Source organism: Protopterus annectens, chromosome 3.part0, assembly GCF_019279795.1.
Source record: "Protopterus annectens isolate FY-2018-M chromosome 3.part0, PAN1.0, whole genome shotgun sequence".
NCBI lineage: Eukaryota > Metazoa > Chordata > Ceratodontiformes > Protopteridae > Protopterus > Protopterus annectens.
In genome coordinates, this window is record NC_056731.1 from 1808150786 (window position 1) to 1808222874 (window position 72089).

Consider the following 72089-nt stretch of genomic DNA (forward strand, 5'->3'; position numbering starts at 1 on the left):
GAGTATAGAAGAGGGAACAGATCAACAAAAATACACAGAAAGACAAAATACGTAAAACCAATATACAGTATTATAACAGATCAGGATTTATTGTGCACTATTGCAAATAATAAACTAAAAATATCAGCACAGGCAGAAAAACTTAGAAGATACACTGATAAATATAAAGGAAAAGTACAACTTAAGCAATTTATTGATGAACCAAAAAAGTCTTATAGAGAATTGGGAAACAAGGTAAAAGGAACTGAAAGAAAACCATAAAAGAAGAAATAGCTACATTTTGGAGAAGTATTTATGAAGATCCTGTGGAACATAACAAAGATGCTAAGTGGATAGAAGAAGTAAAAGAAAGAATAAGACATTCAAATGTACAGGATATGAAATGGGATGAAGTAATGCCCAGAGAGATTGAAAAAAAGTAAAAAAAAAAGACTCTAACTGGATAATCCCTGACCCAGATGCAGTACCTAACTTCTGATTAAAAGTATTAACATTTTTGCATGAAGATTTAGCCATGAGTAAGAACTATTTATATGCACATCCCAAACAGACTCCAGCCTGGCTTGCAACAGGAAAAACAATGTTCCTACTTAAGAGTGAACATGCAAGCTACCCTAAAAACTATAGATCAATAACATGCCTTCAAACAACATATAAACTATACACTGGAATTGATGCTGACAGAGTTTATAGTCATTTAGAAGAAAACTAAAGTATGGCAGTAGAACAAAAGGGTAATAAAAGAAAGTCATATGGAACTAAGGATCATTTGTTGTTAAATAAAGCCATAGTGGAGAACTGTAAAAAGGGGAAGAATTTAAGTATAGCATGGTTAGACTACAAAAAAGCATTTGACAGTATCCCACATTCACAAATAAAAAAGTGCTTAAAAATGTATAAGATACATCCTACACTGATAAACTACATCACAAAGACCATGAAGCAGTGGCAGACCACTTTGCAGTTAAGCCATGATAAAGGACAATTTATTATTCCAGGGATTAAAATCCAGAGGAGGATATTCCAGGGTGACCCTCTTTGAGCGTTGCTCATTTGCCTTGCCCTTAACCCATTATGCTGTCTGTTTAACAGATTAGGTCATGGCTATAATTTGGCTCACAAAAAGCAACAAAGTGTAAAGACTTCTCATCTTCTCTTTGTTGATGATTTAAAACTGTATAGCTCATCAGATGAGGAACTGAAAGCACAACTGCAAGTATTCAAAACTTTTTCAGATGTTATAGAAATGTCATTTGATCTTGATAAATATGCAAAACCAGCCTTTAAAGCAGGAAAGCTTACAGCATGAAGAAAACATCAGTTTGGGACAAGAATGTGATATATAAGAACTTGAGCAAGAGGGCGTGTGAAATATTTGGGAACTAATGAAGGATCAACAATTAAACATGAACAAATGATAATAAAACTCATTAAGGAATATTCTAGAAGACTTAAATTAATCCTGAAAACAGCACTGATATCTAGGAACAAAGTTCAAGGATTAGACCAATTTGCTCTTCCTGTCCTAACTTACAGCTTTGGAGTGATTGACTGGCCTAAAAATGTGCTGGATAGATTAGATAGGAAAACAGGAAGGATGCTTTATGCTCATCAAATGATTTATAAAAATCATTGTATACCAAGATTACATATTCCCACTCCAAAGGAGGTATGGGCCTCCTTGAAATTGATTACATGTATAGATCTGCAATTGTGGGACTGCATACATATCTGCTGACCTCACAAGACCCAAACATAGTGAAAGTTTTGAAACATGAGGAGAATAAATCTAAGATGACTTCCCTGCTTAGTCTAGCAGAAGCATATTGGCATCAAGCGGGAATGGAAATTAAACCAGAAGTAGATAAAAATCAGGCAAAAGAATATAAGGTGAAGGATCAGATGAGAAGGCAAGAAATTTGGAAGATGCATAAATACACTGCAAGTATAGAAAACTCCTGGAACAACCTCATGTTGATCAGGATTGAACGCAGGAATGGTTAAGGAGAGGCAAAATCATATCAAAAGATGAAAAGTTAATATTAGCAGCCCAACACAGTGGACTACATACACATTGGTTTACAAAGTCCATTGAACATGTGGGAGAAACAGACAAATGTAGGTTTTGTAAAACAGAATTGGAAACAGTTGCACACCTTGTTGCTGGCTGTGCCATACTAATGATAGAAGGACTATATACTGAAAGGCATAATAATGTGGCAAGACTGTTGCACTAGGGGTTGTGCAAACATTATAATACTGAAGTAGCTGAAAAAGACTGGAAACATTAGCCACAAAGCATCATAGAAAATGAGGAAGTCTACATCACATGGGATTAACCATTACCAACAGTTCAAAAGATAGAAGGAAGAAAACCAAATGTAGTGGTCCATGAAAAGAGGACAAAAGTAGCATTGATCAATGAAATCGCTACACTCAGTGACTATAGTGTCTTGCATACAGTGAGACACAAAGTTAAAATATCAGGATTTCCAGGCATAAATGACAGCAATGTGGAAGAAAGATAGTTCTCCAGTTCAATTCTCGGCTGGGGTGCCTTTTGTATGGAGTCTGCATGTCCTCCCTGCATTCCAGTGGGTTTCCCCATGGATACTCAAATTTCCTCCCACATTCCAAAGATATGTGTTTGGAGCATTTCTCCATGGGCCTCAACTGAAAGTAGGCTCTGTCCTAGACAGACTTTCCCGATCAGCAAAGGTTAAATAAATAATAAATAAGTAAATACACAGACAGTTCCAATAGTAGTAGGAGGAACGGGTCTTTTAAAAAAGAATCTACAATTGTATTTAGTATGTTAGCAATACATGTCACTCCATACAAATTGCAGAAGGAGTCATTACTGGGCACATTGTGGTTACTGTGAACAGCACTTCTGGCTGACATCAAAGATTGAAACAATGCTAATTTCATGAACTTTAATTGTACTTTGACTTAGGAATGGGGTCCATTCCCATTATGGTATTAGAAACCCAAAAGATATGGAGAAATTAAAAAAAGCACTTGTGGAAACCTTTCAATATTGTAAGAGAATATGCAATTGATGGCACTGAATCTTTAATGAATGTTATAAACAATAGATTCCTTATCTGCCTTGATTCCCTGATCCTAAAGTACATGAAATTATATAAGTATACTCACATGGATTTCTATAAGTGATAGATTAACAGTTTTAATTCTGTATATGACCTGCTCATTTCAAAATAATTACTATATTTTCAGTATTATTTATTTTCTATCAGACTAAGGGAATGTCTGTTGAGCAATAGCTGGCTGACCCAGCCTCACTAATTCAGTTTTATCACAATGGAAAATTGAGTGGGCATATATTTTTGTTTTAGTGCATTAACTTTTAGAAAAGATATACATATATACAAGACATGTTATATGAATGGGCGATTCAGCTTCACTTGACTCCTTCATAGTTTTTTTTTTTTTTAGCCCAAACTTTCTATGGTTGATGAGCAATAACAATAGGAAGAAATCCAAAGTTTTATGCACTGCAGTCCACATGGATATTTGATAGTGCCCTATACCAAAAGCCCATCTTGTCAGCAATTATTCACACTTTGAATGTTGTCATCCATCCAGTTAACTTACATCACAACATTGCTAGTGGAGAGTACATTAGACAATCAAGAGTAATTGCAAATCACTCTGTACTTGCATGTGAGAGTAACATGATGAGTGAACTCTTTGTTGGCAGAGGTTCTGATTGTACTAAATTTTAAGAAAGAGCTGATGAAGTTAAAGATAATGGGGACTCACTAGGTGTCAGCCTATTTTATGGGATGGGATACCACATATAACTTTTGTTACAAAATAATATTGATTTCAACTTAATATTTGGTGTCCAAATGTCAGTAGATAGCAGAGTTTTCAAAGATATAGTAAAAAGGTAATTGAGAAGTAATTATGGGTAAAGAAGATCTACTGGGATTACCTTGCCCTTTTCCATCAACTGTCTATGAGAACAGGTGTAATTGGTAGACTTTATTGGAAAGAAATGAAAGTGCACCTTCTTTAACACCAAGTAAGTAACCACAAGGAACATATCCATGTGATAATTATAATATGGTAAATATATTGGCAGAAGTCCTTTTCCTTATCTTCTGTTTGAGGGTTAAACCCTTTCTATTAGTGGATGTCTTAATTCTCAAACAATTAGAGTTATTTATGTCATTATATGTACTACTTGTGTGGATTTTCATGTGGATAAAATTCTAAAGAGGCTATCACAAAAGATTTATGAACACCTGAATTTTATCAAAACAAATAACATTTCTCCTACTTTTTATAAGCATAGTATAGAGTGCCCACACTTCTTGTGGCATATCCAATATAGCCTACACGATCTGCTAAGACCATGTTTGCATCGTGGCATGACACGGAATCAGTCAACAGCTCTACACAGTGTGTAGAGCGACAAAAACATGGTAAACACTGCAGTATGCTAATTTCATCATAAGCAGCTGAATTGTATGATAATCAACCAATCCAAGCTTTTTAACAAGCTATAAAGCAACCATGTAGACTCAGTGCTGGTTTTCCCTGCAAATTACAAAACCTATTGGAATACAGACATGGAAAGGAGTCTAAACAGAAACGATGTTAGACGCTGCTGTTACTTTAATTCATGTGTATGTACAACAGGCTGAAGTCTATGCTGCTGCTGCTGCTAATAGACCATGGCCAAGAAGGAGAAGAGTTATTAGACCCTGTTTAACTTATCACAATCTACATGATGAGGGAATTATAGAGTGCTACAGGATAGATAGATGCACACTACAATAACTCTGCAACCTGTAATGTCCTCAAATCAGACACAGGGCAGAGTGAGGGGAACCAGTACCAGTGAAGACAAAGGTATGTTTAGAACTTAGAATTCTAGTTACAAAAACCTTTCAGAGACCAACAGGGGAGATGCTGGGGGTGTAACAGGCATCACCATTCAGGATCCTACATCGACTCCTGAATTTTTGCTTCAACATGTAAGTGATTACATATATTTTCCCTGTACAACTGAGGACAGAGGCACAAGTATGCAGGAGTAATATTCTGTAGCACACTTCCCTGGATTACTGTGTGCCATAGACTGTAAACATACAGAAATCAAAGCACCACCTGGGGAACAAGGAAGGGGCTACATAAATAGAAAGGGCTAACACTCCATTAACTGGTAAGTCATGTGTAATTCTGAGGGAATCATCTTGAATGTGTGTGCTGGCAAACCAGGTAGTTACCACAACTCACATATCTGGCACAGCTCCCAACTGTATAAGATGTATACTAGGGGTAATATCTCACAGGGCCATTTATTGGGGGGTAAGGGTTAACACAGGAACTGTTGCTATTGATGCCTACCAGAAATTAACACACACCAAATGAAGAACAATATAATGATGCACATGCTCAAACCAGAAATATTGTAGACTATGTGTTTGGGCTGTTGAAGCCATGGTTCCAGTGCCTAGATACATCTGGGGAAGCTGTGCAGTACAATCCACGTACATGTACTGAAATCGTCATGGTCTGTGCCATGCTTCACAACATCCTGAGAAAACAGCTTCAGCAAGCTCAACAAGAGGAAGAGGCACACATCCCATCACCACTGGCAAGGTCACCACAGTCACACGCAGGTGAGGAGTCAGGGGGGAACCAGCAGCTGCGGTGGGTGTAGGCAGACATAGGTGTGCTCAATATGCCCTTGTACTGAATAAGAGGCAAGGCATAGCACACTCATTCATCACATAAGATGCTAAAACCTTCAGCCTACACACATACATACATAGGGTCTATATCACAACTTTGAATGCATAGGTGTCTGAATGCTGTAATATCTAACCGGGAAGTTCGAAATGTGAAAATAGCGAAGCCGTTTTCATGGCTTTGCTATTTCCTCCACTGTGGTGCGATCTCAGAGTTGGTATATTTAAGTAGGGGAGGGTGTGGGGGCACAGCCCCCACATTGGGGGGTATGGGGTGTGGGGTGGTGAAGCCCTCCACATTAGTATGTGTTTAAAGTGTAAGTGTATTTTTGTATTCGTACCAGAAGAGTACTGTTCTGTGTGTTCGTACATGTTGCATTTTGGACTTCCTGGTTCGATATTACATCGTTGTGATTTCAGCGACGTGATATAGACCCCATACATATATACATACATACATACATACATACATACATACATACATACAGTAACACTGATGCCAGGCAACACTCACAACCTTTACCTACCCATGTAATGGCTGTGTACGCCTAACATCAGCTCTGAACTAAAACTGTAGCAACTTCTGAATTTGCAAGGTAAGTGTTGAACCTGGAATATTAAATAAAAATGTGTAATAATACAAATGAATGGTATATCATTGCATACTATCACTTGGTAATGTAGGTAAGTAAAAGGTGGGAGATTTTTACAGCAATGACTTTAACATGTGACAGCAATGACTTATGTGAATAAATGTGTCATCTATCAAGTAATAGGCCTCAGGCATCAAAGAGTCATACTCTCATACCTCTCAAAAATACATATGATACCAAATGTCTTCAGTTTGGCCTCATATTTTTGTAATGGCAAACCATTAAAGACAGAAGTTAGAAATTAATGACACATGTCAGTTTCAGACTTCATATTTTTCTGAAAAATCTTTAAAATATTGTGATTCAAAAACTGTTTGATTCTATCAATTGTCTAACTTTGTATGACCAAAATATTTTAAAAATGTCTTCCTATTGTTCACCCTTTGTCCCAGTTTTATTTATGGCTTGGTCCAGCTTTGTTGCTGTTAGAGTGTGGGAAGTATGTACACATTACAAAAACCTGTAAGAAAGAAGTGCAATTAGCAAAACATCGCAAACAGAGATATACTAAGCACTACATCAGCTATGTACCTTGAGCATCAGACATAAAACTTATGTATCCTTGAATCCAAAAGATAGAAATCAAAGATATGGCACAGTTATCATCATTTGCACAGGGTGTTGCGTGGGGGATGCAGGAAGCTTGGGCTGACACAAAGAGTGAGTGCTTGTGAGTAAGAAAGAGAAAGAGGCACACATTTGGGTAAAGTATTAAATGGCCACTGAGACAAAATTAGCTTTAAGCCTCATGATGAACAATGTAACTAGTGTGTGTGTGTGTGTGTGTGTGTGTGTGTGTGTGTGTGTGTGTGTGTGTGTGTGTGTGTGTGTGTGTGTGTGGTGGGGGGGGCACTCCAGGTGAAATTGGTGTGTGAGTGTCTGCAAGAACACAGCCAAGCTCTGTGCTGGCTCTATGTCTTGGTATGTTTATGTTGGACAGGTGTGAGCTGTGTGTGGTAGAGGTGGCAGCTCATCGTCGTACACAACCATGAGAACTGGCACTGCCAGGAGTTGCACTGGCATGTCCACATCCACAGTCAGATGCACTACTGTTACTTGAATGTGACTGATGTGACTGATGAATGCAGGACAAGCTTTCCTCACGAATGCACCCAAGACCATGACCCCATGGCCTGCCACATCTGGGTGTGGACACCTTAACCACTGATGGAGCAGTGGATGTAGTGCCACTACATGAGCATGATCAGGCACAGCCACATCAGTTAACATCAGATGATGTGGCTGACCTATGCCCACATGAATGCCGTCCCCTCCTAGCAGATGTTCAGTCACAGACACTGCCCATTCCAACTTGTCATTCATCTGATCCCCTGAACTGGCAACACAGTGGAAGCAGTTATGCATGTCAGCTTGTGCCACATCTACAACCCTAAGCATTTCCTTGTAGGCCCTATTGGAATGTGCCTGCACCTCCATGATATCCCTAAACACAGGAAAGAAATTAACAGCTACATTACTACAACTTAATATATGCTAACAAACTAACAGTGGCACCACTATCACAGACAGTACAGAATGACACATGCAGCCCTGACACCCACATCACACATACAGATAAAATAAATATTTCTGTGAGCTGCAAATCAATACTAAAATAAAAATGTTTGGCTTACCATGTGCAGATGATTCCACACGTCTTAGGGAGGATGGTCCTGGCAGAAGTTATGGAAAACATAAGGACATGATCATCACAATTAACAGTAACATGGGGGTGAAAAACTTTTGGTTCTTTACATGTGCATTAACAAAACATTTAACAGAAGCTTAGATGACATGTCCACCCCAAGACCCTGTGTAATGAACCAGAATGTGTCATTAACTATATCAATTTATTACTAGTTCCCCCCAAATAAAATTGTTAAACAGACTTAAGTATTGCTGCCAGTAGTTTACCATACTAGAAATATTTAACAATTGACATAGGTAAGCCCACCTGGAAGCTCCTCCTGGGACATATTTGTCCTCCCTGAAATAGCAGCAGCACCAACATCAATCATATGCCATTCTGTACTTTCCACTGAGCTCTCTAAATCCATGACAATGGACAGGAACTCTTCATTTGGTGTCAGTGGTGGCTCTGTAGCAGGCACACCCTGGTAGCCATCTGTCCAAGGACCATTGCAGCTGCTCTCCTCTGAGCTGATGAAATCATGTCAGTGGCTCTATGATGCATCTGATCATATATCCTGCTGCATCCCCCAACAGAGTTTACATCATCCACTATCTGCTGGCAAATTTGCATTTTTCCTGACATATCCCCATGTTCTCTCTCAAGCAAAAACACACCATGTTGCATAAATACTTGGACAATAACATCATTCTCAGTGTCACTGAAGGAGGGTTTGCAGGGATTGAGATATTTGGATGACAGAGTCCTAGATGATATAAAACAAAAAAAAGATGCCACACATAAATATCACATAAATAAAAGTACTGCTTAGATATAACATATAAGTAATTTTTCAGTATTACCCACTGGTGAAACAAAAACCTTTCAAGATATTCAGATATACAAAAAAATATTTATGCTATTGTGACATATCACAGTCACATACAAAGCAAGGTTGAATACAAAAGAAAGGGAGTTGCAATTGCAAAGCAAACCTCTGCACAAACAATTTTGTTTGTGCCAACACAGACAGGGAACTTGGCTCCCCCACCCCCAAAACAACAGACAAATGACATTTTGCTACCAAAGGAATAAAATTTATTATACATGCTATCAAAAAAATTGTCCCAAAATGTGTACACATTTACCACAGAACATTCATTTTTATGTAATTGCACCTCTACCTGTGGCCAGCACTCTCCTAGAGGTGCTTACGGGCCATCTTACAAGGCTATGTCATTGACAATATAGGACATCTACATTTTGCTGAAATAACAATAGAAGAGTATAAAGAAAAACAGTTGTAACATTAACTCTCTGCTGAAAGTTAATAAGGCTGTACATTTGAGAAAGTAAAATGCCCTGAAAAAATGCCTGTGCCATCAATAAACTTTTAAGAAGTGCATACAGATAAAACTAGCATTTTTCTAATGTATATGTATATATATATATATATATATATATATATATATATATATATGTATATATATATATATATATATATATATATATATATATATATATATATATATATATATATATATATACACACACACACACACACACACACACACACACACACACACACACATGCACATATATATGTAAATATTATTTTTCTAAGTGACATGAGCATATCCAGTATATAACTCAAAAATGCAATCATACCTTTTCAAGAACAGTAGTCTTCAGTGCAGATAAATCCAAAGTAATATCAGTAATAGTGAACGTCTTCACACAAACAAAGTAAAATAATAACATAAACAAAGTCTCCTCAACTTCAGGTTCCCTAGCTATAAGGTTGCCTTTTTATGTTGTAGATTCAGACCTATGACCACAGTGAAGAAGCAAATTGAGGTGTGAACTCATTAGAATTGCTGAATCCCAACTTCTTGGCTCTGTGTAGCAGACATAAACATAGTGCAGGCAATCTCTCATTGTTTGTTGCTAATGGATTGCAACTGTGAATGTTTGCCAGTAGGGAGAAGGAAAACACAAGAGCAATTCAATCTCCCTTACCTCCACAGGTGTCTCAGCCAGGTTAGACTTACAAAGTGTAAAAGTAATTGTATCAAGGATTTACACATAAGTAAGCAGCACACATTTCAGTTTCTGTTCAGTAACATACAACTTCCCCTCCTTTTGTAGAAAAGAGTGTACTATTGCCATCTAATATTCTCACACATTTTAAGGACAATGACACAAAATGCCTTACAGACTGCACATCTCAGATTACTGTTCAGATAAGAGAAAAATGAACACCATACAGAGATAACATAGACTTGCATTTCTGCAAACAATAGTCATAAATGGTTGTGTGATCTGTCATTGCACTACATCTGAAATGAATACATGTACAAACAAATCAGAAGTGCACAAGTGCTATATGTCTTGTTGATACTGTGGATGATTTTGGACTTTCTTGCATGCACAGTGATTTTCATTCTCTGCTGCAAAGCTGTTTCTGTGGCAAAGAAGGATAAGACTCCCTAACTGTGTTTTTAGGATTCATTGGTGCAAGAGTTCAAATCCTGATTTGTGTAAAAATCTTTCATGTGTGCTAACATATTTTGTAGTGTTGTTTATTTTATAGATTTCTTTTATTTTTTAATGCTAGTGTGTGTACAGTGCAAGGCATAATGCAAACAGGGGAAATGAATAAACACAATAAGTCAGGTAAAGTACTTCTTTGATAACCAGTATATTAGCTACACCTGTGAATCACTTGCATGTTTAGCATATCTGCTAAGCACATTGATCCACACAGCATATACTATCTGTAGATCAGGGTTCAATTCCCACCTTTGGCTTTTAAGGATGAAACCTAATAAACACTTCTCACATATGTAAAACAAGTTTATCATTGCTTGCCTTATTTATGCAATGCTTGCCATCACACACATTTGGAGTAATATCACACGCATGAAGCAACAGAACATCTGCAGACATGATGCAGACATTCTTTATTTCAAAAGGATAGATTGTTGCATTTTTTGCTTTCCATCACACAATACCGCTTAGCAACATTTTGTAGTGGTTAGCAAGCTTCTCCAACATTTACAGGTCTAAAACACATGGAGAGAGGAAGCAGATAGTCAACAATTTCAAAACGGATAGATTCTATCAATTCTGTTAGGCACTGCACACAGTAATTGGCATTGTGCTGTGGTCAAAACATAGAAGTTACTAATGAATAGAAAAATACCAAAGTGTTATTTAATTATTTATGTGGCAACAGATGTATGTGTAGGGCTGCAATACAGATGGTCCTGGGTTCTAAAACAGGAAATAAAGCAAAAAACAGTAAAGCAGCACTCTGTTTATTCAACAATCACAGGATAAAGCTTTCAGGTAACACCCTTCATCAGTATGTTGGTACCATCTTGTTCACAGTATAAATAGGCATTTTACTAAGAGCACATGACACAACCAACCAATAAAAAGTTAATTTAAGTCAATTAATTAACATTCATAAAACTTTAAAGACTTACCATTATATAAAACATTTTGATTAACATTTTATTATATTTACTACTGACATTTTTCAAGTTTATGTAAGACATTAATTTGTATTCCTTTTGTTTAGCTACTAATATGGGTTTTAAGCTAACCATATTATTCAGACCCAGATATTTTTCTGCATCTAACATAGTTATCCATATTCAGTTATCCTGTGATTGTTGAATAAATAAGAGTGCTGCTTTACTGTATTTTTTGTTTTATTTGAATCTGCAAGAATGATATTTCTACAGTGAAACTTTTCTGCAGTTGGTGTACAGTTATATTCTAAAACAGGAAATTCCAAGTATTTTTACTGTTGTTCCATTTCACTTTATATTACATTTCACATAAAAAGTTAAACATAATTAAAAATAACAATAAGTATGTATAGCAGTGGAGCTCATATTAATTATATGTATGACTGAAAGTATACACACTACAATGTTTCTATATTTATAATTGTGCTATCTGGCCTTGGATGGCCTTCAGATTTCAATTAAAATTATAAGCACATGAATGTATAAACTAGAACCTTGTCAGGTCAACCGCATATATGGCTAACTCCTCAATCTGTCATGTGTATTTAAATTCATGATTATGTCTGAGAATCAATTCTTCTGTAGCAAAGATGGAAAGTCACTGCTGTGGAAGAAAATGCTTTGTCTGTTATGCATAGGATTTAATCTGACATTGTAAAAATCAATTTTATCACTGTATAAATCCAAACCAAAAATGTGTCAGGTCATAAAATATATGCCCTCAGCACAACTGCACAGTGAGATCACCTAACTGTTCCAGCAATGAACAACCCTCAAACTAATGCCAAGTGTCAGATTATGCTTCCAGTTTTCAAAACTGCTTTCATCTATAGCACTGTTACCCTCAGCTTAACATTGTGCAAACACGATTGTCGTTGTTCGGGTTTGCACACTACCAGTAAATGTGATAACACACATTGACAGAAATCATTATTAGCTATTGCTGTTCTTTCTGGTTAGACATGTCTGGTAGTAGAAGGGAAGGTGCCCAATTTAGGGTGCAGAGGTGGGGTGTTGAGGAGTTCAGAATCTCTACTGGAATCCTTGTAAAGCACCACAGCTGAAGGTCTTTGCATGGGGACTATACTAGCTCCCAGTACAAGTCTGATGCTTGGAATTCTCTGGCCAAGGCTGTCTCTAGTACGACTAGTATTCCATACACTGGAAAACAGCGTAAGCATCATTTTAATGATCTGAAATCCCATAAGAGGGGTACATTTAACCAGTGGGTGGATGAGTTCAGAACTAATAACATCACACAGTTGTGTAAGTATGCTAATAAAGAAAAGTTATAATAGATAAAAAAGTACATGAAAGCAAGATTGGTATGCATAATTCTCTTGTGTTCCCTTCTCTTTATTTCACAGCTAATGCAGAGATTACTGCAAATAGAGAATCCCATGCTGAGTGTCTAGAAAGACTGAGGAAAGCAAGGGGCATGTATGCTTCAAAAGAGATGTATTATTGCAGCTTTTAAATTAAAAACTTTCTTTTCTATACAGACTTTGAAAAGTAAACATGCATATACTAACTGTAAAAGCAAGCATGCATGCTTTAGTCTGTAACACAAACCAACTGTAGGAGTCAAGTTAGTCAGATGTTTTGGGTTCAAATATCATAAGTATAAAATAGTTAAATCGTTTAAAATGATTACATAACTTAATTTCTGCACAAGTGGTATAAATGTCTGCTGTTAACTTAATCTGTATAATTGGACCAAGTATATGTTTAATATCTGCACATTGCAAGGATTACTTTGACCAATCCCTTATTATAGTTTGTAGTTGTTAAGAAGTATAGTTAAGGGTAAAATTTCAGATAAAATACTTTTGCTATTGGGATAATGCATTGGATGTGACATATGATAGTACTAATTTTATCTCTTTATTTCTCTCACCCCAGTCCTTATCTCTTTTTTTCTGTGTCATCAAAATGTTTTCATGTAGTCCATCTCTAAAAAAAAATCACAAAATGCTTTACAGCACAGGGAGGTAGGCCAAACTCAGTCGCTCAGCCTGCCCTTGCTCCAATGGCTCCAGCACTAATGCCCAACACATATGGGACCCAAACCTGGCAGTACTCTCTCTGCTGCCTGTGCACTACCTGCACCCTCAGCTAGCACTACCCTTGCAGATGGTGCTGTGGTACTCTCTGGGAGTACTGGCAGAGGTGAGGATTTTGTCACCTGCCAGGAGATGCCAGGGTTTGGTCTGTGTGTGGTTCATACAAAGCACCACTGGTGTACACCTATGCTACATGGAGAGGCTGCTCTCCCCTATGGTCCATAGGGGGAGACGGCAAGCAGTCCAACAGCCAGCAGAATAAGGGGACAGTGATGACAGTCCTGTGGGTGAGAACTTGATTCTCACTTTCTCCATGTTTGACAAGTATGGGCTTCTGTTTTCCCCTCTCTAACCCCAATCATGGTGTCTCCAAACATTTTGTGTCCCTTACCATCCCTGTGTCTTGTCTTATTTGACCTGTTTGTATGGGCTTCCTCACCTACCCTGCTTACCTGACCCAGAAATACCTGTGTTCCTTACCCATCATTCCACTTTTACTGGGGTAAAAAAAATAGGCACCTGTCCCACCAAAAAAAAAAAAAAAAAAAAAAAAAAAAAAACGGCCCTTACATAGCTCTTCACTTTGCACATGGGTATTTTTGATACACTTCATTCAGACCAAATGGCTATACTACCTGATTATGCTGATTCTACTCCTTCCTTACAGGCTGGATCATAACATGAGTACCCAGAGCAGTGAAGGAATATGAGACACTATCTAAAGAGATTTATGAAATTGATTTTTTTTTTGCTTTAGAAAGACCTATTTGAAATTTTGTATGAAAGATATTTGCAAGGTTCTAAATGTGTTGAGAATACTGTATCAGAGATAAGAATTAGAAAAGCTAAAATGAAAAGCAAGGATGACAGTGAATATCAAAAGGGTACAGCATATCCCATGCCTAACTCCTTCAGGGATGATAAGGGTATTCTTGCCGATTCCATAATTGGTGCTAGGGATAGTAATAGAGATTATGATGAAAAATATTTAGACAATCCAGAAACCTTTCCCAGGAGGTCCCAAAAGATAACTTAGAGGCAGAGAGGGCCTACTCAGGCACAGGAGTCTGTCCCAGTAAGTCCTCACAAAAAGAAGAGAGGAAAGGACAGGAGGTGGAAGAAATAGAAGTCAATCAGGGCTCAGAACAGATTTTAGGGGAAGACAGTTTGTACATACTTCACAAGGTTTTAAAATACTCAATTACGGCACCCTCATAATTAACAATAGATTTTTCAGTCTATTCAAGAAGAGCTTTTCCTTTGTACATTCAGCCGAATTGGATCTAGGTGAAACCATCTTAGATTTAAATCTATTTGACAGAAAGTTGAACTTGGGAGCATACTTTGCCAATCTTAAGAGAGCGGTGAGTCAATTAACTCATGATATCTGCTTGCAAGTACTTATAAAGGAAGAGTGTTTTTAACCTCCCCCCTTTACATCCTATTATTCACCTTTTTGAAAGAATGTGCATTAGAAACATACATAAGTGATATGCTAAGAAGCAGTATAAATGGAAGTCCAGCTTATCTCATAATGACATGGTTCTTCTTCAGGAGATTATTGACAACAATTATATATGCTTTATAAAACCAGATAAGTGTGGGGGCATGGTTATAATGGAAAGTATTGAATATTCTAATAAAATGTTAAATTTATTGAACAATAAAACAGTGATATGACTGTATCTCTAAGAATGAGACTTGTGTGGCCTATAGTAAGATTGATGCCTTCCTACATGATTTGTTAATGGAAGGCAACTTAGATGGTCAGGGGTACCAGTTTTTAAAAGTGGACTTTCCAGTAGTACCTAACATCTTTTGCATACCTAAAGTACATAAAATGCTTTTGACCCCCCTTTTCATCCCACTGTAGGGCCGCCAGTTCTAAAACCCACCATTTGGCACTTTATGTTGACCATTGTATTAAGGGTTATGGTTGCCTCACTACTACATATTAAAGGATTCATGGGATTTTTGAAGTAATACCAAGCAAGAATTATTTCATGAAGAATTGTATCTTGTTAATGTTGATGTAAGAGATCTGTTATCTTGTATCCTGTATGAAGTAGGTTAGAATGGTTTAGTGACTTTGTAGGCACCCATGGCACTTTTGACAATAGTAAAGTTTCAATTATTTGTGATTTTATGGACATTATTTTTAAAAACAATTTTGTATTTTTTGATGGGGAGTACTATAGACAAAACAGTGGTGTAGCAATGGGAGCCACTTGTAACCCCCTTTATGCTGATATTTTTATGTGATGTTAGGAGCAGATGTATGTTTTGACCTGTGCTTATGCCAACAAGATTGTAGTCTAGTTCAGATATTTAGATGTTATATTTATAATTTGGAAAGACAGCAAAGTCGAACTGAAAGATTTTATTGACTACTTGAACAACAGTACCTTTTTTGTCCTTTACTTATAGTTTTTCTATTGATAAGATTAATTATTTGGACATTCTTTTGTAATAGTATTATGTACTGAAGAAATTTAAGTCTAAACATTATCAGAAGTCTACATATTCTAACAGTTATTTACATTTTTAAAGCTGCCACCCACACAAGCAGAAGCATAGTTTAATAAAGGGCCAAATAGTAGAGCTGGCAAGATTAATTTCTGATGAAGCTGACCTAATTGCCAAATGGAGAATTTAAATTTAATGCTTCAAGAGAGAGAGGCTATCCAGATCTATTCCTTCAGTGGGTTTACCAGGAAGTCATGGTAGGAAGGGGTTCTAAATTTCTTCGTATTTTGGGTAATATGATGACCAGAAATACCCATGGGACCATTGACAGTATCACTAGAAAGGATAATGAGATGTATTTTTCTAAGAACATGGCATTAAAATATTCCCAGGAGAGCAGGGTCATTATGAACCTTGTTAAAGCTAACTGGAAAATACTAGGGGGTGACCCTCAGATTGGAGATTTGGAGGGCGATGGCCCTCATTTTACTTTCAAGAGATGTAGACATATTAAAGAGAATGTAGAGCAAATGTTGCTCAGCCACAGTAATGTCTGTGTGGGTCACGATGGTATTAGAAGTTGTGGTACCTGTCAAGAATGCAGTTTTATCTAAGTAGGGGAAGTAATCAGCCTACTTACTATTGAATTTATTTTTCATTTTAAACAAAGATTCAATTGCAACACCATTGACATCATCTGTTTATCCTTTTGTGATGCCTGCTTTGCTTTCTAAGTTGCAAAGACTGAATATTCCCTTCACAGGAGAATTTATGAACATCTCTATGATGTTAAATATGGGAATGAGACCAACACATTATATAAGCAGAAGACTATGTGTGTTGCTAACAAAAAATGTATTTCTTGTTTTAGAACAGGTACACTGAAATCCCAGAGGTGGTCTTTGGGATAGTTTGGTTGAGTATAAGGAATTGGCATGGCAGTTGCATCTAAATGCCAGCAATAAGCCAGGGCTAACTGATGCTATTTCTATTTTGAGTGCTCTTAAGAGGTATGAACTTATAGTATGGGTACTGTAAAAGGAGACTTGTGGGTGGGCTCGGTACTATTCAAGTACCCAGAGTCAGCTGTTTTGTACTTACTTATAATGAGCAGCGTTTGTGGTTTTTATTTCTTTTTATTTCTTTTTAGGGTCCCTGCTATGGTGGTTAGAGATTGGATACATATATTTTTATATGCTGTTTATATATTTTCTGTACCTTTGGTAGTTCTCACCTTTGTAATTGTAAATATTTGTTACAGAACATTTGATTTTTTGTGTATGTTTTTTAAACATTTTCCATGCACCTTTAATTGCTTAATTTGTTTTAATCTTGAGTAGATCATTAATTAAGAGATGTTTACCACCTTTTGGATTTTAAAAGGTTGGGTTTGGAACAGTGTAATAGTGCTGATAAAATCCCAAAGCACTTAACTTCTGGATTATTAACTTTTGTAATTAAATTAGTTTTTACTCATCCCTCCATGGTTGGAGTTGTGTCTAGGCCAGTTTTTTAGCCAAGTTTTTATTGGTTTTGTGGTTTTCAACTCTTGGCTGGTATTTTACTCTATTTTAGTCTGACCCAGAAATACCTACATCACTTACCTGACATTCCTCTCTTAATGAAGTAAAAAAAAAATGGGCATCTGTCCCACAAAAAGATATTGTCCCATTCATAGCTCTCTGCTTCATACAAGTTTCTTCTTGACACACTTGATTTGGTCCAACTGGTTATACAACATGATTGTGTTGGTGTCACGCATCTTTATTGAGGTGGCAGTCCAAATTCAGCTAATATTCTGTACTTATTTTCATTTTACACTGATGAAGAAGTGGGTAGCTATGGTTCCTTCCTACCTCCCTCCTGCATATTCCTGTATTGCTTTCTCTTTGTTCTTCACCCCTGCTTGCCTTCCATTACACCACTTTCTATCTACCCCATTTTAACACCTTTAATCGAGCAAAAAAACAAATCGCACACAACACACATAAATAACAAAAATAACTGATGGAGCCCTTCACTTTTGGCCTCCATGTTTGTGTTTAGTTTGGCATCACACACCAATGGCAAGCAATGGTGAATGGTTCTTCAATGGTATGGTTACCTCTGTGAATGCCACTTTAACATGCCATGTTAAGATAACACATAATAACACAGTGAATGTAGTATAAGCAATTATTTCATTGCATTATCAATACTTATGTAAAATTATTACATACACTTGGATTCAAACCCTATATCATCTGGGCTCCAAAATAAATGCGTCAATGCATTTACATCTACTGTCACAGAGTCAGCTAAGCAGTAGGTGTGTTTCATACACCCAATACTGTGAACTCTTATAATTGTAGCAATGAGGCTCACATTTTCTCACCAGTTACTAGACACAAACTTGGAAAGCAGTAGAAAAGTGTATCTCGCATCTGCAAGCACTTTACTATAGTCCATGTAAACCAGGTGCTCGGCAGTCCCCAATAAAAAGTGCACCATAGCATGTATTACTTTGGTTTACTTTCCATTTAATCTTGATCCCATGAAAGTACATGTAGAAACACAAACAAAAGAAAGGCACTTTTTATGAAAAGAACACGGGCCGGATTCATGATGGCTTGCACGGAGTCTAAGAGTAGAGTAAGACTCCATGCAGCCATCATGTCCGACGAGCGATCCAGGAACAGCCTGTAGGGGCGTGTAAGAGAGCTCCTAAAATGGCTCTTACACGGACAGGCTGGGATATGCAAATCACCTCAATTGCAGGTGAAAGGCATGCAAATGAGGTAGATTTGCAATTCAGGGAACCCGAACCTGTCCGAGTAAGAGCAGTGTTATTTGCAGAAATGTACTCAGTTGACAACTGAGTACCGTTCTGCAAATAGCAAAACGGAGCCGTGACAGCTCCAAATAAAGGTTGCATCCAGTGCAGGAAGCATGCCAATGGCCAAATATACAGCCATTGGAAATGTTCCCTGATGCAAAATTAAAATTAAAATAATTTTATTTTTTTTTGCTGATTTCCGATGTTTAAGCGTAGCGCAGCGCTGCGCAAATGGGCTGCGCTCTAAAACACAGAATACTACAAATTAAAACCCACAAATGTGGATTTTATTGAAAGTGGTAATGTACAATGCAAGGGAATGGCAGGCTGAAGACAAGATGGCCACCGAGTAGAGGTTGCTAAGGGGGGAAGCTCAGTCTGACATGTAACCAAGCATTAGTAGGCAATCCTATGTAAATGAGTGTTAGGATAGTGAATCGCTAGTTTACATAGCAAACAAGCACAGTCAGTGGAGTGTAGGAGTAGGATACGGGGAGTAACAGAGTAGAAGATAGGTAACATCACGAGGGTGGTATGTATGAAAGAAGTGAAGCTCATTGGAGCAGAGTGGCATGTGTCTGCTGTCATTTAGACATCATGGAAAGAGGTGTGTCAACAGGTAGGCTAGGGAAAGCCAAGAAATGGAAGGCGTATGCCGTGGATAACACCAAAGTTTCTTGCTGAGTGGGTATGCATGCATGTGCGTGCCTGTAAACCCGAGTAAGACAGAGTGCGCACGTGTAAGCGTGAGTGTGCGCGTTTAAGCCGGAGTAAATATGTATAAGGCTGTTTAAAGAGTTGTAAGCGTGTTTGCGCTGGTGTGCACGCGTTTTAACCTGAATAAGCAAGTTTTAATCCGTGTAAGCATGTGTGCACACGTGTTAGCTGCTGTGCGCGTGTTTGTGCTTGTGTGCGTGGCGCTCCCCCCTGAGGAAACAGAAAGGAAAAAGGAAGCACAACAAATAGTAGGAAGCTACCAGGGAGTATTAGCAGAGCTAGCAGGTGAAAACAATCAGAATCAGACAATTACACAGGCAGTACACTAGCCCAGCCCAGCCTAGCACTTAAAACTCTGCTAACAACAGTCCATTATGTTTCTCACAACAGACACTGCAGTAAGCTAATAGAAGTGAAAACTGAAAAAGCTTTGCTGAGACAAAGAAATGTTAGGGGCTGCCATTGCTGTTATAAGGTGACATATGCAACATGCTGAGGATGGTGACAATGGAAATGCTGCTGGACAACCCACAGTGAGGAGACGGAGAAGAGTGTACAGGCCCAGGGTAACCTACCAGGGGCTACATGAGCTGGAGATAGTGGAGTGCTATAGAGTGGACAGAGACCTCCTGCAGCAAATTGTTGAGCTGTGCAGGCCACTCCTCACACACAGAACCAACAGAGGGGAACCCATCCCAGTGGAAACCAAGGTATGTGTCGGCCTAAGAATATTAGCAACAGGTACCTTCCAGAGACCAACTGGTGATATGATGGGGATATCACAGGCATCAGCATCCAGGGTACTACACCAGTTCCTGGATGCCATGTCAGCACATGTCGGTGATCATGTATATTTCCCCAATTCCCGTGAGGTATTCGCCAGTAATATGCGTCTCTTCCAGCAAATAGCGGAATACCCTGAGGTAGTGGGTGCAATAGACTGCACGCACATACGCATCAAAGCACCAGCCGGTGAGCGGGGTTGGGTCTACTTCAACTGCAAGAGCTACCCCTCCATCAACTGCCAGGTCGTGTGTGATGCCCAGGGCATAATACTGAATGTGTGTGCAGTCTGCCCTGGAAGCTACCATGATTCCCATATCTGGCATCTGACGCAGCTGTACCAGACATTTGCCAATGGGGACATCCAACATGGTCACCTAGTGGGGGATGCTGGCTATGCACTGGAGCTGTGGCTGATGACACCCATCAAAAACGCACACACACCTGAACAGGAACGCCATAATGAGGCACACGCACAAACATGTAATGTAATAGAGCGTGTGTTTGGGCTGCTCAAGTCACGGTTCCGGTCCCTGGACACATCTGGTGGAGCCTTGCAGTACTCACCAACTACATGTACCCGAATTGTCATGGTATATGCTATGCTACATAATATGATCCTGCGAAAACAGCTGCAGCAGCACCAGTGTAGGCCTGGGCCAAACAGCCCCCCACCATTGCCAAGGCCATCACAGGCAGAGCGTGACTCGGAGGAGGAACAACCTGAACCTGCCCCAGTAGGCAGAAGGAGGCATGCCCAGTACACTTTGGTCTTGGCAAAGAGGCAACGCATAGCACATACACTGGCTCAGTAGGAACTCTGGAAATGATACCCCTCTCTGACTCACACATAAAGTAAAAGGGATGCCTAAGTTGACACTACCTGCTTCCAAACATGTGCAGGGAGTGTAGTATGTGCATCTGACATAGGCAGCCCTGCAGCACCACCTAAGGCATGAATGCCATGTGTTAAGCAATATAAAACGGTGCTAAACAGCAATTACCACCATGTAGTATATGCAAACAAAATCGTACACACCAACTAGCAGAACTGTGGTCAATGTTGAGTAATATTGGGCAACGTCCAGCAATGGTGGTGAATATTGAGCAATGTCGGGCAAGGCTGGTCTGAGTAGGGCATAGCTGAACAAAAGCCAACATGCTCATATATGCTTAACACGCCCTTAAGCAGTCCGGTCTGCTCAGTATGAAAATATAAAGCAGTGATGGGCCTCGAACCCAGAATACTGTGCACTATAGCCAAAGTACTGAACCACTAAACCATGACAGTATTGCAGTTGTCCACCTGTATGACGGAATGTTGATAAGTCTATGCAAAGTATTCCATGGTAACCCTGCAGGCACAGCATAATCCTTGTTGAGTTATGACACAAAGGTGAGTCATGCAGTGAGAACAGAACCTGACTTCCAATACACACAGTATAAATGTTAATAGTGGTCATGTTCGCACACATCAGCAAATGTAGTGGACCTCAGATAGCAACATACTGAAGGGTCACACTGGGCATGCTCACACACTTGAATAAATGAGACAAATGTCAGGCAACAAAACATGGAATGGTAGAACTGGGCATGCTCACACACTTAGGCCATGTATGAGTACAGCAGTGGGCCACACATATCTGGCAGTTGCATGTGTTAACCCAGGAACCTGTCACTATACAGCAATCCACCCTGTGCACACAGTTATATGACAACAGACACATCTATAATATAGTGGAACCCTGTCATAATCAAATATGTTCTGCAGATACCGAAGTTGTTCATGGAAACTGGTAAAGCAAAGATGATAAAGACCTGCAAACAGTATCAGCAATAAACATTGTGCATCATGAACATTAGCATAGGTTCAGAGGTCGATACTAGGCTATCTGCCCTAAGGCATGTACAAACCTAGCCAGAGTGTGTTTGGCATTCGCAATCCTGTCAGATTACTACACTGTGTGTGTGAATAGTAGGTCACACAAGATAGCCCATGTATGTTTAGGCTAGTGTGCCTCTGTCTAGCAGGGACACAGGAGATATTCCAGGGGTAAATATACAATCACCCATACAGTCGTCAAGATGTCTCCAGTAGGTGGTCAGTGGGTGGCTCTGCCTATGTGAAACTGGGATTACATTCTGTAGTGAGTGGAGCCTCTGAGATAAGAATCTGTCCCTCCACAATGTCCTATTAACATCTGTACTGAGGTATACGTCCCTGGAGTGTGTAGCTCCAAGGGAGTTGGATATCCTGAGGTGGAGCATGTCCAGTGATTCTGGTTTGGGTATATCTGTAAACAACAGGCACACATCATATCTGAGTAGGTGGTAAGTGACTGAGTAGAGCTGGAGTTGCTGCATCTGAACTATGCAGGGCATCTGTGTGAGTCCCTAGATCTGCTTGGTGAGGACCTTCCATGGCCAGTACAGTTGCTGCAGGTGTCAGGTAAGGTACACCCCAAATGTGGTATTGTAACCAAGCATGGATGTGATGAGTATAGGGGCACAATGACCTCACTCGATCTAGATGTGAAACCATATGGGATAAGGTGGCCCACATAGAAGGTGTGTCCAACCACTTTGGCAATGTGAATGTTAAAGGCGACATTACGAACAAGTCATGTCCCCAAACCCCTAACAACTCCCACCATATGTAATGGAGTACTACCTATGTGGTAATGTGTGGGCATGTTGTTACTTCAAAGGGGATGACTATGCAACTAATGGCATTTAGATGTAGGCCATGGCTCAGGCACCAGTCATCCATCTCTGCGAGACCCTGATTGAGTATGCATGTGGCAGCTGGAGAGTTGATCATGGCACCCAGTTTGCAGTCAAATGCAAACATGTTCAGCAATATTCCCTCTGTGGTAGCCTGTACGTAAGACAAATATATACTGAACAAGAGAGATCCCAGGACCAAGACGTGTGGGATGCCATGTGTAACTGGTGTATAGTCAGACATGGCACCTGCAATTCTGACCATGTGGATGCTATCCCTGATCTAGATATCAATCCATTGTGTGAGATGTGTCCATATTGACGCTGGTGAGCCTATGCATAATGGCCCAGTGGGTTATTGTGTTGAAGGGTTTTGCAAGGTTCAGGTAGGCTGTGTGGACAGCCGTCCCTATGTTGATGGACCTGTTAGCCATTTAAAGAATACAAACAGGTTCAAGAGGCAAGATCTTCTCACAACAATGCTGAAATGTGTAGGACACAGTGTCTGTAGGTTCCCGATGTCTATGTGTAGGAGTCCTATGATAATATGCTCCATAGCTTTGCAGAACAGGCTACATAGGTGTATAGGGCAATATTGTCTGTGGTCCGTTGTGGCACCAACTCTGTGGAGCATGACCACTGTCGCAGTACGCCATTCCTTGGGTACATATCCTGTGGTAACTCTGATATTGAACAGTGATGTAATGTGAGGGTTGCGTTTGTCATGATGCTTGTGTATGATGCAGACTGGGACACCATCTGGTCACATTGATATTGTGATGTATGCTGTGGGGAGTGCAGCACTCACCTGTTACTGTGGGATGTCAGGGAGGGTATACTCTTTTGGGATGGATAATTGCTCCTTAGGGGGGATGGGTGGAAGACATCTGCACTGAACCAGTTTGCCAGGATGTAGGCAATGTCAGTGGGTTCAGGGTAGGTTTAGTCAGTATGCAGTAACTCACAGCATATCAGCGAGTGTCCACCCAGGTTCCTGACATAACTGAAGAAGGCCATGTGATAGTCCTACGTGTCAGTTGCAATTGTCTGGTAGAAGCGGCCCTTAGAAAAGTCCATGAGTGATTGTAGCTGTCTGCTAGTACAGATCACAGATGCCTTCCCAGTCTGGGATTGTGCTCTATCATGTAGTAGCATCCTCCTGACATTGTACAGCTTATTAATGGCTGGGGTCTACGAGACAGGTCCCCTGCCATTGTAGTAGTGGGTCCTGTTGTTATTTGGGATAGCACAATCCATGCAGGCCACTAGGTGTCCATAGAATGTGTATGTAAAGGATGGAGCAGTGTAAGCCGTATATGCCACTGTCTCAGGATCTCTGAAGGATATCACCCTGCTTTGGTGAAATGAGATGTTGGCTCATGAGAAGTTCACCAAGATTACCCAGGATGGGTGTGTGGAGGGTATATGTATGTCCTGTGAGATACATGTATGTTCTGACCTTACCAATGAGGGGTATATCGCTGGTGTGAAACATAGAGTCCCCATGTTGGTGATGAGCAGGTCCAGCATGTATTCCCCCTTGTGGCTGTGCTGACTGGTTGTGCCAAAGCATATGAGTCCACAAATTGTAGTAACTGTTGGGTGAGGTTGTCAGTTCTCGAGTAGTATCCCCAGTCAATATTTGTGTATATGAAGTCACACAATATAATGGTGTTTGTGGTGACCTTCATATTCTCCATAGTTCCCATGAAAGCCGAGTGTGGTTCCTGAGTTTGGGAGTGTGTTCTGTAGCAGACAACATACTGAAAGGCAGTATTGCACAATGGTAGTTGTATATGTATGGTCTGTGATGCTTTGTGCAGTGCCACTAACCTGGAGGTGTGTGTATCTTTGATGTATAAGGATACTCCCCTTAGTTGTGTTGTCTGTTCCAAGTCTTGTTGTCAGACAGCACGGTATGAAACATAACCTGGTAGTGCTGGTGTGCATAAGCGAGCGTAAACCAGGCATCTGTCAGTGCACAGATATTGCTCTCCTCCATACTGAGGAGAGTCCTGAGTGACCACAATATGAGGTTAACACAACTGTTGTTGAGCAGCATTACCCTTAGTTTCATTTAACCTGTAATGTCTATGGAGGTGGGTTTGTCTTCTGAGCCCTGCTTAAAAAAGGCACTATGGTGGTAGCAAGAGCCATAGCCAGCATACCAAAGTCCAAGGGTGACAGGTGCAAGCTATCCATAGTGAAGCTACATGGCATGTTGAGCATGTCACCATACGCTGACAGACACTGTATCCCCTATGAATGAAACAAATTTGTTAGCCAAATGTTAAATGTGATATGTGTGTCCATATACTGTGACATCATAATTGGTGGGTGTAAGATGCTAGACAAGGTCAGGGTCATACTGGACTGGGCTACATGATCAGAGTGTACCTCCATGTATCATGTCATGTGGTCCAGGGAGTAACGTCTGAGGTTACACACTAGCATGAACAATGATGGTGCCAGTCTTGTACTTGCGTTGGAGTGACCTGACTGCATGTGTTATGCGGCAGATCCTGGCACGCAACAGACAGCCCAAAGTGACTATTCCCTTGTCAGGGCTGGTGAGTGGTATGTCAGTGTGTCTGAACATAGGTGTCACCTATTACAAGTGTATTAGGTGTGTTGTGTAGCCTGAAGGGCAGTGACTGTGTGGCACACTAACATTGTGAACTTTGTGATTTGTGGGTATTGTAGTGGGGTAGCAGGTGTGTGTGTGTCTGCTTTGGAGGTCTCTGCTGCTTAGGTAGAGTACATTTACAGCATCCGAGTATGTCAATGTGTGCTACTGTGGTTTGAGTGCTGTTGCTAGAGGATATGTGAGACTGATATGTGGTGTGTGGATACCTTCACAACCTGATAGACTGTTCCAATCATGGGTTGAGAGAGTTCAGCTCCCTGTATGTCTATATATGTGCATCTCACACATATATCTGAGTTTGTCGGGAGGAGGAAAGGGTGTTTGTGTACATGAGGCAGATGTGACATTGTGTCAATATCACAATATCCACCAGCTGGACTGAAGAGTACACACAAAACCGACACTTGGATGTGCCAGGATATTATCATGACATACTCTGTAGCCTGATCACAAAGGATCAGTAGGGTGTTAAGCATGTAAAAGAGTATAACAGGGATTAGTGCTCATGTTCGTTAGTGTTTTGTAAAGAGGAGCTGAGAAGGACTCCAGACTGAATCTTGACACCTCCTTCAGCTATGTCATAAATATCAATGTACACCCATATATGTCCTGAGTCAGGGCCAACTGTACCTGAGTGTCAATGCTGACATCATGACAGACAGGCCCATATGTACATACCCATCCCCCACTGACAATAGTCTACATCATCATACCAGGAGATATCACATTTAGAATGGATGAGCAGCTACCCCCACTGGCAAAAGCATGGCAGCAGGTGGAATACATTGATTCCCATTATGTGTCATGCACAAACTACAGAACAAACAGATCATGCACCTGAAAAGTCAGCTGAGCTGCACCCCTTACACAGGATGTGGAACCGTTGAATGTGTCACAGCTACATATGTCACTCCCCACAAGTGTTGCTGCACAGCACACCATGGGAAGTCAAGTCCAGTATGCCTATGAGGTCTGATCTGCAAGGTCATGGAGTCCATCATGGTTGCAATCATAAACAGAGCTATTGTAAGCTGATACACACACAACCCTACCAACTGTGGTATGTTCATGTGCGGATCATGGTTCCCAAACATGCTAGACTGTTTACAAGGCAGCCACCCAGGACATACATCAATGAACACATCTACACGTGTCACATAGACATTGAATAGCCCTTTATCAATATCCCAGACACATGTAGTATCCACAAAACCAAGAAGCTGTGCATAAATATGTGTTGACATATGACGGAATGTCAATGCGTCCACAGATAGATCACACAAGGTAAGGATTCTGAGGTCATGTTCAAGCTGTTGACACCTGCTGACCCACATGGACCATACCTGGAATGGCATAAAACAATGTGTACACACATAGGTTCATAGGTTCATAGGTTCATACTAGGCTATCTGCCCTAGGGCATTTATAAGCCTAGCCAGAGTTGTGTGGCTTTCACCACCCCTTAGGTTGAAGAATACTATACCCATTAGTTTGTCGTGCCTCTGTCCAGCAGTGATACAGAGATGATCCCCGGGGTAAACCTATGATCTCCCATCCAGTGGTCAAGATTCCTCTTGAACAGAGCCAGCGAGGTGCTCTGTCTCACATGGACCAGGATTCTGTTCCACAGCATAGGGAGTCTCTGGGTGATGAATCTGTCCCTCCAGCACGTCCTATTTATATCCGTGTTGAGGTTTAAGTCTCTTGCTCTTGTGGCTCTGGTGGATTTGGATTTTTTGAGGTGGAGCATGTCCATTAATTTCGGGTTGGACATGGCCTTGTATGTCAGGCACAGGTCACCTCTGAGCAGACGGTATGCGACTGAATAGAGCTGGAGTTTCTTCAGTCGGGCAGCATATGGCATATTTTGAGCCCCTTTATCCTTTTGGTGAGGAACTTTGGGGTCTTTCCAATTGCTGCAGGTGTCGGGTAAGATACATTCGAATGAGGCATTGTACTCAATCATTGGTCTGATAAGTGAAGAATACAGGGAACAATGACCTCCCTTGATCTGGATGTGAATCCTTCATAATCAGGTGGGCAATGTAGAAAGTCCTCCTAACCACTTTGGCAATGTGAGTGTCAAAAGAAAGGTTACTGTCAACTTGGGTCCCTAGGTCCCTGATAACCTCTTCTGTGCTTAATGGATTGCCACCTATGTGGTAACTTGGGGTTACCTTGTTTTTACCAAAGGGTATGACTATACATTTTTTGGCGTTTAGCTTAAGGCCATGGCTCTGGCACCAGTTATCTGTTTCTATGAGACCTCTCTGAAGGATATCTGTGTCTGATGGATTTTCAACTATGGCCAGTTTGCAGTCATCTGCAAACTTTGTCAGCCACAATCCTCCTATGTTTAACTGCACTTCTGAAAAGTAGATGCCGAACAAGAGGGGGCCCAGGACTGAGCCCTGTGGGACACCGCCAGACTGGCTTGAGTCTGACATGGCACCAGCAACTCTAACCCTGTGGGTTCTGTCCTTGAGCCAGTTTGCAACCCATCTTGTGACATATGGGTTTACATTTAAGCTGGTGAGCTTTTCTATGATACCCGAGTGGGTATTGTGTCGAAGCTTTGCAAAGTCAAGGTAGGCTGTGTGAACTGCCTTACCCTCATCAATGGCCTTGGTGACCATTTCAAAAAAGTTCAAGAGGCATGATCTGCCCTTGACAAAGCCGAATTGGGTAGGATCCAATGTCTGTAGATCCCCTATGTCTTTATTTATGAGTTCCATTATGATCCTCTCCATAGCTTTGCAGACCAGGCTTGTTAAGCTTATGGGGCGGTAATTACCAGGGTCCGTAGAAGCACCGCCTTTGTGGAGTGGGACCACAGTTGCCGTATGCCACTCTTTGGGTACGTATCCTGTGGTAAGGCTAAGATTAAACAGCAGCCTTATGTGTGGGTTTAGTTCCTCATTGAGTTCGTGTAGCACACAGCCGGGGACACCATCTGGTCCCATTGATGCTGTGTTTTTAGCTTTAGAGAGAGCAGCTCTCACCTGGGCATTTGAGATGATTGGAAGGCTACACTCTGCTGGGATAGATATTTCTCCTTTTGGGGGGGGGGGGGAAATTTTCACTGAACCTGTCTGCCAGTTATCATTTTGGACTAATTCTGAGCATATCTGGGAGTTTCCATCCAGATTTCTAACATAGCTAAAGAAGGCCTAATGATTGTCTTTTGAGTCCTTGGTGATTTTTCTCTCAAAGTTGGCCTTGGATGATTTTATGAGTGACATCACCATGTCCAGTCTGATGATGTCACTATCCAATAAAAACAGCAGGAGAAGGGAAACCAGCAATGAAAGTAAATAGCGCGCCATGTTAATGCGTCTCTTTCCAGTATCCTAACATAGTTAGTTAGGGGTTTGAATCCTGCAAACTGTGTGTGTGTGTGTGTGTGTGTGCAGTTTCCTTTAAGAGGTGTTCCTTTTTGGAGACTGGGAAAACTCAGTAAAGGAGGTACATTCCTCTTTGAAAAGTCTGATGATGTCACCATCCTACAAATACTGCAGGAGAAGAAAAACCATCCAGTAAAGCAAATAGCGTGCTGTGTTAGTGCATCTCTCTCTAGTATCATAACATAGTCCGGTAGGGGTTTGAATCTTACAAACAATGAGTGTGTATGTATGTGTGCAATTGTCTTTGAAAGGAGTGCCCTTTTTGGAGACTGTGAAAACACACTAAAGGAGGTACATTCATCTTTGGAAAGTCTGATGATGTCACCATCCTACAAATATTGCAGGAGAAGGAAAACCCGCCAATAAAGCAAATAGCATGCTGTGTTAGTGTGCCTCTCTCTAGTATCATAAAATAGGTAGAGGTTTGAATCCTGCAAACAGTGTGTGTGTATGTGTGCAATTGTCTTTGAAAGGAGTGCCCTTTTTGGAGACTGTGAAAACACACTAAAGGAGGTACATTCCTCTTTGGAAAGTCTGATGATGTCACCATCCTACAAATATTGCAGGAGAAGGGAAATCAACCAGTAAAGCAAATAGTGTGCCGTGTTAGTGCGTCTCTCTCTAGTATCATAATATTGTTAGATAGGGGTTTGAATCCTGCAAACAGTGTGTGTATGTATGTATGCAATTGTCTTTGAAAGGAGCTCCCTTTTTGGAGACTGTGAAAACACACTAAAGGAGGTGCATTCCTCTTTGGAAAGTCTGATGATGTCACCATCCTACAAATACTGCAGGAGAAGGGAAACCAGTCAGTAAAGCAAATAGCGCGCCGTGTTGGTGTGTTTCTCTCTAGTATCATAACATAGATAGGTAGGGGTTTAAATCCTGCAAACAATGATTGTGTGTGTGTGTGTGTGTGTGCAATAGTCTTTGAAAGGAGTTCCCTTTTCAGAGACTGTGAAAACACACTAAAAGAGATACATTCCTCTTTGGAAAGTCTGATGATGTCACCCTCCTACAAATACAGCAGGAGAAGAGAAATCAGTCAGTAAAGCAAATAGTGCACTGTGTTAATGTATCTCTTTCTGGTATCATAACATAGTTAGGTAGCGGTTTGAATCCTGCAGATGCTGACTGTTGGTCAACGCGGTGTGGGTTTTGCTTTTACTATGGTATGACATAATATGATGACAACAGTAAGTGCATTGCAGACTACAGGTATTTGCGTGGCAAATATATATGTGTACATGTCCCCTCAATCAGTACATAGGTGTGAAGCCTGCATACTACATGAATACATTTGTTTCCATTGACAGGTTGTGGCACTGTTTCTCAAATCGTAGGTCACATATGTATGTATGTGACACGGCCATCCACTGTCGTGTTCTGTGGCCAAGGTCATCTGTGGCACACACACCCATGACAGTTACTTAGTAGTGTGAGTGAGGGTATATGCCTGGGGTATATGTCAGACATGGTCATACACAACAAAGTCTGCCAAGAATGGACAGTCATTATAGGTGTATGACTACCTTGTGGATATGCATTCAGGCCTCTAATGTTTTATGTGATACACCTTGGGACTCCACAATACCTATGGATATGTGGATACCAAGGGACACATGACATAACATGGGTCTGTATGTACACAATGGTACCCGACATACATGTTGAGGGCTACCACCTGTGTGGTACTGATGGGATAGTATGTTTAGTACATGAGGATGACTATGCTATAGTTGGCTTACTGCTATACAGCATGTATCACACAACAGGTATCTGTCTGTATGATACCCTTGTGTAGGATATGCGTCCCATCCAGGGAATGCATTGTAGGCCGATCCATGCATTCCCAGATTTGGATGGACACATCCCTAGTGTGTCTGCATGTACCTAAGGGGGCTATATGACATACAGGTGTGGTCACAGTAATGGGTGTCGGTCATCACCACTGGTTAGTGTTATAGTGTAGCACCAGAAGGATACAATTGATACTAGGTTCCCTACTACTGTGTGCCATTTGTCAGGACTTCATCCAATGATTGCTTATAGTCATGCTGATGAGGTTGTGTATGCTACCAGACCATAAATCATTGACTGATAATAACGGTATCACCCGCAGCATAGTGTCAACCCATGTCATACATACGTCTACCCATGTTAGTACATAACTGTAGTAGAATGCACACTGGCCATTGAAAGATGCAATGAGATGTTAACAATGTGTATGACAGGGTATGCCACACAACCCATGTGTCCACTATGCACGTGCATCCAGACAGTGTGCACCCACCATGTTCACAGATGTACACTTGCTAATTTGTACTGCACACATCACACACGTACTGTCCACTCACTAACACATGCTGGCAACACATCAGCCAAGTGGCACATGGGTGGATAATACATACTCAGACCTAACAGTGGTGTAAACAATGCTACATTGACAGAGCTTTGATGCATAATGTCTGCTCAGATATACCTACAAGGATGTAGTTACACTTCCTTGTTGACAACTTGCTATTATTGCTACAGTGTTATAGTGTCACCCTGTGCATCAGCACCATGTTAGCTTATCCCTCCATCGATAATGCAGATGACAGGAGGCGGCACAGGTATCATCATATGCACAGGGCGTTTTGTTGTTTGCCAGAGCCTGACATTAACCCATCCAATCGACATGTGTGTGTGTGTGTGTGTGTGTGTGTGTGTGTGTGTGTGTGTGTGTGTGTGTGTGTGAGAGGGACAACAATACAGCATGGGCCAATGTTGGTGTAATGTGTGTGTGTATGTGTGAGCCCTATTTGTTTGCTTAATGTGTGTGTGTGCCTGCATGCACACATCTCCACCATGTGGCTGCCATATACGGTGGTTTGTGGGACAGCCACAGACTGTACCTGCTTGGCTGTACAGATCACTGTCTCCGGCCACAGACACAGTATCTGTGCCTGGCAGGGGTGCTACAGACAGTATCGGGTACCAACCCTGACTGGGTACTGTCATCAGAGGCAGAGATATGATGACTGGACCCATGTCCCTGCTGGGACTGGCCAGAGCCACGTGCATGTGGTCTACTGGGACGGACAATGGACAGGCCAGCCCCAGCATTGCTGGGGCTGGTACTGCCACTACGGGAGTGGCTGTGAACTGTGGGCTGTCTGCGACCACTGCCAGCTGTTGCTGTTGCTGGCATGCATCTGCGTCGACGTCGCAACCATCCCGCATAGTCCTGGCTCGAGGAAGACATGTTGTGGAGGGCATCTATTGTCTCCCCCCAACATCTATCATTGACCTTGGTGTACGTCCAGATGGCACCGGCAAGGTCACAGATGCTGTCATTGATAGTGGTGTAATGTGCCCTCTGCGCCCTAAGTCCCTGCCTGGTGTACCGTTCCATACCTGCCTGAGCCTGCTTTACAGCCCGGAACATTGTGGTCGTCGTAAGACCTGTGAAGGCATGCCTGCCAGGGGCAATACGTCCAGTGGTGCTCCCCCGAGAACCCCTGGACCTCCGCCTATGTGGTACCGTTCCGGGTCTACAGCTATGGCTGCTGTGAGGGGATGCAAGTGCCATGGGTACCACACTCTCCTGGTCAATGCCAACTGTATGCTGTCCCTCCCCTATGGCCATTGGTGGTGAGGGATGTAATAGCAGTATGAGTGTGCACATAGATGGGGTTGAACGCTGTGTACTGTTGATTGGCGGACCAACGACAGACCCTGTCAAATCTCCCTGTGCCAAAATACATGTGTCATCATCACCACTATCCATGGCAGTGGCTTCAGGTCGCCTGCTGCTTTCGCCACCCCCTACCTCAGCATCTGTGAGAGGAAGACAGGAAACACACATTATGGTCTGCACATGCACACATGCACATAGGAACACATGCACACAGGAACACAAGAACACATGCACACTCCTCACTACAGCAGATACACACAACAGAAATCCAAATCATACTCAATACTGGTTGAAGGTGGGTGACAGTATCACAAGGCAAACAGTCACGTCACATGTGTCAGCATGCAGAATAAGTGTTGATCAAGTCCATGCAGTGAGTGCAGACAGCCATAGTTAATGACAGTGTACATGGCTGTGGTGCATGTGTGTACATGTTCAGTGATTGCCTACACCCTGGAACACAATGTGTACAAGGACACGACATTTCTGTGCAAGTATTATAAGCTCTGCAATGTTCTGTGCACTATCACACACAGGTATACATACCATGGCTGCATGTGTTATCTGTGTGTCACATGGATTTCCATGTCTGATTGCAGTGTCTGTGTCTGTAGGAGATAATTGTGGAAACAGGTGTAGCACATGCATGCTATGTACACACACGGGATGAGTGGTGCATGTATACATGATGGGATACCAATCCTGGACATGGCCATTGTAACAGTATGGGGTGTAGTACCATTAGCCATCATCATCATGCATCATGTGGTCACTCAAGGCCACTAAAGTGTGCTAAACCACCACCTAGCATGCTGTACCTGAACCGCAGTGCCATGGCTAAGTTCACAATTACACAGCCACGTTGCACAAGGGTGTGTGAGGTGCCCAATAGGGAGCACTGCCTAATATGACTGTGTTATGTGTTGAGGAGTGTTGCACAGCCCCATGCTAGGCCCCTACCCCTCAGGTATATTATGTGTGGTGTGTGGATGACATGTGGGATACTGAAGTGTGACCTGGCAGCGGGTGTCCGGTTACACTATTTGAAGCATGTTGAGGTGTACTGCGTATGACAAACGTGTTATGTTGTGTACATGTGTGTCAACTATGCCTATCCAATGTGCAGTACAGTGTTGCCACATTTGTGTCTGATGCTCTGTGCATTGCATGTGATTGAGGCAGCTACTGACTTTACTGAGATGTTTCATGTCTCACAGCAAACATGCAAAGCATGCATTATGCGTAGGTGTGTTATGTGTACATGGCCTGCACCTCACCTATGACATGCACAGTTCAATTACAAGTTTAAAGTGTTAACACACTCACCAGCATGTATCGTCTGCCCTGCTATCACACCAGAGGGACCTGCAAGAATATGACAGTTTGTCAGTGGCCACAACTGTGGCATTGCTATTGTGAGTGTGCTAAACTACAGTAGAACAACAGGCATAGGTGTACAGATACTATTCAAATTATCAGTATTGCACACAATAGGCAGCACAACTGCTAAACACAGTACACATCTCACATATGCATAATCTAACAATACAGGTAACAGTAGTCTACAGCTAGGGCATGTTACCTGCACGCTCCATGTCACCATGCTGGGTGGCTCCAGCCTCCATGACGACACATGTGTGATGTTGTTGCTGCTGTAGGCCAGGAGCCACCACACCTAGCAGCAGTTCCTCCACTCTGGTGAGGGGAGGATGTATGGCCACCCCACCACCTGTGGCAAGCTGTTGCCTGTGGATATCAGACGCACGCCGCTAGACATGTCTAATTAAATCACTGCAGTGATGGCGTACCTGCTCATATGTTCGGTTATGCATGCCTATGTCATTTACCCAACGAACAAGTTCTTGCCACAGTGCAGTATGCTTCTGCTGGTGCTGGAAAACAGCAGGGTATAGTGCTGAATGAGGCTGCGATGGATTTCCTGTTCCTCTGCAGCTGTGTATGAGGGATTCCTGTGATGAGCCATAAGCCTGGAAGACAAGTAAATTATAAGTGTGAGCAAGTCATGTGGCACACTTAACATTATACAGTACAGATATCAGTTAACTGCCATATATAGCATCTGTTCATCTGTCAGAGGATACACACATTCAATACCACATATCAGTGCTCAGCCCACAACTGGCTGACAGTGCCTGCCACACTCCATATAACACAACAGTGTACACCAGTACTCGGCACACTGTTTGGGATCCAATGCACAGCCTTGCCAGGGGGGTACATATCAAGCTAATGCATGCAGAAATATGTCATCCATTGCAATGAATGTGAAGTGTAGTTACTGTATAACCAGTAACCCACCCTAGTCGTTGATGCCATACCCCTACCTAACATATCTGCACAGTTGTTAATATAGCTGGCATACTGCTGTAACAGAGTATACATGTTGCTAGGTACACAGCAAACCCTGCATCACACATGTGGTTGCGGACATGGTACAGGCATCATTACACACACATCAGACATTCATACAACACACACATGTATGCTGACACAGATGAGCATTTCCTGTGTACCTTACAGTACTGTGTGCCCCTACTTACAGATACCTATGCCTGAGGTATATAATCTGTGCAAACTACAGGAAACACACAAGACAGTGTTACCAGGGAATGTGAACATACACCATACTGTGCTGATTAAGCCTACAGCTTCAGGTGGTACAACGGTTCAAATGTCGGCTGGATTCACCAGCAGTACCACTTACTGAGCATACATGTATTGCTACAGCCTATGATGGGACACCACAGTTGTACACAAGGAACTACGTCACAACATATACAATCCTACTATGTCTGCATCCTAAAAACTGACACATCTTACTCTGGCCTCACACCTAGGACATAAACGACCATGACAGAAACAACCTCACACTAAGCTATCACACCGTTACAGACCTTGCACACATTCACTGTCACACTCATTCCACCTCACATAGTAGGTATTGCACTGTGTACATGTCTGTGTGCATTGTGTCATAAGTAGGTAATACGCTATTGGCCCTGGGGCCTACAGCAGGCTAGCCATATGCTACCCTGGCCTTTGACACCCATGTAATTATATTTCACTTCTTCCTGTCAACTGGATACACAGAGGTGATTCCCAGGGCATGTTACCTATCCCCCAGACAATCATCAGGGGTATGCATGACATCTGCTACTGAGAGGCCTTGTTTGTTCATGCTGGGTGTTTAACTTCAGAGTATGGCATATTTGTCAATAGGAGCCTATCCCTCCAGCATGTACTGTTTAGTGAGGTTGCAGGGATTAGGGACCTAGGCCGTGTAGCCCGGTGGAATTGTGAGGTGTTGACATGGTGTTTGTCTGACTGCTATGGGTGTGGAATACCTCTGTAAGTTTGGCAGAGGTAACCTCTGGGTGGCCGGTATGCAATGCACTGTAGCTGTGGTTAGGTGAGTCAGTCTGCATAGGGTATGTTTTTCAGGGCAGTATTACCCTTTGTGAGGTATGTCTGTGGCCTTTCCACTTGCTGTAGTTGTCATGTGAGGTACATACCACATGGGGCATTGTGATGAGTACAGAGGAATACTGACCTATATTTCCGTACATGACACATCGGTTGTGATGACACGTACCACGTAGACAGATTACAAGTCTAGTGTGGCACTGTGAATATCAAAGGGGAGGCTACTGTCCACCTGTGTCCTATGTTCCATTCTGACACCTTCAGTGTTGGCAACCACCTATCTGGTAGTTAGTGGGTAAAGTGTTTTGGAATGTGGTATGGCACTGCAGTATCAACACTGGTGTTCAGTCCATGCCTTGTTCACCAGGCACCTGTTGAAATACATTTGACCCTGTGTCTCCCTCTCTCACTATATAAATATATATATATATATATATATATATATATATATATATATATATATATATATATATACATATATGAATATTTATATACATATATATTTATTTATCACTCTATATATACATATCTATATCTATCTATCTATCTATCTATCTATCTATATATATATATATATATATATATATATATATATATATCTATATATATATCCATATATATCCATATATATATCCGTATATATCTATATATCTCTATATATATCTATATATGTATATGTATATATATCTATATATCTATATATATGTGTGTATATATCTATATATCTATATATCTACATATATATATGTGTGTATATATCTATATATCTATATATATCTATATATATATATATATATATATATCTATATATATATATATATATATATATATATATATCTATATATATATATATATATATATATATATATATATATATATATATATATATATATATATATATATATATATATATATATATATATATATATATATATATATATATATATATATATATATATATATATATATATATATATATATATATATATATACATGTATATATATATATATATATATATATATATATATATATATATATACATACTTGTAAACATCCACTGCTGTACATATACATGCACATATATGCACATATACTGCCCACCTTTCGTGGTGGGAATATCAATTATGGAACAGTTGTGAGACATACAATTATGTAATAATATTATTGCACAGTGTTGTGCAGAATGCATTTCGCTGCCCTCAGGCCGTATAGCCGTAGCAGACCTCACTGGCTGTAACTCAGTCCCACAGCATTTAACCACCACATGACATATACCTGCACTGCTTGCTGTTTTCAATGCCACACACTACAACCTACATAGATATGTGCACATAGCAACCTTCAAATACATATATATGTCCAGCCTTCACTAACAGTTGCAGTATGCCCCTTGCCCTATGCACATCTGCATATACATATAGATACGGACTGCTACCACATAAGGAGTGTTCACAGAATGTAGAGTACCCTTCAGACACATCATTCGGATGCCAGTAAATACATCAGTGTTACATACCTTACCTTTGTATTTCTCACCTCAGTCTGTTGTACCTGTTGATGTTTTCTTTTTTTTTTTTCATTAGGTTGGTGTCTTCAACTGCCTCTGTTTTTTTTTTTTTTGTTTTGGTTGGTTGTTGTCTCCAACTGCCTCTGTGTGTTGTTTTTCTTTTGTTTTGGTTGGTGTCTCCAACCGCCTCTGTTTGTTTTGTTTTTTTTGGGTTGGTGTCTCCAACTGCCTCTGTTTGTTGTTATTTATTGGGTTAGTGTCTCCAACTGCCTCTGTTTGTTTGTTTGTTTGTCTGTCTGTCTCTCTCTCTCTCTCTCTCTCCAGTTGCTGCAATGATATTATTGCATGTGTGGACAGCAAGTACAGGCTGCTTTTGTAGGTATGCACCAATTGGCTCCCACCATTTAGTAATTGCATGCAGCCTGCTGTGTGGTAATTGCAGTTCTCACTGTGATTCCAGGACACTGCTATAAAATGATAGGTTAGGTAGGAGTAGGCCTTTCAGTTTTGCAAGGTGGGGACCATGCTTGTTTTCTGTGAACACTGTTGTGCCAGTCAGACAGTTGGTATATGTCTCATATCTGAAGCTGGGTTGTAGCCAGTGAAATGCATGTTGTACTGAAACCTGACTGTTGCTTCTTCCAGTACACTCTTCTCAGTGTGTAAGTTTACTCACACCTCCTAATGCTAACACTGGATACATGGGAGTATGTACTTTCATTTGGAATTAGGGAATTAACTGGCATACAACAGTAGTTATTGCAATGTATTCCTATGGCTTTCCTATTTTCCCTTTACATTCACTCCTTGTAATGCATGTTATATTTCTTGATTGCAATGTATTCCTATGGCTTTCATATTTTCCCTTTACATTCACTCCTTGTAATGCATGTTATATTTCTTTCAGCACCAAGTTATTGTATATCTGCTGTGGCTTAGTGGTACATCATGCAGACGGGTGAGTCCAAGGTGTGGGATTTGAGACTGACAAGGGTATTTTATTTTACTGCTGAGCAATACAAGGGCCTTGTCATACAGAGTGACTAAGGCACTTTTAAGCAGTTGTAAGCGGGTTTGCTCGGGTTTGCATGACGCTTAGCTATGCTTAGCTGAGCTTTTTGTATTTTAGCAATACTAAGCTAAGCTTAACTTAGCTCATTTTATGTTAGCAATAGTAAGCTAAGCTTGGCGTAGCTTATCATATCTTAGCAATGCTAAGCTAGGTGCACACATGCGCACACTGGTGCAAACCCGCTTCCTACTGTTTACAAGTGCTCACTCCCGCTAACCCCCGCACTCATGTCTTTGACAGAATAGTAAATGGGGATAGGAATGTGGTGATAAAGGGTGCTCAAAGAGGGGAAGACAGTAGGGAAACTGGCTTGGGATGTACATGATGGGTGTGGAGAAGGTCCATAGCTGCCCATTTCTTTACCAGAAACAGCTGTGCATATGCAATACATTAGGTGGGATATTTGAAACCTTCCACCCCTGAGAGAGGGGTGAGGACATCTATGTATGTTGTACTACCAATTATGAATATCAGACACATGCACTGTTTGTGAACTGCTATACTGTCATTAGTACATTATTCACATCTGAACAGTCTGTGGTTTGTGTTGACATTAGCACAGTCTGCTCAGGACGACTGGACATATTTCTGTACTGCGTATGCCTACCTACACCCTTGGTTGTGCCTGACTACACGGGTATATAGTACCTTTGGGTAGGGGTGCAGAACTGCAGTGTGCATTATTTATTATCGTGTGATGTTTATCTTACTGAACATGCAGAGCTGCTGTGTATGTGTAAGACTATGAAGGCTTGTAGTCTGTCTGAGTAGCTCCCACCTGTGGACATATCCAGATGGTAGATAGAGGTCAACCTAGTATTCTTTGACTGTGCACCACAGCAGTCTTTTCAGCACCTGAACAATGGCATTGTCACAGATGGTTGCTAGCAGTTCATGGCTACATCCTTTGCTATTTCTGTGTTGTACTGCTACATAAGGGCATGCTTGGGGGATTCATTCTACAACTATTTGCAGAGTGTGTAACAGCAGACAAGCTGATATGCCTGGGTGTTTCTGACTCTTCCAGGCCTCAGATACTCTCACATATATATTTGAACAGCCTCAGGGAAAGGTACATATAACTGGGATACACCTGTCATATAGTTCAGACATTTTGCAATTCAGACTTTTGGTGATTCAGAGCATTTATTTTACTACACCTTTTCTGACGTGCAAGCGGTGTCTATACTCACTTATTGACATTTGTTATTAAGTGAGATTCAACACCTTTCTGCCTACTGTTAGTACATTTCACAGGGAGTCAGAGGGGCACAGCTAACATTTGCTTACAAATCAGGGTCATCACTGTAGAGCAGTCACTGTTGGGAGGTCTGGCCTGTGACCTATGCAAATATGCCAGTGTGTATCCTGCTCTGATAGTGTGTGGGGTTTGTAAACTGCTACTGTAATCTTAATCCCTACTAGCATGGCTGATTCTATTTTCACAGTCATGTCATGCAATTCAACAACACCTGCTGGTTAAGGCCCACAGAACAAGATTTGTGTTATGCCATTCCTATTTACCCTTTACATTCACTCACGGTAATGCATGATAAATTGCTTTCAGCACGGAGCTATTGTATATCGGCTGTGGTTTAGTGGTACTTCATGCAGACTGGTGAGTCCAAGATCACAGGTTCTAGACTGACAAGGGTATTTTTATTTTGCTGCTGAGCAATACAAGGGCCTTGTCATACAGAGTGACTAAGGCACTTTTAAGCAGTTGTAAGTGGGTTGGTGCGGGTTTGCGTGACGCTTAGCAATGCTTAGCTAAGCGCACACAAGCTCACATTCGCGCACCCCCCGCTAACTACTGCTTAAAAGTGCTTACTCCTGCTAACCCCCGCACTAATTTATTTTAAAGAAAAGAAAATGGGGAGCTAGGAAAGTGGTGAAAAAGGGGGCACAGAAAGGGACAGACAGTAGGAAAACAAGCTTGGGTTGTGCAGGAAGGGTGTAGGGAAGGCTCACAGCTGCCCATTTCTTTAACAGCAACAGCTGTGCATATGTTGAAAATTTGGAGTGAGTTTTGAGACCTTCCACCCCTGAGAGAGGGGTGAGGACAACATAGTTTGTTGCACTGCCAATTAGAATTATCGGTGTACATGTCCTATGGACATGTGTGCAAAATGGAAAGCTATGTATGGGGCGTAATTTATTTTCGAGTACAGATTGCCCTTTTTTTTTTTTTTTTCACGTGAGAGTGGTAAGTGAGGTAGGGGAAATAGGTATATTTGGGGAGGTAGGTTGGGGAGGTAAACAGACAAGACAAACAAGATGCATACAGGGGTGGAATTTGACACATGGGGTGGGTGAACACAATTGACGGGGAAGGTTGTTTGGAAATCGCAAGCCCATGAGCCCACAGATGGTAACAGTGGAACTGAGATCCCCACCCATAGGCAGTCACCACTGCACCTTCACAGCCCTGGGGGTGGCTGTGCTGGGGGCTGAGTAGGATGGGCAGGCTCACCCGTGAGATGCACCACTCTCAGCTCAAGCTGGAGTAGGGATCAGCGACTGAACGCTGGATCTCCCTACGCACCACAGCCCGGACCCTTCGAGGGGTGACGGGTGGCCCTTCTCTGCCCACGTTTGCACCGGGGGATGAGTCCCATCACCTGCAGCGCTTCCACCCGAAGGTGGCACAGGACCAATGGAGGAGGGGAGCCCGGGCTGGGCACCAGAGCCACTGGTGCCAGGTGCACTCGCCAACTGAGGAGGGACAGGTGGGTCCGCTGGGGCCGGCCTTCCCATACGTTCTGTGATTCGGTGTGTTTCATTACAACATGACAGCATTCCAGATTAGTTGTAACAGCATGCAGTAATATCCCCATTAACCCAACACACCACAGTTCCAACAGTTGAACAGCAAACATAACACATGCATATATTGAACAACAGTGGTTATTCCAACCGCATGTAGGGATGATTGGTAGCAACAGGCCACTATGAACGTGGTGTTTGAAGAGGGCACATGCATCAACATGAGTGCAAATATTTATGGAACAATAGGACATATATCCCGACAAATATTTAAGATTACAAATATCCATTGAGGTGCAGAATTGCATGGTTTATGCACAAACAGTAGACTGTAGAAAAAAACCTCCATTAACATCTTATAAACACTTTTACTCTACACTACATTCCTAGTGACTGCAGGTGTATATTCCCTACATGTATTATTACACTTGCTCTATACTTGACCTATATCTCAGAAGCGATCAAGCCTGGCACCACAGGACCCGGAAACCAAGTGGCAAATACACTCTTAGTAGAAACCAAACTGCAGAGCTAAATGCTTGAAACCTTTATTAAAAAACAAACAGAATAAACCCAAGCACTTTTGCTCGGTTAAATACTGAGCTTTTTCAAGGTGAAACAAAAATAATGCTTCACTTCCAACCATTAAATACTCACACAATTAATCACATGTCATTGTAAATCAAATTAATAATTGTTAATTAAAAATTTTAAAAATAATGATAAATCATTTAAAAAACACCTCATACTGAAGTGGATTCTTTACCTAAAATTAATAAACCAACTATAATAGTCTAAACCACTTGCCGGATAATGTAAAGACTATTTGGTTTCTGGGTCCTGTGGTGCCAAGCTTGATCGCTTCTGTGGTTTAATTTTTGACCTATATCTCACATACTAACTGTCCAGGATGCAGATGTTACTGCTACATATTTCATGGTTGCATTTATATTTCTTTATCTGCATATCTGGATGTTTTCACATGACATTTTCACTTCTAATTGTACAGAACGCTGCATTTACTGAAGCACACTTACATTTCTGGGGAACATATTAGCATGCTACTCGTGTGCCAGATTTACTTATGCATGCCTGCCAGTAACTGACTGTTGAGGACTGTATATTTACTTTACAGCTACTAGCACTTCCATCACCCAATTTAGATAGGACTGCAGAACTCTGGGTTGCCAGCACTTTCTAACACATTACTATTTGTATAATGCAAGGGTACAACAACATTTCATACTAAGTGAAACAGACACACTCTGGGTTTTAGACCTTTATTAATGACATTACACACTTTTCAACAGGCTCACTCCTTTATTTGTTTTAACAGTATATATGGAAGACATGTTCATGACATATTATACCTTTATTAATAGGTTAGCACACTCTTTTTTCAGGCTCACTCACATATTATTTTATATGACAGTGCCTGCAGAGATATTATTCCAGACATTTATTACCTTTCTTAATGGGTTACTACACTCTTTTTCTGCCTCTCTAACATTTATATCTGACAGTACATGCAGAGGACTTATTCGGTCCATTTTATGGCTGTATTATTGGAATACAACACTTTCGTTCATGCTCTCTCCCATATTTTATATAACAATACATGCAGAATAATCACTAACCTGCCTGGTGGCACAGCCTTAGCAGCCTATCAGCATAGGCTTGCTGATTCGTAACACGGTCACCTGCAGCTGTAAAGTAAATGAAGGGATATTGAGACATTCCTATCCGTTATACATACTCCATTTTAAATCCTTACATACTGCATTCCATGGCTACATACTCAGTTGTGGGGCATCCCGCATCCCACGGGCCTCCTGTATCCACTGGTTCAGGTGGTCCTTCTTTCATCTCTTCAGGTCTTTATGGTGGTGACGGACCTGCTCACCCATCCGTGGAACACCTGTGGCACTGGTGAGGTCATGAGCTAACTGGTTCCAAGCCTCTGCCTTGTACTCCGTCCCTTGGAACTGGCCCTGCAGGAGTCTTGCCTTGTGACGGTGGACTAGGAGCCAAACCATGTATTTGGATTCCTCGGTGCCCCATCTCTGCACTCGGAAGCATGCTCCCTTTCCAACACCAGACATTCTAACCGCAGATGTGAGCTACAATCAATTATGGCGTGTATTCCCGCCTGTGGGGCTTAAATATGCCGCATTTCCCACACTTTTTTGTGATTGGCCATTTTGTAAAATTCTCGGCTGACTGCAGACCTGCTTAGTAATGGTTAAACTCCATTCCTAAGTTTATGAATGTTAACAGTGGCCATTTCCTCTATGTTGTCATGGCTTAGTGGTTCTGTACTTTGATTATGATGCAAAGGGTCCTGGGTTCAAACCTTGTTGTTCTTTTATTTTAATACTGTCTAGACAGGCTAGGGGGTGTGGCTGCGTTTAAGCAACTTAGCTCTACGTTGCTCCCCTGTGCCTTACAGTGCCCTGGTTGGCGCGGCACGCATGTCCATGCAAACACATTGCGCTGGGTAAAGCGTTTTAAACATTGGGCAACTCTATTGCGCTGGGTAAAGTGCTATTACACTATGGGCAACTCTGTTTAGCTGGGTGAAGCACTATTAAACTATGGGCAACTCTGTTTAGCTGGATAAAGTGCTATTAAACTATGGGCACTCTGTTTAGATGGGTATAGCGCTATTAAACTATGGGCATCTGTGTTTAGCTGTGTAAAACATTGCTTAATGGCAGGCTGTTATATATCTGGGTCTTTTCAAAACACATATTTTGTTTGCTGATACATTGGCCATGTCACTGCTTTTAATAAAATTTTAATCATATTTGTCTAGTATTATTTCAAATACTGATTTAAAACATAAATAAGAAGGGGAGTGGTGGGACTCGAACCGTGAATGCCTTCTCTTTGTGCATAGGCTCTACCATTACGCTATTGCTATTTGGATTAATTAGCATAAGTAGTTCTTATATGCTCTTCAATGTCACAATTGCTAACTGTGGTTAAGCAATGGGCACACCCAGGCAAACAAGCGCAAATATGGGCAGCTATATTGTGGATTTAAAAAAAATAATAATATTTTCCATTTTATAACTCTGATGGGGGGTTACAGTGTCAGAGAGTGTGGTGTTGGGTGCAAGCACATTTGAGCGGACTCGCTCTTGTCTGTTGGCATTATGCTTTTTAAAACCTTGCAGGGGCATGGACTTTTAGACTGCTCAGTAGTTGGACACACCCCCTGCTTGCCTACTCAGTCCATGTAAGAGTTACGGATGAGTCAGCTTGCCCTCATGAATATTCATGGCACGCTGACATCATACCGTTCAACTGCAGCCTCCGAGTAAGACATATTAAGTCTTACATGGAGGTTTTGTGAATCCGGCCCCACATATTTACACTGCAGTCATCTGTTACCGCCCCCATGAACTACAAACATGGTCTCTCAATACTTGTTAGCAAATATATCAACTACACTATAGAAATAAATAACAAATGCTTTCTTATATACCACAAACTTCTTTATAATGACAGTGCACATTCATACTTTCCAATACTTGTTGCAATGTGAACAGCTGTTTGCATATAGTTTGTAAAGCTGTCTCTTAAAGTATATCTGCACATTGGAAACACAACAGCAAATACTATGCATTGCACACTCATTAATCTGGTAATATGCAGAACTGTAATATCTTAACAGTTGGATATGGCTAGATATCCATTTCATGCAGGCCTCCCAACATCTCTCCAACATCCAGTGCTGATGTCATCCACTATAAATTGTCCAGCAGCCATGTAAAAGTCAGACTTGTGCCATGGCACTTGCTTAAAGTACTGAGTTCTCTAGTCTGTGTACTTAGGTAAGGGTGCTAATCTCACTGCATTCAACTGGTGTGTGGGAGTGTCTGCCTAGTCAGAAGAGCATAAATGTGTATCCTGCAGTTACAAATACAATCTTATGGAGTGCCAGTATTTTGACAGTTGGGCATGCCTCCACATCCATTTAATGCAGGCCTCCCAACAACTTCTCTCCAACATCCAGTACTGACGTAATCCACTATAAATTGTCCTGCAGCCTTGTAGTAGTCAGACTTGTGCCATGTTGATTTTGTAAATCTCATGGAGTTCCAATATTTTGACAGTTGGAAATGCCTACACATCTATTTCATGCAGGCCTTCCAACATCTTCTCTCCAACATCCAATGCCAAAGTCACTCATTATATATTGTTCAGCAGCCTTGCAGTAGTCAGACTTGTACCATGATACTTGTGTAAAGTACCAAGTTCTCTAGTTGGCTTACTTAGATAAGTAGGGGTTCTGTTTTCACTGCAGTCAGCTGGTGTGTGTGTGTGTGTGTGTGTGTGTGTGTGTGTGTGTGTGTGTGTGTGTGTGTGTGTGTGTGTGTGTGTGTGTGTGTGTGTGTGTGTGTGTGTGTGTGTGTGTGTGTGTGTGTGTGTGTGTGTGTTTGTTTGTATACAAAACAAATGCATAATCCAATGATGATGTAGATATCACACCCCTATGAATAGACCAAGTGGTATGTGACCTGTGTGCTGATGTAGATGGTATGCAGACTATCCATTAGCATGTGCCCACAGTGGTGATTATTCCCTTGTATGTAACACAACTCCTGAGTATGTGCAGGACATCCACATCAAAGGACATAATGCTTCCATAGTTCACAGCCTTTTATCACACCAGTAACTGCTTACAGTGCACCCTTCTTTATGCACTTCTCTACACATCTTCCACGGATGTGTAACTCAAGTGTACCACCTTTTCCACATTGATCTCTCACACATTTTATTGACCATAGCTAGGTATTATTTTTGTTGCATAAACATTACAGTGTGATAATATGCAAGCTCCATCAAGGTGATATACCAGATGCATATGTGATACCTATTCCGGTGATTCACACAGTACATATATAGCTGTTTGACAACATTGATGGCATGGGTTACATTTGTAGCAGTGTGGATTATGCCATATATATGTCATGCGCACCTGTCAACTAGCATGTATTGATCATAATGTCACATACAGGTATAGCAGTGTCCCTCCTATCACATACAGCAGATGTTACAGTGCCACAGTGGTGTGCTTGATTACTCTCATAGATTGCTGACATCTCATAATAGTTGTACAAGTGTCTTCACTCACAATCACATATGTTATATGATAGACACGGGATTACTGGTGGTATTATTCTGATATTGACAATGATTGTGCGTGCTTCTGTTTAATGCTGTCCATAAGCCTGTAATTATGTGTCCCACTTGGTAGAGACCTATGCTGACATTACAGTCATATTCAGACAACTCATTTTGCACAGCTTCACAATATGCACCTAATCCCTATTGTGTATAACATCCCTGATGGATGTCCTTGCCATTGTTCATGTCAGGATGCTTATATCACAAAGACATCTTCTTCATTATCATTGTGTGGCAGTCATATAATATGCATTTTCACTGTGCAGTCTGGACTGTATCATATCAATATGTGATTAGTGTTCCTGCTTCAGCTGTCTTCATTTACATGTCCTCATCTGTTGTACATTAAAATGTTTCACCTGTCCTTTTTTCCTGTGTTCATTGCTACAATTCATCTATGGGTCACTATTCAATACACACACTACCCCTGACTGTTTATTTTAAATGGCAGTCCATTTACTGTTATGGATCATTTACACAACTTTTTCTACAGAATACCTGAAATGAGATTCCACAATACTCTGCACTGTATACACTGTCCTGTAATGTGTTTGGACCATATACACTGTTATATTAAAAGCCCTGGCAATCATTGTGGCATTCTGCACAATCCTGCAGACTTAGTTTGCCCATAGTTAAACAAGTCTAGATGTCTGCTGCTATCCATGTTGCTTTACATGGTTTCCTGGCTGGCAACACTGTTGCTAGCCATGAAGCCATGCTTTTTTACATTTAAATGCAGTGCATGGCATGAATATGTAATTAGTACTGCTGATCCTCACACAAACATGTAAACTCCATGTAGGCTTCAGATTTATTGCATCCACAGGCTTATTTATTTGACACATATCATGCAGTCCTTGATCTGAGAACAGGTAACAATAACAGGCTAGAAGTCAATTAATTATGTTGAGAGTTTTTGTTATTTGCTGACAACTAACAAACTGGGGGAGGGGTGGTGCTGATGAATGATCATGACTATACTGGTAAAAGGCTCAGCTATCTGTATGATAGCACTTACTTTAGATTGACCTCCAAAAAATTAAATTAACTTTGCTTTTAGTAGAGATGACTCCAGGTTGAACAAAGGGGTACATGAATTTGAATTGTCTCCTGATCTGGTCAATTAATCAAAGTTGACCAGCCAGTCATGCAAGCCATTTTTGTAATCCCCAAACACAAAAGGAGCAGAATGATCCACCACTGCTTCCAACACTGGCTTTTGCAGAATCTAAAACTTTGTATTTGGATCTGTTGGTTGACACCAAATTAAAAAAAAATGAGGGCAAACCACACATGTTAAGTGATTTGTGGGATTTTTTTAATGAAATTGTAAACCACTTACTGTGAAAGTTTGTACATTTGTTGCTATAGATGTGAAGCACCTGTTTTGGTAATACCTCATGAAATTGGAATAGATTGGTTTTACCAAGCTATTAGTGGTAATATGTCTTCCTCATTGATGATATTTTGATTATTCATGAATACATGTATACAGCATTAAAAAACAATTATATGTACTTTGAAGGTGGATACTTCCAACAAATAAAAGGGACAGACCTAGGGTCCTCCTGTGCTCCTGTGTTTGCCAGCACTGTAAAGCAGTACCTTGAAATGTACTTTGAGCCTGACATTGAATTTTAGTCCAGTATTCCTCTATATCTAAGATTTTTGGATGATGTTTTTATTCTCTTGACAGATTCCTCAGCTAAGTATTATGACTTTTTTAGATACATAAATCTCAGTGTAGACTTTCTTAGTTTAACATATGACAGGAGTAACAACAACATTAGTTATTTTGGATATAGATGGCAATCAGCCATTTTTAGGAAGTCAACTTTTTCCAATGGTTACTTGAATTACTCAAGTAACCACCCTCTGTGACAGAAAAACTGTTTGGTAAAAGGTCAAATGGTGAGGCTACCATGTTGGTAGTTAATCATAGTCACTTCTTGTTAGAGCTGGACTTAAGATATTATTTTTGGAAAGGCCTTATGCGACGGAATTACTGAATAGTATACCCCAGGATTCACGAATCCTCCGTGTAAGACTAGAGTGGTCTTACACGGAAATGCCAGTGTAAGAGTAAGACAGCAGCGCACCATGCATATTAATGAGGGCGCTCTGCCACAACTCAAAGGCTAACATGGAGCATACACGAGTGCAAGGGGTGTGTCGGACTGCCGAGCAGTCTAAAAATCCATGCCCCTGCAAGTCTGTCAATTGTGAAATGTCAACTGACATGAGTGAGTCTGCTCAAATGTGTACATACCCAACACTACACTCCCCCACATTATAAATCCCAGCACAATTATAAAATGTAAAACTTTTAATTTTTTTTTTTATTATTCCCGATATAGCTGCCCGTATTTGCGCATGTTTGCATGGGTTTGCCCATTGCTTAACTACAGTTAGCAGTCAAGACATCGAAGAGGATAATAAGAAACCTATATGCAAATTAAGCAAAACAGCAATAGCGTAGTGGTAGAACCTTCGCACAAAGAGGAGGCATTCCCTGTTCGAGTCCCACCACTCCCCTTTTTATTTTCTGTTGGGAAATCTGTATATGAAAAGATTTCCTGAGATTTATCATTGAAATTATAGTAAAAAGCATTGAAATGGCCTATGTAGTAGTGAACATATTTCATATATATATATATACATATATATATATATATATATATATATATATATATATATATATATATATATATATGTATATATAAGAAAGTGAAATGGTTCTGCATACTGATGAATGCATAAGTAATGTATCCTAAGTAAAGTGAAGCACTGCTAAGCAAAGTTTACCAGTATTAAGCACATTTCAGTACAATTGCTCACAGCTTAGCACTGCTTTAACTAGCGCAATAGCTTTGTGTGGAGCTGCCCATCTCGCCAACTAGTGCAAACCGAACATGTTTGCGCATAGCTGTGCACCGCGCTAACAAGCGCAACGTCGGGCAATGTTGGGCAACGTAGATAAACGTCGAGCAACGTCGAGCAACATCAGGCAACGTAGAGCAAAGTTGATAAAACATAGCCACACCTCCTTGCCGGTCTGGCCAGTAGTGAAATAAAAAGCAATGACAGGCCTCGAACCCGGGACACTGTGCACCATAATCACAATACTGAACCACTAAGCCATGACAGCTTTTCATAAACATGCACTTTCAACACACACATACATATCAATGGAAGTTTACCCATTGGTAAGCAGGTGTACCCTCAGCTACGTTCTTTCAAAACTGGCCAATCACAAATAAGTGCGGGAAATGATGCATATTTAAGCTCCATATGCGGGAATACTTGCCATAACTGGTTGTAGCTCCCATCTGCAGGCAGCAATGGCCGGTGCTGGAGAGGGCTTTAATTTCTGAGCGCAACGTTGGGTCATTGAGGAGTCAAAAGTAATGGTTTGGCTCCTTGTCCATATTCATGAGGATAGACTCCCGCGGGGCCAGTACCAGGGCACCCAATACAAAGCGGAAGCCTGGGACAGTCTAGCTCATGAACTCATCAGTGCCACAGGTGTCCCTTGGACAGGTGAGCAGGTCAGACACCATCATGCAGACCTGAAGAGACGCAACGCGGATCAACTGGACCAGTGGATCCAGGAGGCCTGTGAGATGGCAAATGCCCCACTACTGAGTAAGTAGCCATGGAATTAAGTATGTAAGAATTGCTATTCTAGTGTATACTATGGATAGGTATGTCTCAATATCACTTCATCTACTTCACAGCTGCAGGTGTCCGTGCTACAAATCAGCAAGCCTATGCAGATAGGCTGCTAAGGCTGCACCACCAGGCAGGTTAGTAATTATTCTGCTTGTACTGTTATGTAAAATAAATGAGAGAGCCTGAAAAAAGAGTTTGAACACAATAAATAAAGGTATGATAATTCTCTAATAATTAGTCTGCATGTACTATTATATAAAATAAATGAGAGAGCCTCTAGAAAAGTGTTTTAAGTCTTTAATAAAGGTATAATTCCTGGAGTGTGTCTGTGTCATTTTCTTTGATATGTTGTTGCACTCTTGCATTATAGAAATAGTACTGTTGTATTAAGCGCTGTTAACACACAGTTGGGTAGGCCCATATAAAGTGGATGAAGGGAGTGCCAGTAGCTTTTAAGCATATTCACAGTCCTCAACTATTAGTTCATGCCCAGCATGTACAGGTTAATCTGGCACATGAGTAGCTTGGTATTGTGTTCCCCAGAAATGTCATTGTGCTGCCAGAAATGTAGGAAGCTGTTAACATATAACTGATAATTCCACCTAAACATATCTAGATAAGTATTGGAAAGTAGAGCTGTCAGAGTACCATCTCAGCAGTAGTGTGTCTGAGCAACTCACAAAATATGTAGCAGTAACATCTGCTTCCCGGACAGTTTGTATGTCAGATACAGCCCATGTGTATAAAGATCTAGCAAAACCCATTTCACAATTTAAGGACAATTGGGTAGTGTAATAATACATGTAGAGGACATATAACTGCAGTTAATATGAATGTAGTGTAAACTAGAAGGATATATAAGTTGTTAATGGAGCTATCATTTTCCACTCTACTGTATGTGCATAAAAATGCAATTCCACACCTCAATGGGTATGTCTAATCTCAAAACATTTGTTGGGACATATGTCCTATTGGTTTATAAATATCTGCATTTATTTTGATGCATGTGCCCTGTTCAAATACCACAATATTGGTGGCCTGTTGCCATCAATTAAACCTGCATGCTGTTGTAATGTCCACTGTTGTTCCATATATGCATGTCATTCTTGCTGTTCAACTGTTGGAACTCTGGTGTGTTGGGTTAATGGGAATACTTCTGCATGCTGTTATAACTAATTGGGAATGCTGTTGACTGTTACTAACCCATATTTCCATGAAATCCTCACAAACATAGAAAGTATGGGAAGGCCGTACCAGCGGAACCACCTGTCCCACCTCAGCTGGCGATGGCACCTGGCACCAGCAGGTCCGGTGCCCAGCCTGGGACCTCCTCCTCCATTGGCCCTGTGCCACCTTTGGGTGGAAGCACTGCAGGGGATGGGGCTTGTCCCCCCATGCAAGCGTGGGTGGAGGAGGGCCACCTATCACCCTCCGAATGGTCCGGGCTGTGGTGCGTAGGGAGATCGAGTGTTCTGTCGCTGATCCTCTATGCCAGCTTGAGGTACGAGTGGCGTGACTCATGGGTGAGCCTGCCCCTCCTATGCAGCCCCCAGCACAGCCACCCTCTGGGCTGTGAAGGTGCAGTGGTGACTGCCCATGGGTGGGGATCTCAGTTCCACTGTTGCCATCTGTGGGCTCATGGGCTTGCGATTTCCAAACATCCTTCCCTGTCAATGGTGTTCACCCACCACATGTGTCATATTCCGCCCCTGTATGCGTCTTGTTTGTCTTGTCTGTTTACCTCCCCAACCTTCCTCCCCAAATATACCTACTTCCCCTACCCCACATTCCACTCTCACCTGAAAAAAAAAGAAAAAAAAAGGCAATCTGCTCACAAAAAAAAATACGCCCCATATATAGCTGCCTATTTTGCACACATGTCCGCTGGACACATAAACTGATATTTAATTTGCAGTACAACATACTTTGTTGTCCTCACCCCTCTCACAGGGGTTGAAGGTTTCAAATTCCCCTCCAAATTGATTGCATATGCACAGCTGTTGCTGTTAAAGAAATGGGCAGCTATAGGCCTTCCCTACACCCGTCCTGCACACCCCGAGCTGTTTTCCCTACTGTCTTTCCCTCTTAGTGCCCCTTTTTCACCACTTTCCTATCTCCCCATTTTCTTTTCTTTCAAAGAAATGAGCGCGGGGGTTAGCGGGAGTAAGCACTTTTAAGCAGTAGTTAGCGGGTTTGTGTGAGTGTGCGCCTGTGTGTGTTTGTGTGCGCTTAGCTAAGCTTAGCTAAGCATCGCACAAACCCACGCAAACCCGCTTTCAACTGCTTAAAAGTGCCTTAGTCACCCTGTATGTCAGGGCCCCTGTTCTGCTCAGCAGCAAAATAAAATGCCTCTGTTAGTCTTGAACCCCAGACCTTGTACACACTAAACTGCATGAAGTACCACTAAGCCATGGTAATCATACAATCAATTGGTGCTGAAATAAATATATCATGCATCAGAATGAGGAATGTAAATGAAAAATAGGAATGCCATAACACAAATCTTGTTCTGTGGATCTTTACCAGCAGTTCTTGTGGAATTGCATTACATGACTGTGAAAAGAGAACCAGACATTCTAGCAGGAAATAATGTTACAGCAGCACTTTACAACCCCCACATAGTATCATAGCAGGACAAACACTAGCATATCTGAATAGGGCAGAGGCCATACTTCCCAACTGTGACTAATTTTCAGGCATGTCACTGATTTTGAGACAAGTTTTAGCTGTGTCCCTCTGAATCCCTCTGAAATGTACTGATGTTAGACAGAAAGGTGGGAAACACACTTAATGAATAATGACAATAAGTAAGAGTTAGACGCTGTTTGTATTTCAGAAAAGGTGTATTAATCCATATGCTCTGGTTCTCTCAAAGTCTCAACTTAATGTCTCTAATATTTTAAAGGTTTACCTCACTTTTACCTACTTTTCCCTGAGTCTGTTCAAATATGTACCTGAGTGTTTGAGAGGCCTGGCAAAGGCAGAAACACACAGGCATATCAGCTTTTCTGCTGTTACACACTGTGCAAATAGCTTTGGAAGGAGTTCCACAAGCATACCCTTATGTAGGAGTACAACACTGAAATACCAAAGGATGTAGCCATGTACTGGTAGCAAACGACTGTAACAATGCCATTGTACCAGTTCTGGAAAGACCTGTGCATTGCACAGACAGAGAATAACAGCCTAATGTCTGGCTACCATCTGGACAGGTCCACAGTTGGGAGCTATGCAGACAGACTACCTGCCTTGCTATACTAACAGGTACAGAGCAACCATTAAAGTCCAGCAAGATAACATTCACGCAATAAGACATAATGCTCTCTGTATGTCTGCATCCCCACCCAAATGTACCATATACCTGTGTGTTCAGGATCTACCAAGGTTGTAGGCAGGCATACTCAGTACTGGAAATGTCCAGTTTCCTTGAGCATCCTGCGCTAATGTCAACAATAAAAAAGCATAAACTGTGCAGAAGTGAGTGCATTAATATTCACAGTATAGCAGTTCACAAACAGTTCATGTGCCAAATGAATACATCTCAATAACTATTTTTGTAGTGCAGTTAATTGTATAAGTAGAAAAGAAAATACATACTCCCATGTATCTTGTGTTAGCATTTGTAGGGGTGACTACAATTCTACACTGACAACTGTGTCCTGGAAGTGGCAACATTCAGGTCTGACTACAACATTTAAATCACTGGCTACACCCCTAGCATCAGATATAAGAACTATACCAAACTTCTGACTTACACACACAGCAAACAAGCATGGGCCCCACTTTGGAAAGCTGAAAGGGCTATGCCTACCTGACATAGCAATTTATAGCATTGGGTTGCTATGACAGTGAGTACTGCAATTACCACACAGCAGGCTGCATGCAGTTACCAAATGGTAGCCACCAATTGGTGCAGAGGCCATCACATGCACATGTGCAGATACCTATTAAAGCAGGCTGTACTTGCTGGCCACACATGCAATCATTTCATTGCAGATACTGAGAGAGAGAGAGAGAGAGAGAGACAGAGACAGAGAAAGAGAGAGAGAGAGAGAGAGAGACACACACACCCACCCACACCAGCCGAAAAAAAAAAAAAGGCAAAGACACGGAACTGAATACTACCAACACATACAAAGGAAAGGTATGTAACATATATGTATTTACTGGCATGTAGTAGATGTATTTGAAGACTACTCTACATACTTTGAAACATCAATATGTGGCAGCAGTACGTATCTATGCACAGATGTCCTGCATAACTACTGCCATGGACTAATCAGTGTGTGGCTGTGTGCAGTGGGACATAACTGTGATATATGTTGCTCAGCATTAAATGTCAAACATCTGATCCATGTTATCTGTGTTCTGTACAGTAGTGTGGACAATGGCTGTTTGGGGGAGTAGCGCATACAGCTATATAAACATGGATGTGACAGAGTAACACATGCATGATAGTCACATCAACGTGTAGCTTAGCATTGGCAACTGCTGTACCAGGCTAGTATGCTAATCTAACATTAGCAGCTATGTATACACCCTCTAATATTACTGTTCTCACACGTGACACCTGTTCATGTTGCAGCAAGGCCCAACAGGTCAGCCGTGAGGTCCAGGGACTCCCAACAGTGTGGACCTTGTGCGTGTATGACACACACATATGGAGAGATATATCTGTGTCAGATATATTAGCATCTGTACATGTGCATAGAGCAAGGGACATACTGCAACTGTTTGTGAAGGGAGGTCATATATCTGTTGGTGAAGGTTGTTATGTGCATATTTGTATGTAGGTAGTAGTGTGTGGGAAACAAGACAGCATACAGTGCTGGTATATGACATGTGGTGGTTAAACTCTGTGGGTGTGATTTGTTAGGTTTGCAGTGTTGCAGCCAGTGAGGCCTGCTAAAGCCACATGGGGTGAGAACACATTCAATGCATTTCAAACAAGACTGTGCAATATCATTACATAACTGTATACCTCACATACTTTGCATAATTGATATCCCCACCATGAAAGGTGGACTGTATATGTGCCTATATATATCTATATGTACACCAATGGATGTTTATATGCATGTGTGTGTGTGTATATATATTGCGTGTGTATGTGTGTGTATATATATATATATATATATATATATATATATATATATATATATATATATATATTTATAGAGAGAGACAGACAGACAGACAGAGTCATAATTACTGTGACAGATGCCTGGTGACAAAGCCATGGCCTCAAGCTCAATGTCAAAAATGCATTGGCATCCCTTTTGCTAAAAACTCTGTACCCATGAGCTACCACATAGGTGGTAGTCGACTTAACACCGAAAGTGTGATAAGATACCATGGGACACAGGTGGACAGTAGTCTCCCCTTTGGTAATCACAGTGCCACACTAGTCATGTAATCTGTCTACGTGGCACACCTCATCACAAAAGCTGTGTCATCCAGGGAAAAAGAGGTCAGTGTTCCCCTCTACTCATCACTCACAAAACCCATTATAGAGTACAATGCCCCTTCTGGTATGTACCTCACAAGACATCTGCAGCAACTGGAAAGGCCACAGACATACCTCACAAAGAGTATTACTGTCCTCAAACAGATGCCCTATGCAGACCGTCCCGCAAAACCACAGCTAGACTGTGTCGCATACCGCCAACCCAGAGGTGACCTCTGTCTAACATATAAAGCTATGTCAAACTCAGAGCTGTTGGACATGCTCCACGTAAACAGATCACAATCCCTATGAGCTACACGCTCTAGGGACCTAAACCTTGTCACCTCAATAAACAGAACATGCTGAAGGGATATATCCCTATCTCAGAGACATCCCATACCCTGGAACAAACTACATATCAATAGGAAACAAAGCGTCTCAGTAGCACTCGTCATGAATAGTCTTGATGATTGGATGGGAGATAGGAAATACACCCTGGGAATCACCTCTGTGGCTCTGTTTGACAGGGGCACATGCAATTAAATTACCTGGGTGTCAAAGGCCAGGGTACTGTCTGGCTAGGCTTCTATAGGCCCTAGGGCCAATAGCCTACTACCTACCTATGAACCAATACACACCCACATGTACTTGTTGCAATAATTGCTATGTGAGGTTGACTGAGTGTGATGGTGAATGTGTCACAGTTGTGTATATGTGGAATAGCTTAGTGGGAAACTGTTTCTGTCATGGTATTATGTGTCCTAGCTCTGATCCCAGCAAAAGATGTGTATGCTATTGCTAGCCAGAAAAAGCAGTATGGCATACGCTCTGCCATAGTCCCTTGGTGTTAACTGGGGTGTGTCATTGGAGGCTAAAGCAGTACATGTATACTCATTGATTGGTACTGCTGGTGAATCCAAATCTGGTATGAACTGTAGTACTACCTGAAGCTGTAGGCCTAAACAGCACAGTATGTTGTATGTCCACATTGCTTGGAAACACTGTTTTGGGTGTTCCCTGTAGTCCTCACAGATTACATACCTCAGGCATAAGGGTTTGTAAGTACTGACACACAGTACTGTATGGTACACACGTAAAGCTCATCTGGGTTGCCATACCTCTGTGTCCTATATGTATGTCTGATGTGTGTGTGGGTATGCCTGTAACATGCCCTCGGTCATATGTGTGCTACAGGATATAAGTGCGTATCTAGCAACATGTATAGTCTAGTACAGCAGTATGCCACCTATATTCACAAATGTGCACAAATATTAGGCAGGGGTTTTCCATCAACAACTAGTGTGGTATACTGGTAATACTGTAACTGGACATTACAATCATTGCAATGGATGACGTTCTTCTTTATGCATTAGCTTGATATATACCTCCTGTGGCTAGGTGGTGCATTGTGTTGCATACAGTGTGCCATGTACTGTTGCATAGTGTTACATAGTGGTTTCTCTTTGTTGCTGTGCAGAAAATGGTTTAATATATAGAGTATGCCAGGCACTGTCAAGCAGTCGTGGGTTGAGCACTGATATGTGGTATTGAAAGCGTGTGTCCTCTGACAGACAATAGTTTGCTATTTATGGCAGTTCAGTGATATCTGTACTGTAGAATGTTAAGTGTGCCACATGACTTGCTCACACTTATTGTTTCATTGTCTTCCAGGGTAATGTCTCACCATCACAACCCTACCTATATTCGAGCAGAGGATGACATCATAACAGCCAGTCTTATCCAACACTACACACTGCTATTCACAAGAAATAGCCAGGACCAGCATGAGCGGACTGCACTGTGGCAAGATGTTGTCCATAGGATAAATGACATAGGCATGCATAACCGGACATATGAGCAGGTACACCATCACTGCAGTGATTTACTTAGACATGTCCGGCAGCGTGCGTCTGATGTCCATAGGCAACAGCTTGCCACAGGTGGTGGGGTTACCACCCATCCCCCCTCACCAGAGTGGAGGAGCTGCTCCTGAGCATGGTGGCTCCTGGCCAACAACAACAACAGCACACATGTGTCATCATGGAGGCTGGAGCCCCCCAGCAAGTTCACAGGGAGCGTGCAGGTAACATGGTATACCTGTAGACTACTGTTACCTCTATTGTTAGATCATGCATATGTGGGATGTGTACTGTGTAGTTAGAAGATGTGGAGCCTGGTGTTGTGCAATACTGATAATTTGGAACATGATGTGTAGGCCTGTGACTGTCAACCATTGTACTACTATAAGATTGCAAAACCACAGTAGCAATGCCACAGTTGTTGCCACTGACACACTGTTTCATATACTTGTAGGTCCCTCTGGTGTGACAGCAAAGCAACAGACTCATGCTGGAGAGTGTGTTCTACATTTAATATTGCAAATAAAATGTGCATGTCAGAGCTGAGGTGTAGGCAATGTACACATGTAACACACCTATGCAAAATGCATGCTGTGCATGTCTGCTGTAAAACTATGCACATCTCAGTAACGTGAGTCGCTGCCTCAAACACATGCAATACGCAGAACATCTCAAACAATTGTGGCTACACTGTAGTGGACATTGGATAGGCAGTCGATACACATCCACACAACATACACAACTTCGTCATATGCAGTACATGTTAATATGCTACACATGGCATATTCAGACACACGCTGTAAGGTCACACTCCAGTATCCCAAATGTCATCCACACAGCACACATAATATACCTGAGGGGTAGAGGCCTATCATGGGGCAGTGCGACACTCTTCAACAGACAACACATTTATGTTAGGCAATGCTCCCTATTGGGCACTTTACAAACCCATGTAACAACTGGCTGTGAAATGGTGAATGTAACCACATTACTGTGGTTCAGGTACAACATGATAGGTGCCGGTCTGGCATACATTAGTAGCCATGAGTGACCACATGATGCTGCATGATGATGGCTCATGGTACTACACCCCATCCAGTTACAGTAACCACAGTACTACACATAGCATTCATTGCTATACACCTCAATGTTGTGTGTCTGCAAACATATGCACCTCTACACAATATGCATAGCAATCACCATTTGCACAAAGTGAAACATATATGTCTTGTAATGCTATTGAGTGTATAGGTCACATGACACACATTGGGTATGTGTGATGTTTAATGTTGCAGTTGTGTTGTAGCATGCCATGTCATGGCTGGTACTAGCATGTCCACAATATCTTCTACACTCACCATAACTACTGTACAATGGCTATGTTGAGCAATGGTATTCCATCAGGTATACATGCACCACTCATCCTGTGTGTATACATAGGTTCATAGGTTCATAGGTAGGTACTAGGCTATCAGCCCAAGGGCCTATGTAAGCCTAGCCAACAAGGTTCCCTGGCTTATGCCACCCAAGAAAGTTATTTTCCTGTGCCACTGTAAAGCAGAGACACAGAAGTGATCCCTGTGGTGTATTTCCTATTTGCCATCCACTCATCAAGATTTTTCTTGAGGAGTGCTAATGAAGAACTTTTCTTGACATAGATGGGTACCCTGTTCCAGAGTATGGGAAGTCTCTGGGATCGTAATCTATCCCTCCAGCATGTCCTGTTTATTGTGGTGACAAGGTTTAGGTCCCTAGAGCGTGTAGCTCGGAGGGATTGGGATTTCTTTAGGTGTAGCATGTCCAACAGCTCTGGGTTTGACACAGCTTTATATGTTAGGCAGAGATCACCTCGGAGTAGGTGATATGCTATGGAGTAAAGCTGGAGTTTTTTGAGGCAGTCAGTGTAGGGCATTTGTTTGAGTCCAGTAATCCTCTTTGTGAGGTACTTCTGTGGTCTTTCCAGCTGCTGCAGATGTCTTGTGAGGTACATTCCAAAAGGGGCGTTGTACTCTATAATGGGTCTAATGAGTGTCGAGTAGAGGGGAATGATGACCTCTTTTTTCTTGGATGAGAACCCTTTTATAATGAGGTGTGCCACGTAGAAGGACTTTCTGACTACTGTGGTGATGTGACTATCAAAGGAGAGACTACTGTCCACCTGGGTCCCAAGGTCTCTTATCACGCATTCGGTGTTAAGTAGATTGCTGCCTGTGTGGTAGTTCATGGGTACAGAGTTTTTACCAAAGGGGATGACACTGCACTTTTTGGCATTGAGCTTGAGGCCATGGCTCTGACACCAGGCATCTGTCTCAGAGAGGCTCTTCTGTAGGATGTTCACATCATTTGGGGACTTGACTATGGCTCCTAGTTTGCAGTCATCTGTGAACTTCATTAGCCAGAGGCCTTCTGTGTTAGCCTGTACTTCAGAGAAGTAGATACCAAACAGGAGCGGTCCCAGGACGGAACCCTGTGGTACTCCACTTGTCACTGGTTTGAGGTCAGATTTGGAGTCTGCAACTTTTACAGCGTGGGTTCTGTCAGTGAGCCAGTTGGCAACCCATCATGTGACGTAGGGATTTATGCCTAGTTTATTGAGTTTAGCTATAATTCCAGAATGGGGGATGGTGTCAAAAGCCTTGGCGAGGTCAAGATAGGCTGTGTGAACCACCTTACCCTCATCTATGGCTTTGGTGACTGCCTCAAAGAAGTCAATCAGGTTCAGGAGGCATGATCTGCCTTTCACAAACCCGAACTGGGTGGTATCCAGAGTTTGGAGGTTACCAATGTCTTTGTTTATGATTTCCATGATGATAAGTTCCATGGCCTTGCAGACCAGGCTCATCAGGCTAATAGTTCTATAGTTCCCGGGATCAGTGGTGGCTCCCCCTTTGTGGAGTGGGATAACTGTTGCTGTGCACCATTCAGTGGGCACAAAGCCTGATGTGAGGCTATTATTGAACATGGTGCTTAAGTGGGGAGCCAGTTAATTCTGAAGTTCGTGTAAAACGCAGCCTGAAATGTTGTCCATTCCCATGGATGCTGTGTTTTTGGCTTTAGAGAGTGCAGCTTTCACCTGCGTAGTTGTGATTACAGGGACTCTGCAGTCTTCCTGTATAGATATGGGCCCTTTAGGGGGTGAGGGGGGGGGTTAAGTTAGCACTGAACCTATATGCCAGGATGTTGGCAATATCAGTTGGTTCTGTAATTTTTGTGCCTTTGTGCTGTAACTCAGAGCAGATCTTGCATGCATGAGCTAAACCTGTGACCACATTTATCTGCTAAAGACACAGATGCTCTAATCAGTAATGGATATCTATGTGACACACAGAGAAACATCCAGCCATGGTATGTATACCTGTGAGTGATGGTGCACATCACATTGCAGAGCTTGTAATACTTGCACAGCAATGTTGTGTCCATGTACACATTGCGTTCCAGGGTGAGGCCAATCACTGAACAACAACACACATGCATCAAAGCCATGTGTACTGTTATTAGCAAGGACTGTCTACACTTGCACTGCATGCTGTTGAGCAACACACGTCCTGCATGCTGACACGTGTGATATGACTGTTTGTCTTGTGATACTGTACCCGACCATCAACAGCTATTGAGTATGTTCTGGACTGTTGGTGGTGTGTGTGTGTGTGTGTGTGTGTGTGTGTGTGTGTGTGTGTGTGTGTGTGTGTGTGTGTGCGTTTCTGCTGTAGTGAGGAGTGTATTTGTGTGCATGTGTTCATGTGTTCATGTCTGCATGTGTGCATGTGTTCATGTGTGCATGTGTGCATGTGTGCATGTGTACATGTGTACATATGTACATGGGTTCATGTGTGCATGTGTGCATGTGTACATGTGTTCATGTGTGCATGTGTGCATGTGTGCATGTGTGCATGTGTTCATGTGTGCATGCGTTCATGTGTTCATGTGTGCATGTGTGCATGTGTTCTGACATCATGTACAGGTCGTAAAGTGTGTTTCCTATCTTCCTCTCACAGGTGCTGAAGTTGGGCTAGTTCAATGCAGCAGGGAATCTGAGGTCACTGACTCAAATAGTGATAATGAGGATAGGTGTGCTGAGGCACAGGCATGTTTGCCGGTGTCTGTCGTTGGGCCACCAATCGACAGTACACAGGTGTCCATCCCATCCATGCACAGTCATACTGCCAATACATCCATCATCACCAATGCCCTTAGCTGAGGGACAGTCTACAGTCGGCAATGGCCTGGACAGTGTGGCATCTATGGCACATGCATCTGGACACAGCAGCCATACCCAGAGGTCTGGAACGGTACCTCATAGGCAGATGTCCAGGGGTTCTTGTCGGAGCACTGCTGGTCAACATGCCCCAGACAGATGTGCCACAAGTCTTACAACCTCACGCATGTTCCAGGCTGTCATGGAGGCACAGGCATGTATGGAATGGTACACCAGACAGGGACTACGGGCACAGAGAGCACATAACACCGCTTTAAATGACAGCATCCATGACCTAGCAGGTGCCATCCATCATTACACTGAGGTCACTGATAGATGTTGGGGTGAGACATTAGATGTCCTCCGCAATGTCATGTCCATGTGTCAGGACAGTGTGGGATGGTTGAGACGTTGATGTGGACATATGCTAGCAACATCAGCAGCTGCCAGTCACCGCGAATGTCCCTCAAGTCACAGCCGCTCCCATAGTGCCAGTACCAGCCCCAGAAATGTTGGGGGTGGGCTGTCCATAGACCGTCCTAGAAGACCACCTGCACGTGGCTCTGGCCAGTCCCAGCAGGGACCTGGGTCCAGTGTACATCTGTCTACCTCTGAGGATAGTACCCAGTCTGGCGCAGTACCTGATACTGTCAGTAGCACCCCTGCCAGGCACAGGTACCGTATCCATGGCCAGAGATGGTGATCTGTAAAGCCTGGCAGGTACAGTCTGTAGCTGTCCCACAAATCCCCGTATATGGCAGCCACATGGTGAAACTGTGTGCATGCAGACACACACACACACACATAAACCAGACACTTAGGGCTAACACATACCCGCACACATTACATCATCGGCCCATACCAGTACTCTTGGCCCTCACACACACACATACATGTCGATTTTATGGCTCAATGTAGGCCTCTGGCAAACCAACAACATACCCTGTGCATATGATGAAACCTCTACCACCTTCTGTCATCTGTAACATTGATGCAGGAACAGGCTAACATGGTGCTGATGCACAGGGTGACTGTATAGCAGTATAGCAATGTTAGCATATTGTCTGCAGTAAAGTGTAATGATATCCTTGAAGGTGTAGCTGAGCAGGCATGATGCATTAAAGCTATGATTGTCAATGTAGTATTGTTTATACCAGTGTTATTCCCAATAGTGTATTGTCCACCCACTTGCCACTTGGCTGATGTGTGTAGTATTGGCAGCATGTGTTAGAGAGTGGACAGTATGTGTGGGATGTGTGCAGCACAGGTTTGCAGGTGTACATTTGTGAATATGGTGGAGGTACACTGTCTGCATGTATGTGCATAGTGGACACATGGGCAGGGTGACATGCCCTTTATTACACAGTGTTAACACTCCATAGTTTCTATTGGTGGCCAGTATGCATCGTACTACACACATTTTGAAACTTGGGTACACATGTGTGTATGATATGGTCTGACACTGTGCTGTGGGTGATATTGTTACTATCTGTCTTTGGTTTGCATTCTGGTAGTATACATAACCTCAACAGCCTGACCATAAACAATTGTTAGATGATGTTTTGACAACTGACACACAGATGTAGGACACACAGTAACATTTGTATCCTTCAGGAGCTATACTATGCCAGTAACCAGTGGTGTTCACCTGCACCCATTCCTGGGACCACTCCTGATTGGCATATAGCTCACTTAGGGTACAAGCAAAGACAGTAGGGATATGTCTGTCCACATCTGGAAATGCATACTGTGGCCTACAATGCATTCTCCAGATGACACACACATCCTCCACAAGGGTATCATACAGACAGATACCTGTTGTCAAACCCATGCTGTAAAGCTATAAGCCAACTAAAGCATAGTCATCCACCTTTACAAAACATAGTAGCCCCACAGTACCACATAGGTAGTAGCACCCAACATGTTGACAGGTACTGATGTGTACATACAGCCAAGTGTTACATCATCTCTCCTTTGGTAATCACATTTCCAAAGGTATTTTGAAATCCCTTGGTGAATCACATAAGCAATAAGGGGTCTGCATGCATATCCACAAAGGTTGTTGTACACCTATAATGAAGAGCCATCACTGACAGACTTAGCTGCATTTGAACTGGTCTGGAATATACCTCAGGCATAAACCCTCACTCACACTATTCAATAGAAACCGTAATGAGTGTGTGTGACACGGATGACCTAGGCCAGGGATCACTGCAGTGGCTGGGCTTGTCACAAGCATACAGATGTGACCTAAGGTCTGCAAAGTGGCAGCACACTCTGGCAAAGATAACAGATGTGTTCATGGAGAAAGCAGGGTTACCACCTATGAAATAATTGAGGTCACATGTACGTATATGTATTTGCCACACAGCTACCTGATGTGCAATGCAAATACTGTTGTCATTGTGATATGTCATACAGTAATAAAAGCAAAACCCACTACACAGTGACCAACTGTGTCACACACATAGAGCACACACACACTCACCAAGTGTAGGATTTAAACCCCTACCTAACTACTTTATGATACTAGAGCGGTAAGCATTTACACAATGCGCTATACACATTACTGGGAGTCCCTCTTTCCACAGGTATAATTGTAGGATGGTGACATCATTGGGCTTGACAAAGATAAGTATACCACTTTTAAGGTGTTGTAGTTGTCTCCAAAAAGATTGCTTCTCTACAAGGAGATACACACACCAGTTCTCAAGTGCAGAATTCAAACCCCTACCTAATGACCTTATGATACTAGAGCAGTATGCATTTACATGACACACTATACACGTTTCTGGGAGCTCCTCTTTCCACAGGTATAATTGTAGGATGGTGATATCATCGGACTTGACAAAGATAAGTATACCACTTTTAACATGTTGTAGTTGTCTCCAAAAAGATAGCTCCTCTACAAGGAGATACACACACAGTCATACAGTTGTCAAGTGCAGGATTCAACCCCCTACCTAACTACCTTGTGATACTAGAGCAACATGCATTTACACGACGCACTATACAAATTACTGCAGGTTCTTCTTTCCACAAGTATATTTGTAGGATGGTGATATCATCAGACTAGACAATATGGGTTACATTAGGTGACATTAGGTGGGCTACATAGAAGGAATATGTAAACACTTTGGCAATGTGATCTTCAAAGGAGAGTTTACTATTTATCTGGGTCCCCAGGGCCATAATTACATTCTCCATAAATACTGGATTACCACCTATGTGGTAATTTGTGTGCACTTTGTTTTATCCAAAGGGGATGACTATGCATTCTTTGGCATTCTGCTTGAGGGCATTGTTTTGACACTAGGTATCTGTCTCTGTAAGACCCTTGTGTAGGATGTCTGTGTCAGCTGTGGAGTTGATTATGGACCACAGTTAGCAGTCATCTGCAAACATGTTCAGCCATACTCCTCCCTTGCTTGCCTGTACCTCTGAGCAGTATCTACTGAACAGGTGGGGTCCCAGGACCAATACCTGCGGGATGTCATTTGTGACTGGTTTAGAGTTGGACATGGGACCCACAACTCTGAACATGTGTGTTTGCTCTGTGAGCCAGTTGGCCACCCATCCTGTGACATAGCTGTTAATGTTCAAGCTGGTAAGCTTGTCCATGATGCCAGAGTGGGGAATGGTGTCGAAAGGCCTTAGTGAGGTCCAGGTGGTCTGTGTGGACTACTTTCACCTCCATCTATGTCCTTGGTAACTGTTTCAAATAAGTCAACTAGGTTTAGGAGCCAGGATCTACCTTTAACAATGCCAAGTTGGGTAGAGTCCAGTGTCTGGAGGTCCCCAATGTCTCTGTTTGTGGGTTCAATGATTATTTGCTCCATAGCTTTGCAGACCAGGCTGAGTAGGCCTATAGGGCAATGGTTTCCTGGTTCTGTTGTGGCACCCCCTTTGTGGAGCTGGATGACTGTTGCTGTATACCCTTCTCTGGGTACATAGCCTGTGGTAAGGTTGAGTCTGGACAGTGAATGTAGGTGAGGGTGTAGTTCCTTTTGGGGCTGGTGTAAGTCGCAGCCTGGGACACCATCCAGTCTCATTGATGCTTTGTTCTTAGCTTTGAAGAGGGCTGTTTTGACCTGCATGTCCATGACGTCTGGTGCTCTGCATTCTTCTAGGATGGACACAGGCCTTTTTGGGGGTGATGGGGGGATTGCACTGACCTTGTCCCCCAGGATGTGGGCAATGTAAGTTGGTTCAGTGTATCTTTTTTTTCCATTTTGCAGTAGCTGACAGCATATTTGAGAGTTGCCACCTAAATGTTTGGTATAGCTAACGAAGGCTTTGTGGTTGTTATTCTTACATTCCTTGGCAATTTGTCTTTAGAAACTGGCCTTGGATTATTTTATGAGCGATCATTGTTTCTTCCTAATCATGATCAGTGATGCCTTTCCTTTTGTGAAGTTTGCTCTATCATGTGTTCGTTCCCTCCTTCTGTTGTCTAGCTTATTTATGTGCGATGACCACCAGATTGGTTTCCTATTTTTGGAGGAGTGCATCTTGGTTTTATTTGGCATGTCTCGATCCATGCATCCCTGTAGATGCTCATAGAATGCACTTTTAAATGATTCTGCAGATTGTATAGCATTATCCTATAGCAAGGGTGCTTTGGAACTTTCCATTTTGGTCTTGAGAAGAGTGCTGTTTGCTTTAGAAACTTTCTTCACAGTGGTTTCCTTGACTGTAGGGGGGGTGTGATGTGGATGTCCAGTGTGATTACTTTATGATCTGATATTAACAGCAAGGTGTTTATCTCTGTTGTGGAACATTGGTACCCCATGATGGTGATGATCAGGTCCAGTATGTTGTCACCTCTAGTGGGCGTGGTGGCCAGCTGTTCCAGAGCATTTGAGTTTTTAAACTCTAGGAAGCATTGGGCAAAGGCCGTCGTACATGAGGGATTCTCCCAGTCAGTGTTTTGGTAGTTGTAATCTCCTCATATAATGGTGTTTGGTAGGACCATTATATTTTCCACTGTTCTCAGGAATAGTGAGTCAGGTTCCTGAGACAAGGTAGGTGATCTGTAGCAGGCTACAATCTGATAAGCAGCTTTGCCCAATGTTAGTTGCACTTGCATGGTCTCCAAGGCCTCATGCTGTGCCACTAACCTGAAGGTGTGGGTATCCATAAGGTAAATGGATTTACCACTTCCTTTTGTATTTCACTCTGGGTTTTGGGGTCGAAGATCAGAGGGACTGTGATTGTTTTACGTGGAGCATGTCCAACAGACCTGTGTTTGACATAGCTTTGTATGTTAGGCAGAGATCACCTCTGAGTAGGGGATATGCGAGAGAGTACAGCTGGAGCATTTTGAGACGGTCTGTGTATGGCATGTATTTCAGGCCACTAATGCTATTTGTGAGGTATTTCTGCAGGCTTTCCAGTTGTTGTAGATGTCTTGTGAGGTACATAGCAAAAGGAGAGTTGTACTCTATTATGGATCTAGTGAGTGATGAGTAGAGGGGAACAATGTCCTCATCTATTCTGCATGATACACCTTTTGTGATGAGGTGTGCCACGTAGAAAGATTTCCTGACTACTGCAGGGTTGTGATTATCACAGGTGTGTCCGCTGTCAACCTGTGACCCAAGGTCTCTTATTATACTTTCAGTGTTAAGTATACTACCGCCTATGTCATAGTTCATGGCTACAGAGTTTTTACCAAAGGGGATAACAATGCACATTTTGGCATTGAGCTTGAGGCCATGGCTTTGACACCAGGCATCTGTCTCAGTGAGGCCCTTTTGTAGGATTTCCACATCTTCAGTAGTTTCGATTATGGCTCCTAGTTTGCAGTCATCTGGAAACTTCATTAGCCACAGACCTTCCATGTTAAAGTTTACTTCAGAGAAGTAGATACCAGACAGGACAGGACCCAGGACTGAACCCTGTGGTACTGCACTTGTCTCTGGTCCAAAGTCGTACTTGGTGTCTGCTACTTTCACAGTGTGTGTTCTGTCAGTTAGCCAGTTGGCAACCCATCTTGTGACATAGCGATTTATACCTAGTTTAGTGGGTTTATCTATAATTCCAGAGTGGGGGATGGTGTTGAAAGCCGTGGCAAGATCTACATAGGCTGTGTGAACCACCTTACCCTTGTCTACGGTTCTGGTGACTGCTTCAATGACGTCTATCAGGTTTAGGAGACATGATCTGCCTTTTACAAACCCAACATGGTTGTGGTCCAGAGTTTGGAGATTACCAGTGTCTTTTTTTATAGGTTATATGATGATACATTCCATGGCCTTGCAGAGCAGGCTCATCAGGCTAATGGGGCGCTAGTTCCTGGGGTCAATGGTGGCTCTCCCCTTGTGTAGTGGGATAACCGTCACTGTGCACCATTCAGCAGGCACAAAGCCTGAGGTGAGGCTATGACTTAACATGGTACGTAGGTGTGGTGCCTGTTCATTCTGTAGTTTGTGTAGAACACAGCCTGGGATGTTATCTGGTCCCATGGATGCTGTGTCCCTGGCTTTGGAGAGTGTGTTTTACCTGTGCAGCCATGATGACAGCAGCTTTGCAGTCTTCCATTATAGAGATGTGCTCCTTCATGGATGAGAGGGGGGTAAAGTTAGCACTGATCCTATCTACCAGGATGTTGGCAGTATCAGTTGGGTCTGTATATTCAGTGCCATTGTGTTGTAACTCAGAGCAGATCTGAGTGTTGACATTGAGATTCTTGACATAGCTATAGAATGCTTTGTGCTTGTCTTTATAATCAGTGATGATTGTGTTTTCAGAACCAGCTTTGGAGGATTTCATCATGGATGACAGCTTCTTACTGATGTTGATCATGGAGCTCCTCCCCTCATAGGTTCATAGGTTCATAGGTTCATAGGTTCATAGGTTCATACTAGGCTATCTGCCCAAGGGCATTTATAAGCCTAGCCCATAGTTATGTGGCTTTCGCCACCCCTTTTGTTTGAATAAAAACTATGCCTATTATTTTGCTGTGCCTCTGTCAAGCAGTGACACTGAAGTAATCCCTGGGGTATATCTGCGATCTCCCATCCATTGGTCAAGATTCCTCTTGAACAAGGCCAGCGAGGTGCTCTGCCTCACATGTACCGGGATTTTGTTCCACAGCATAGGGAGTCTCTGGGTGATGAATCTGTCCCTCCAGCACGTTCTATTTATAACCGTGTCAAGGTTTAAGTCTCCGCCCTTGTGGTTCTGAGGGATCTAGATTTTTGAGGTGAAGCATATTCATCAAATCTGGGTTTGACATGGCCTTATATGTCAGGCACAGGTCACCTCTGAGCAAGCGGTATGAGACTGAATAGAGCTGGAGTTCTTTCAGTCGGGCAGCATAAGACATATTTTTGAGATCCTTTATCCTTTTGGTGAGGAACTTTTGGGGCCTTTCAAGCTGCAGCAGGTGTCGGGTCAGATACATTCGAGCGGGCATTGTACTCAATCATAGGTCTAATGAGTGATGAGTACAGGGGGACGATGACCTCCCTTGATCTAGATGTGAATCCCTTCATGATCAGGTGGGCAATATAGAAGGTTTTCCTAACTACTTTAGCAACATGAGTGTCAAACGAAAGGCTACTGTCAACCTGGGTCCCCAGATCCCTGATGACTTCTTCTGTGCTCAGTGGATTTCCACCTATATGGTAGCTAGGAGTAACCTTGTTTTTCCCAAAAGGTATGACTATGCATTTCTTGGCGTTTAACTTTAGGCCATGGCTCTGGCACCAGTTATCCGTTTCTGTGAGGCCCTTCTGGAGGATATCTGTGTCAGATGTGTTTTCGACTATGGCGCCCAGTTTGCAGTCATCTGCAAACTTTGTCAGCCATAACCCTCCTGTGTTTGCTTGTACTTCAGAAAAGTAGATGCCGAACAAGAGTGGACCCAGGACTGAGCCCTGTGGGACACCACTAGTGACAGGCTTTGAGTCTGACATGGCTCCAGCAACTCTGACCCTGTGGGTTCTGTCACTTAGCCAGTTTGCAACCCATCTTGTGATGTATGGGTTTACATTCAAGCTGATGAGTTTTTCGATGATACCTGAGTGGGGTATTGTGTCGAAGGCCTTTGCCAGGTCGAGGAAGGCTGTATGGACTGCCTTTCCCTCATCAATGGCCTTGGTGACTGTCTCGAAAAAGTCAACCAAGTTTAAGAGGCTGGATCTGCCTTTGACAAAGCCAAACTGGGTTGGATCCAAAGTCTGCAAGTTCCCTATGTCTTTATTTATGAGTTCCATTATGATCCTCTCCATGACTTTGCAGATAAGGCTTGTCAAGCTAACGGGGCGGTAATTTCCAGGGTCGGTGGAGGCACCGCCCTTATGAAGTGGGACCACAGTCGCCATGCGCCACTCCTTGGGTACGTATCCTGAGGTGAGGCTAAGATTAAACAGCTGTCCTAATTGTGGGTTTAATTCCTCGTTGAGTTCGTGAAGCACACAGCCAGGGACACCATCCGGTCCCATGGATGCTGTGTTTTTTGCCTTAGTGAGAGCAGTTCTCACCTGGACGTTGGAGATATTTGGGGGGATACAATCCTCTGGTATAGATATCTCTCCTTTTGGGGGGAGGGGGGGGGGAGTTTGCACTGAACCTGTCAGCCAGTATGTTGGCAATGTGTAAAGGTTCAGTAATTTTCACATCATTTTGAACTAATTCTGAGCATATCTGGGAGTTTCCTCCTAGGTTTCTAACATAGCTAAAGAAGGCCTTATGATTGTCTTTTGAGTCTTTGGTGATTTTTCTCTCAAAATTTGCCTTGGATGATTTTATGAGAGCTCTTAGTTTTTTACTTATGATGATCAAAGGTGTCTTACCTTTCAAGGATTTTGCTCTATCTTGTAGTAGCTTCCTCCTTTTGTTGTAGAGCTTGTTTATGGCTGGGGTCCACCAGACTGGATGCTTGCCTTTGGTACAGAGAGTCTTAGTTTTGTTTGGGATAGCCTGATCCATGCAGTCCTGTAGGTGCTGGTAGAAGGCATTTGTAAGTGATTCAGCGGTTTGAGTAATGTTTACCACTGGTTCAGGGGCCTTAAAGGAGACCACACTAGTTTTTAGAAGTGTGAAGTCGGCTTTTGAGAAGTTTTTCACTGTGGTCTTTTTTGTTTCAGGTGGGGGCGGGATAAGGACCTCCAGCGAGATTAGTTTATGATCTGATCTCACCAGTGAGGGGTATACTTCCGGTGTTGAACATTTTGATCCCATGTTCGTGATGATGAGATCAAGTATGTTTTCTCCTCTTGTGGGGATGGTGACTAGTTGTTCCATGGCATTTGAGTTTATGAACTCCAGGAATCTTTGGGTTAGAGTGTTTGGGCTTGAGTAGTGTTCCCAGTCTATATTAGGGAAGTTGAAGTCACCTAGTATGATGGTGTTTGGAGATACATTTATCCCTCAATGTTTTCAGGAAGGCCATATGAGGTTCCTGAGTTTGAGAGGGTGGCCTGTAACATGCTACAAATTGCAGAGCAGTCTTGCCTATGGTTAATTGCACCTGGATGGTCTCCGATGCATCGTGCATTGCCACCAACCTTGAGGTGTGGGTGTCCTTTACGAATATGGACACCCCCCCTCCTTTCTTGGTGTTGTCCGGATTTTGGGGCCGGAACGCATGATATGAGGTGAAACATGTTAGTGCTGGGGTGCTCTCAGGAGCCTTGAACCAGGTTTCTGTCACAGCACAGACATCGATGTTCTCCATATTGAGGAGGGCCTCGAGTGCGTGCATCTTGAGATTGAGACTTCTGGCGTTGAGCAGCATTACCCTTAGTTTTTTTTCTTTTTGGTGTTCTAGGGTGGTAGGTTTAGAATTTGAGCCTTGCCTAAAAAAGGCACTATGGGGTGGCAAGAGCCTTTGCCAATATCCGAAGCCCAGGGTGACAGGTGCAAGCCGTCCCTTGCAAAGCAGCGTGGCTTGTCCAGCATGTCATCCCAGGCAGACAGACATTGGATCCCCTTTGAATGACACCAGAATTTAAGCCAATTATTAAAGCTGATCATCTTATCACTGTATTGTGGCATCATTCTAGGTGAAGGTAGGATACTGCTCAAGGTCAGGGTCATACCTGCCTGGGCTACATAATCAGAGAGCTCCT